This window comes from Cynocephalus volans, chromosome 11 (genome assembly GCF_027409185.1).
Source record: "Cynocephalus volans isolate mCynVol1 chromosome 11, mCynVol1.pri, whole genome shotgun sequence".
Taxonomy (NCBI): Eukaryota; Metazoa; Chordata; class Mammalia; order Dermoptera; family Cynocephalidae; genus Cynocephalus; species Cynocephalus volans.
Window position 1 is genome coordinate 28,598,771 of NC_084470.1, and position 55,886 is coordinate 28,654,656.

The 55,886-nt window shown below is 41.4% G+C and overlaps 2 protein-coding genes across 6 annotated transcripts; one reads left to right on the forward strand and one right to left on the reverse strand.

Annotated features, from left to right (window-relative positions):
* Positions 1-4,624: 4,624 nt before the first annotated feature.
* METTL6 (methyltransferase 6, tRNA N3-cytidine) lies at positions 4,625-35,193 on the reverse strand. 5 transcript variants are annotated; one of them, XR_010024883.1, is made up of 9 exons: positions 35,074-35,193; positions 33,887-34,257; positions 33,025-33,159; positions 27,835-28,005; positions 20,015-20,156; positions 17,909-18,101; positions 17,441-17,462; positions 11,094-11,242; positions 4,625-4,687 (listed from the first exon to the last, which is right to left on the reverse strand). XR_010024883.1 is itself a non-coding variant. In XM_063114406.1 (8 exons), exons 2-6 carry the CDS (start codon positions 34,109-34,111, stop codon positions 17,920-17,922), a joined length of 855 nt encoding a protein of 284 aa, XP_062970476.1. In that variant the 5' UTR covers positions 34,112-34,257; positions 35,074-35,193; the 3' UTR covers positions 10,938-11,242; positions 17,441-17,462; positions 17,909-17,919. The 5 variants fall into 5 exon arrangements, 4 of the variants coding, with proteins under 4 accessions (XP_062970476.1, XP_062970479.1, XP_062970477.1 ...); XM_063114406.1 differs by lacking the exon at positions 4,625-4,687 and having other exon boundaries at positions 10,938-11,242; XM_063114409.1 differs by lacking the exon at positions 4,625-4,687 and having other exon boundaries at positions 10,938-11,242; positions 35,102-35,188.
* A 29-nt stretch (positions 35,194-35,222) lies between these two features.
* Positions 35,223-49,272, forward strand: EAF1 (ELL associated factor 1). The gene is made up of 6 exons (XM_063115005.1): positions 35,223-35,592; positions 37,445-37,539; positions 40,242-40,378; positions 42,046-42,281; positions 44,014-44,247; positions 45,971-49,272. The coding sequence occupies exons 1-6, from the start codon at positions 35,223-35,225 to the stop codon at positions 46,015-46,017; spliced, it is 1,119 nt and encodes a 372-aa protein (XP_062971075.1). The 3' UTR covers positions 46,018-49,272.
* The last annotated feature ends 6,614 nt before the right edge of the window (positions 49,273-55,886 follow it).

A 55,886-nucleotide genomic window follows, 5' to 3' on the forward strand; every position in this document is an offset into this window, starting at 1 on the left:
ACAGTCAGTTCCCAGCAGGAATGCAGCCCAGTTGCAGCCTCAGAGGTAACCTGCCCACTAACTTACCTTTTTTGGTTTTTCTCTCTTCTCTATCTCACTTCCCTCCTTCTTTACTCTGCTTCCTGGGATCACTTCCCAAATATATTTGCCTCAAATCTTTTGCTTCAGGGTCCACTGTGGGGGCACTAACCAGTAAGATATCTACCAAAATTTTAAATAAGAATAAACACTGAAAGGCTCAGATCCCTGTACTGACCAGCCACTAAAAAAAACAAAATAAAACAGAAAAAACAATAGACTGTAGAGGGATTCCATTACTACTTTTTAGCAGAAATTTCTGAGTCTGAGGAAGACCCAGAGAAAAGAAACCACAACAATGAGAGTCGTACAGAAGATTGGCTCTGTTCTCAAGGAGTCACCCCTGACGTTATCGTGCCCCCCTAATTATATAATAAACATGCTGTGGTCCGAAATAATCGGGGCAGGGAGCTGGACACTGTGCTAAAGCTTTACACACATTAACTGATTTAATTCACACAACAATCCCACGAGGAGAGTATTATTATTGTCCTCATTTTACAGAGGAGGAAACTGGAAAGTTAAACTAATTTGACCGAGGCCACACAGCTAGAAAAGGTGGAGCAGGGTTCCAGCCCAGGCAGCCTGGTTCCAGATTCTCCAACATAGCCCTGAGCATAGGAGGGGTGTATGATCAATGCTTGCTTGACTTAGGAATTACTACATGTAGTAAAAGGAAAGAAGAGGGTCTATATAATACCTTCCAATTTTTGAAAGCTTTGAGCCATAAGCCCCTTTGGTGGGCAGGTGAAGACTTCCATAGTATAGGAGTCTTTCCCAGAATAATATTTTTAAGTGCATAAAACACATAGGATTACAAAGGAAATAATCACACTGAAATGCACTTATCAAAATGCCACTCAAATTGTGACATAGCAATATATACATCCACACACATTAGAATGGGCTCTGTGAAAGTGTGCATTCTCTGTCATTAGACAGTGACAGGAATGGGCTGAGCTGCCCAAACAGCTGGATAACTTCAGGATAGTCATCCCTGGCTGGCTCCAGAAACTCGAATGACAAGCCTCCCTTCCACCTTCATTAACTTTCTAAACACAGGTTTAATTGTGTTTCTGACCAGTTCTAAACCTTTCAGAGCCCTCCCGCCATTGTCCCCAATAGGAAGCCTAGGATGCCCAGAATGACATTCAAGGCCCTTGTGACCTGAACCCAATAATTTACCATACTAACCTCTGACCAGTGCCTTCCACGTTCCCTATGCTCCAGCCACAGTAAATTCCCTGCTTGTCTGCATGTGACACACACTTTGGGGCTCGCTGGCTCCTCCGCCTGGAGCAAATGAGCACATCCGTGGCAGAGTTCCTTTTCCTCAGCTGAAACACCTTCATGAAGTCTTCTCCGATAGGCCCTCTCCCAGGTAGAATTAATCACTGTCCTCTGAACACCCATAACTCTTCATATATGCCTCTACTATAGCATAATTAACACATTATATTATAGTTATTACGAACATATATTAGGGCCTACTACATGACAATATCTTATTAATCTTAAACAGGACTGGGAAGCATACCTAGTTCAGGACAAGAATTCAGCAAATGTTTAAAATTGATTTGGGGGTTGGGGTAGGTAATTCATTTGACACAAGTTTGAGATGACCTGCATGGAGCATCTCAGTAGTCCCACTAAGGCCTCAAAGTGTCTGGTAACAAAGCTTCAAGGAACCAACCAAAGTAGAACATCTGTGTTTATCTTAAAATTTCATGTAAAACCTGCTGTCTCTCCAATAATACATGAATGTTATCAAAATGTTACTGGCTTTGCCCAAATTTTTAAGTAAAATGGATATGCCTAAAAAATCTGTCCTCTTTCTTCTCTGACTTTTTATACTCTGGCCTGCCAATAACCCCATGGGTACAGGCACACAGATTGAGATGTGGGACTGGAGGGCTTCTGTTCCTGACTCTGGAGGTGAGGGCAACATTTGGTTGACATCAACTCGAAGTCCCAGGAGAACCCTCCTCCCACCTCCCCCAGACAGCCAATGCTAAATCCACAGCCTCTGGCAAGACTCTGCCTCCCTGGAAACATTCAGAGGAGTAATTATTCCAAAACCTATCCATTTTCTAATCTTTCTCCAAAGTCTTTTGGGGATGACTCATTCTGTGAAATAAAACAGCTTGCTGGGCTTTTCCATAATGTCCCTTTGAGTTTATCATTGTTTTCATGATTCTTTTGTTGTTGTTGAGACCTTATCATCCCTGACATGTGACTTCCTTCTTGTCCTTACAGGGCACACCTTTCTCTTCTTTGACAAGGAGGGCCTGAGTTCTTCCCTTCTGTTTGAGTTTGATCTACCTCTTTAAATTTTAACTGTGGTAGATTGGAAAGAGCATGGGTTTCTGAGTTAAGCAGAGCTAGTTCCAGGCCTACCTCCAGTCCCAGCTCTGCTATTAACTGGCTGCATCATACTCTACAAGCAGTGTGACCTCTCCCAGTCACAACATCCTCATTGATAAAAACGGGACCAATCATATTCACTTTCTAGGATGTCATGAGAACTAAACGAGGTTAGGTACGTAGAATCTGGCAGAGTAAATACTCCATAAATGTGAATTTTTGTTTCCTTCTTTCTACAAGAGAGTATCTAATTTTGTGGTCTACAAACTTGGGTTGGTGCTGGTACCTGATGAAGAGCCAGTCACAATGAAACTTACAGATGGCCATTCCCCTTCAGATGGTAGGGGCTGTGCCTTTTGCTTCAGTATCTCCAGCTTCTACCCATCAGGAAGAACGGATTGTGGTGCACACACATAGTAGGGATTCAATTAATACCTACTGAATGAAAATACATTTTACACACAGTAAATACATTTCTCTAGAATAGTAAAGGATATGAGGTGAATAACTAAGTTATGTCAAAGTAATCAAAAAACTTGTAATATATGAAACTTATCTCCAAAAATCTATCTGATCCCTACTCTTCTGACACTATGTAATAACAGGTGGCACTAAAAGTCCACAATAGTGGGGGAGACATGGCAGAGGCCTTGAGGAATTCAGGCATCCCATAGTGCAGGAGCAGGTGGGCTGAGCACATCACTTGCTTGCAGGACTTCATTATTAGGGCAATCAGGAGCTAGCAGGGAAGGAGTGAAGAGCAGTCGCCCTGTAATTACTATTGTTTCAGCGTAAATATATGTTTTTTTTCTGGCAAATAATTGCTGTCTTTGTTTCTGGATTGCAGCGATAGGTTCTGACTGTGGACACGTCTTTGAGGAATGACTTGGATGATTAAGCAGTCTTGCACCAGCAGATGGTTTGCTATGGCTCACGGTCTCTGGCCTCAGCAGCAGCCAGGCTCCTACTTCCACGGTTGCCCCATCACAATCCATTCTCCCCACCACAGCCATGGCCTTTCCAAACCATGAATCAGATTTTATGAACCTCCCTGACTAAAACTTCCTGTTCCAACGGCCATTAGAATAAAAAGTCAAACTTTCAGTGCCTACCCAGCCCCTGTGTGATCTAGCCCTTCCCTACCTCTGCAACGCCTCTGTTCCCTGTGCTCCAGCCACACTGGCTCTTGCTGGCTCCCCAGTCACATCACGCCCATTCCCACCACATGGCCTTTGCACTTGCCATTCCCTCTGTCTGGAAAGCACCTCCTGCTCTTCTCCACCAGGCTGGCTCTCCCTCCTCACTAGGGGCTCCAGGCATTTCCCTGACTTTCTGAGCTACAGGAGCTCTCTCCCCTCCTCTTCTCTGCACTCCTATTTCCCCACATCACTTACAACTACCTAAAATCAACTTATTCCCTTGTTTGTTTTGGCTGTTTTTGTTTTCCCTTCCTCTGATGAAATATAGGGCTCATGGGATCTACATCTCTCTGGTTCACTACTCTATCCCTAGCACGAAGTGGCCATAATTGGTGCTCAATATCATGTTAAATGAATAAATAAAATCTGTACCACTGAGAATCATCAAGCTCACGTGGCAGTCTCTGCCAACTTCTCACCATTCTTTGCTAGAAAAGGGGTGTGACGTTGTTGTTGCAAGGTGGGGGAGGGGCTCGCAGGCTGCAAGTCACTCTCCCGGGAGCATGACCTCTGACAGACAGTGAGTCCACACGTTTGTTCCCAGAATCTTTAGAGATCCTTGAAACCTCTCAGTTACCCTGAAGAGCTGGCAACCCTAGAAGTGGCTGATGACCTCGTAGTCCCAGAATCCTGTTACAAGGCCCAGAAAATGAGTGTTTGGTAATTGACATGAACATCAATTTGGATTCCTATTCTGCTCAGTCTCTTGGTTAAGAGGAATGGTGGTGTTCAGGAAGATGGTCAGGAATGGTTCAGTAGCAATGAAAATTGACTTGGAATATCTAAACAAAATGGGAATTCACCAGACAGATATCAGGGGCTCCTAGTTCCAGGAGAGGTTGACATGATTAGGCCAAAGAAGTAAGGAAACGCCGAGCAGCGCAAGTGTGCAGGGCAGGAAACCCACCCCTTTGCTTCCCGGGCACGTCCAGCGGCTGTACCTCCTCTCTTCCATTCCTTTCAGGGTTGAGAAAGTGCAAACTTGTCTGAAGCAGGATGTCCACAGATTAAGAAAGAAGCACAGTTTCCCCTGCCAGCTCTGCCTGCTAAAAAATGAGGAGGTGACCATAAGATCATCTGCCCCCAAAGATGTGATCGAGTCTAGACCTTGACAGGACCACTAGGGGAAAAGCAGCCCTGGCAAGGCTGGGTTAGTCTTGACTTGGAAGTGAAGGAGGTGTCACAAATGCACACTTCTCCAGGGACCAGCTGGTCAATGATGATGCCTGTGCCAAAGCGGAGATCATGCCCACCTAAGGCATCCAATCCTGGACACTTTTGCTGTGATAATGTTTTGCTTCTTTAATGTACTGACAGAATGTGTTCACTGGTGGATTTCTTAACTTTGAATCAACCTGTCGTGGCGTGCTGCAGCTGGCTATTACTAGCTTATGAGAGGCAGTTGTCAAATTGTCAGGAATCTTTCAAGATGATTGAGGTCATGTTAGTAGCTTTAAATTGCACATGATGGGAATATTTACACCACAGGAACTGGCAAGTGCTACTATCAAGACCATTTTTTTTTTTTTTTTCTCAGAGAGCTAGTTGTTAAACCAGCACATTACCACCTGTATTCCTGGAATAAACTGTGTTTGGTCTTGTATTATTTTTTATCATTACTGAATTATTATTTTTAATCATAAACAGGATTGGTTTGTAGTTTTTGTTTGTTTGTTTAACTTTGGGGAAACATTCTTTGTCAGCTTTATTTCTTAAAGCTTTCCATATTTTGCTGTGGCCTAGTTTAAATGTCTGGTTCTCAGTCACCTGAGAGTATTCTAAAATGTAAATACCCAGGCCATGGACTTGATTAACAATCAGAATCTCTGGGAGTGGAACCCAAATACCAGTATTTTTTTAAAACTCCACAGACAATTACAATGTACAGCCAAGGCTGAGAACCACTGACCTAGCCCTGTGCTTCTCAAGCATTGTGCACATAAAGCATCATTTATATGTGCACATAAAGCATCTAGGGATCTTGTTAATATGCAGAGTCTAATTTAGTAGCTCTGGGGTGGGGCCCAAGATTCTGCATTTCCAACAAGCTCCCAGTGATGCCAATGCTGCTGGCCCAGGGACTACACTTTGAACAGCAAGGATTTGAATAACACTGTAATTATCTGCACTTCAAAGTTTACATAAAATTCAGCTATGCAGCTATCTCATCCGGATACTTTTTTTTCCAACACCAAATCTCATTACCTTTCAATCTCGTCTATAGAAATGGGTCTATTTAAATTTTCTAATTTTTCCTATGTCAATTTTGATATTTTGCATTTTGCAAGAAATCTGTTTTTTCTAGGTGTTCAAATTTGCTGTCATAGAGTGACATTTAACAATCTCTTATTATTCTTTTAGATTCTCCTGTATCTGTAATTATTAAGAATTCAAAGTTTTAAAAATATTAAGCCAACGATACCAAACATCTGTGTGCTGACTGGTCTTTGGGCTTCCAATCTGAGATACTACCAAAGACCCTTATATTTGTCTACTAAGGATGTAATAACAAAATATCACAGACTAAGTGGCTTAAACAGAAATTTTCTTTTTTCAGGGCTGGCCTGTGGCTCACTTGGGAGAGCATGGTGCTGACAACCAAGTAAAGGGTTAAGATCCCCTTACCAGTCATCTTTTTTTTTTTTTTTAAAGAGCTTTTTTTTCTTTTCTTTTCTTTCTTTCTTTTTTTGGTGTCTGGCCAGTATAGGGATTGAACCCTCAACCTTGCTTGGTGTTATCAGCCCCACAGTCTAACCAACTAAGCTAACCGATATGGTGAGAAGTTTATTTTCTCACAATCATGGAGGTTGGAAAGTTCAAGATTAAGGCTCTGGCAGGGTTCAGTTTCTGGAGAGGGCTTTCCTCCAGGCTTGCAGAGGGCTGTCTTCCTGCTGTGCCCTCACATGGTCTTTCCTCTGAGTGTGCATGTGGGGAGAGTGAGAAAGCTCTGGTGTTTCTTCCTCTTCTTATGAGGACACTAATCCTATCAGACCAGGACCCCACCCTTATGACCTCATTGAACCTTAATTACCTCTTTAAAGGCCTTATTTCCAAATACAGCCATGCTGGGGGTTAGGGGTTCAACATATGAATTTGGGGAGAACACAAAAAGTCCATAACACCTCCCAATTATTCCAATAATTCCTCCTACTTTTGCGTTGTTGCTGACTCTAGAAGATTCAGTTAAAATAATCCCAGAAACAGTTTCAGAGCTGGACTATGCTTAACAACTATGTGATTCAATCCCATTATTTTGCACATGGGAAAACTGAGGCCCAGAGAGGGGCATGACTTACCCAGGTATAGTGGAAAGATTAAGATTAGAATCCAAGATATCCAGGTACCCAATCAGGGGCAGAAGATATGTCACCCTTACATCTTTAGCATAACTCCTACAATTCAACTACTCAAGCACAGCCACTGAATGTGAACAATGTATAAGGCATGATGTTTATCCAGTACTCAAGGTCTTCTAGATTCAGATCACTTTTGTGACGTTCACAGCTTTTCTTTATGACCCCAGGGGAAAAGTGATGTTATTAAGAAATCAATGACTGTAGGAAGCCACTAGAGCCCCACTGGGCTGGAGGAGAAAGAAGGAGAGAATGGTTTTTGCCCAGAGCCCATGAGCATGCACTTATAAAAAATGCATTGTAGTGCTGTTGCTGCCGCCACCACCATTAGAACCACTGCCTCTCCCATTGAGCAGGAAGCCAAGAGCCCACCTGTTCATGCTAAAGAAACTGTCCCCAGAGCTGCTGGAGCCTTCGGCTACCCATGCGCCCCCCCCACCCCCCCGGCTGCCCTGCCCCAGTACCCGACCATTGCAAAGCCCACAATTACCTACCATAGCTGCCGCTAATGTCACAAACAGAAAATAAGTGGCTTCTCCCTTCCTCCTGCCTTCCAACCAGGCTTCCACTAGGAGAACCTAACTGACAAGGAACCCAGTGTCAAGGAAGTTTGGGAAATGCAACTCCCATGTTTCTAGCCCCTAAGATATAGAAGAGAATGAGGAAAGACAGGAATGGGGCTGAGTAGCCATGGACAATATCTGGGTATAGTTACTAGGGGAACTGGAGAGGTGAGAATGTAGTACCTGAAAGTCAGGTTTTGGAATTCAGACATGTCCCATCAAGAATAATCAGCATGGGCTGGCCAGTTAGCTCACTTGGTTAGAGTGTGGTGTTACAACACCAAGATCAAGGGTTTGGTTACCTGTATCGGCCAGCCACCAAAAAAAAGAGAGAGAGAGAAAGAATAATCAGCAGTGCTGGGGTATCACAAATTCCATCTGGAACTGGTCTTCCCAACAAAACTACCTAGCCCAGAGGTGATTCTCCTCTCCTGGCCTGGGAGGAACAGCTGAAAGGAGCTGCACCCCCCACAGGAGCTCTCTAGGTGCTGAAAGTCTTCTGGTAAAGCAGAGCCAGCTTAGAAACCAGAGGCTCCCCTTCCATTCCCAGGTCAGGAGCCACACAAGGATATTTCAAACATTAGTGGAAAAGTAGAATTAAAACAGAATAAGAACCTTTCCATGAACTTTATAAGTACCCTTGTCTTAGCTAGGGCTGCCATAACAAAATACCACAGACTGTGTGGCTTAAACAGAAATTTGTCTTCTCACAGTTCCAGAGGCTGGAAGTTCAAAATCAAGGCAGATTTGGTTTCTCCTGAGCCCTCTCTCCTTGACTTTCACACAGTCACCTTCTGGCTATGTCCTCACACAGCCTTTTCTCTGTGCACATGCATTGCTGGTGTCTCTCCCTCTTTTATAAGAACACCAGCCCTCACAGGATTAGGGCTCCACCCTTATGACCTCATTTAACCTTAATTACCTCTTCAAAGGCCCCATCTCCAGTTACAATCACACGGGGGTTAGGACTTCAACTTATGAATTTTGGGGGATGTCTGAAGGTGGAACAAGGGCAGAGTGTCCACCAAACAGGAAAGGGATCTCAAGATCAAATAACAAAATAGGCCATTCCATGTAGTAAGGCAAAGAATTTTATCACCAGATAATAGGCTGGGCAGACAACAACCTAAAGGCATATCCCAAGCTTCTCTGCACCATCTCCTGGCCAAGCTCAGATTTATATAAGCACTTCATAAATAAGCTTAACATAACTAGCTCCAAATGCAGATGCAGGTGGCCAGGCTGGCTTAATGCCATACTGGTACTTAATCATTCCTCCTTTACAGTCAGCAGGATGTTCCTATCTACCGATCCAACTACCTTACCCCTAGTTACTGTATAACTTTATGGGTAAAACTCTCACAAAAGCATAACAAGTGTAAGGGCTCAAAATGGAATCAGTTATGCTCACAGTCCCACAGGGGGATACAGTTCAGTCCGTAACAAGATATTGCAACTTTGAGAGTAGACAGAGACCTGGCTTTTAAGCCCTGGTCAGGAATACACTGTCACCCTCCATCCTCCTACCCCTAGTTAAAACTTACATTGATTTGTCCTTCCATTTGTTTATACAACAAACACTTATTGAGTTCCAATTATGCCAGGCACTGTGCTAGTCCCAGCAAGGTGGGTGTTGACATTAGGCAGGTGATGACTACGCAGTGTGACAGAGGCATGCTGACAGTGCTTAGGGCACAGAAGAGGGGCTTCCAGCCCAGACTGTTGGTGGAACACACTGTAGGCAAAGATACCAGGAAGGGTTTCTGAGAAGAGGTGACACTGGAACCCAGCCCTGAAATACGAGATGGAATTAACCAGTCAAGGAGAGGATTTGTTTAAACAGCCTCCAAAGATTCCTATTTGTTGAGACTGTACAGGAGGGGAACTAAGAGTTTATGTAAAACTTTTCTAATTTAAGTGTGGGCCACACAGCAGGAGTATTGGAATCACTTGGGAACTTCTTAGATAGAAACTAGAATCAAGATCCTCAAGGTATGTGTAAACAAAACCAGAACTGACTGAGTTCAAATTCATTGTTTTACAGCTAGAGAAACCAAGGCCCAGAGAGAGAAAGTGGTCCTTCCAAGATAACACTGCATTTAGAGCAAAGAAAGTATCAACTCTAAATCCACTGCCTCCCACCCCCTGCAAACAGCGCTTCTTCTGTGGACTGACACATTTGCCAGATCACCTATTACTTTTACATCATATTATGATGCTGATCTTTCTACACAACAAGCATGAAGGCTAGGCCTAGAGGACACGTTAGTAGCTCTCACTCATCGGGTAAGAGCTTGGAGGCCCCAACAATTGACTTCTGTCAACACTGTTCTGCCTCCCATTTGGGACAGTTTTGAATGCTTTGTGGCAGGCTTCCTCCTCGTCTCTGTTTTCCTGGGAGTTCAGTATTCTACCTGCCCTTGTTGACACAGTGGCTGATGCTGCCCAGAAGATGCTGATTTCATCCTAGAGCCTGGAACCCAGTGACAACCAAAGGCTGCACCTGTGCTCCATCTTCCATATTAATTGCGTGTGTGCACTTGTGTGTTTCTTTTATTTTGTTGGTTTATTTCTCTACATGGTAGACACTGCTAATTATCTGCATCAGAGAATATCAAACCTTAAACTTGGTCCAAGGTATTTTGAGATTCTTACACCCCTAGACACCTCACAGAGGCACACATAAAGACTTCCTAAAGGAAGTTTCCTTTAACATAGGCTTCAACTCAATTCCACACATAATTTTTCAGAAACAGTGTCCAGCACACAAAGTTAACTCATAGAGTCCAAGAACAGCAATTAGCAAGAAAAAAACCAAATAATAAAAACAGATCTGCAAAGAATTCAGATATCGGACAAGTAGGCTAAATTTTTTTAAAGGGCAAACTTGATATCTTCAAGGAACAGGGAACTGTAAAAAGCAATGTAATCTGCTTGGAAAAGAATTAAGTAGAACTTCTAGGAAAAAATGCAATAACAAAAATATATACATATATACATATCTACATACAAGGGTACTTCAAAAAGTTCATGGAAAAATAAAACTAAAACGTAATATGAATCTTTCCATGAACTTTTTGAAGTACCTTTGTAAATACATACTAACTTAAATGGATAGGTTAAACAGCAAAAGAAATACAATCAAAGAGAGAAGTAGAGAATTGGAAGATAGGTCTGTAATTCTAAGAGACAAAAAGATAGGAAATACAGATGGTCCCTGACTTACTATGGTTCGACTTAGGATTTTTTGACTTTATGATGGGTTTATCAGGACTCAACCCCATCATAAGTCGAGGCATATCTGTACAGAGGAATAGATAAAAGACATAGAAAACATATTTTTAATAATCTAATGTATATTTTATCAGAGACCCAGAATGCAGATACGTCCTTCTAAGAAAACACAGCAATTCAAGTAAAAAAAATAAGTCACAAGCGATTGGGGTAGGGCGATCCTGAAGATGGAGTGGCTGCGAGGTGACTTTGCAGTGCTGACCATGAGCAAGGGCTGCTGAGAAGAAACAGGGGTGGCCCACCTGCTCGGGCTGCTGGGGGGCCCTTTCTCCTTGGAATCAGAGATTCTGAACCAAAGCATTGAGTTCCACCACCAGTCTCATCCTTGGCTACAGTGTTTCTCCTCCAGATGTCTTTTTATTTCTTTTTCATCTCTTTCCAATAGGTCCTTCTGTGTGAGACAATAAAAAAAATCCAGTGTTTATTTTGGATTTCACACACATGGCAGGCACAGTTTCTAGGCAAAAATATATAATTCAGTGATGAAGAACGAGTTTTGTGTTTTCTGGCACTGCTGATGCTAGGGACATCTGGGACAGGGGACAAATCCCTCTGGAGTATGAGCAGCAGGCCCACTGCCTACGGTTGTGTGGTTTGTGCACTGCACAAAGGTATAGGCTAAGAGGACAGGGGCCTCAAATCCAGCCATGGCTCTGCCTGCCAGGAGGTGTGCCCTGGCTAGGGCCTAACAGAGGGTGCCTTCTACCAAAGGAACTGCACCAAGCTACAGGGCTGCACATGCCCAGCGCAGGCCCTTTCTTTATTTTGAAAAACAAGTATTAATGGTGTTCCACCAAACTGTCCACTGGACAAGAGATGAATCCACTCTCAGGTACTTCACAAAGGAAGGCCAAGGTTATGTAATGGGGTGTGTATTGTTGAGCTCATAGGCTGGACAGCAGCCAGGTTCACCCTGCACTGTGGGTTTCCTGCCATGCGGGACTGCCATGCTAAAGCTGGGACAGTCCCCCTCGACAAACCCAGAGGGTTGGTCACATTAATCTTGGAGCTCCCTCCAGTTGGGCAACATTTGACTGTCACTACATGAAGGACTGAAGTTCCTGGTGTTCCCCTTCCCTTCCTCCGTGGTTCCCTTGTGTCGTGCTGACCCTATGTTGAAAGGGCACAGCCACATCACAGTGGGAGGAAGTCTCCTAGAGCAAAGTGCGTACTGAAATAAACATTATGACCATTTCAGATTGGCTCCTTCTTGTGTGTTGTAAGTTTTTTCCCCATGTATCATCTCTCATTCCCTTCATAATATTTATTATTAAATATAATCAACATTATACTTACATACAGTTTTATATTCCTGCTTATGTATCTATCATGAGCATTTTTTTATTTTTTAATGATTACACAATACTCTTTTGTACTATAATTTATATAACCAATCTCCTGTTTTTAAACATTTGAGCTGTTGCCACCTTTTCCCTGTTCTAAATAACACTGTGATGAAAATCTGTATATAAACACATCTGACTGTTTCCTTAAATGGATTCCAAAACATCCTAGATCAAAGATTAAATTTAGATTTAAGAAGTTTCATACACGATACCTACTTGCGTTCTAGACCTGTGCTGTCCAATATGGTAGCCATTAGCCACATGTGACAAATAAATACAACAGAAAAATTAATTTCTCTATTGCACTAGTCACTAGCCTCGATCCCCTATAGCCGTGTGTGGCTAATGGCTGCCATACTGGACCGTGCAGATACAGACATTTCCATCAGTGCAGGAAGTTCTAGTGGATGGTGCTATTTCAGAAAACCAAACTTTTCAAATCTCCATAAGCAGTCTCTCTTTCACCAGCATTTAGTATTATCATTTTTTAAACTTTCTTAGTTTGACAGGCAAAAAAATGAGTCTCAATTTCATTTATACTTATTTCTAGTTGGAATTGACCATTTTGCTCATTTTGTCAGTAGCTGCATTTCCTTCAGGAATTGTCTCATTGTGCCAGTCTTGGAATTTTTCTTATAGTTCTAGAAGTGCTTGGCAAGATACTCTAAGGAACTCTGTGTCATGTTCTTACTCCCAGCGCCATGCACCAGACCAGAGCATATGATGCCTCTACTGTGCAAATAGGGAAATATTCTTTCCAAATGATGGTGACGGTTGTCACTCTCAAGTTTTCCATGGCTTTTCTTCCTTTTTTCTTCCCTTGGTGGTCTGAGTGTTTGTGTTTGGTTTCCTAGCTGTCTTATTCTGGCTTATTGAAGGTATGGCTGGGGCTGTTTCCCCACCTCCCAGCATGTGCCCATACTGTCCTGTCTCCCAGCCCTGTGCTCCAACCATGGTGACTGACCTCAGAGTGCCCTGTACCCAGCTGGTACCTATTTAACACTATTTAATGAAATGCCACACATTTGAGAAGGGTAGAAAGAAAATTGAAAAAACATCTAATTTTATTTTTAATGGAACATTTGGTTTCAGTAGTAGAACTTATTTAAGGTCATATGAAATATTTGCTCCCCAACAGAAAACATGGTCCTGAAAAACACCGTTAGTTTACTTGGTTTATTTCACAATTTTCCCTCCCTTTGTTGACAATTTTGAATAGGGAATCGAGGTCCATCAAAGTTAACTATGAATAGTGTGCAAGGCAGACAAGCATCCATGCTTTGGCCATAATCCCAAGCAACAGGAAAGACAAATCCACAGAACCATTTAGGAATAAGGGAGGTACAAACGGATATTTTATTTATCCACAGGAAAAAAAATTTTAGAATCCTTGATTGGGTCCAGCATATATTTATGCTCCTTGGTGTGCCTGGGGGCCTTGCAGACATCTTAGGAGCCCATCACAGGCATTGCCTAAAAATGTTGCCCAAATTTAGTTGAAAGCAAATGGCCTTCAGTGGGTAAAGTAGACTGAATGTTGGGTAAAAGCACCCTTGTTTTCTTATCCCCACAGTGAGTCCAAAACAGATCCTATGAGATAAAGTAGACCTAGAAAACACATTCATTGCAAGTGTTTTCCTTCCCCAATATGTACAGTCTACACAACTAATTAAGACCGGAGTTAGACCGCCAATAGGAAGATTTAGCCCCCCGCGCCACCTTGTGGTGGCACATCCAAATCTCAGGCCCGTGCAAGGACTCCAAGACTAAAAATGACTGAGCCTTCTTGAAAAGGAGTTGGCTTGTGAGCTGTTCCACCATTTGGGTGTAATAATCATGGGAGACATTATTTTCTTCGGGAATACAAAATAATAGAACTAACTAGCACTTGACTGGTTCTTTATAGAAAGCAAAGCACTGGCACACGAATTATCTCATTTAATCCTGGCAGCAACCCCATCAGGTACTAGGTCCTAGGATCTCAGTCCTAGACATGTGGACTCTAAGGTTCAGAGAAGTTGGTGACATATTGGGCAAGTCCTGGCCTGAACCCATATGTTCATACTCCAAATCCTACAATATAATTTTATTAGTAACTATTGTATAGAGTGTATATTCATATATATCAAAAACAGTAGTAATATGGTACTGTATAGTATAGTACATAACATACTATAGAGTATTATACATGTAATACTATATACTACTATAGTACTTATACTATTTTCCTATAGTACTGTTAACCAGTACTCACTACTTTTCAGGGAACTGTTTCCTATGTGTGAAGACAAGGCAATATTGGGTGACTCTTTGTAGTCTATGTGAGTCTACAAATGCTGTTATGATCAGAATTTTGCTACGAAACTCTTTTCTGGTCCTTGGCACTCAAACTGTGGGAGAACCTGCTCTTCTGCTGTCTTAACTTGGGGTGCACTATTAGAAGTGTGCCCAGGGAGAACAGACTCAAGGACAACAAGGCAGTGGGACTAAAGTCAAGCTTTTAATATGCTTGGCCTTTTAAAAACAATTCTTTTGAGTTTCTTAAGCCAATCCGCAAGCTGATAGCTAAAACATTGATGGACTAGGACACCTCATCTATTTAACAAGAAGTATATTTTACAATCAGTATATCTTAAAGATATCTGAGAGGTTACTCGCTCAGTGTCAGAAGTAGCCACGTCATTAAGCCAGCTTTAAATATTCCAATGGAAAACTTTTTTTTTTTTGGCCGCTGGCCAGTACAGGAATCCAAACTCTTGACCTTGGAGTTAGCAGCAGCACCGTGGTTCTAACCAACTGAGCCAACCAGCCAGCCCTGCAGTGAAAACTGTTGCAGACTGGCTTTACGGGGTAGGAATTTGGGGCTGTAATTGCTCCTGTGGGTGGAGACAACTCCAAGTTGTGTTTGGAGGAAACCATTGGCCCTGTTCACAGGTGTCCCTTCAGCCAACTACTGGCAAAGGTCATCAGCCTGTCCTGCTTTCTCTGGAGTCATTCTTACATGTCTCTTGGGCAGATGGTCTGCCCTGCATCAGCAACCTTGAATGGCTGCACTTCTCGGGGAGGATAACCTAGACTTCCTGGTTCTTTGGTCCACATTAAACCCTCAACTGAGAACACTATTGATGGAGGATTGCCAGAAGGACCAATAGTCCATCGATCTTCCTGGGGTTCTAAAACTCACCTGTAGTCCCCCACCTTTCAGTCCTCCCCACCTACAGGTAAAGTATTTGACTCGTCCTTTGGGATTCTATCTACATCATGTAGTATCATCAGAAAGGCTTTGACACTTGTATTTATTATTGGTGAAGTCATTAAAAGTGTTGTTTGCTGTATTAGTGTTCTCTTTATGAGAATTGGAAGGAAAGATTCCTCAGAACTCAAAATTAGGGGTAGCTACCTCAGTTTTATCTTATGGAGTCTGGACTTGATCTTGTTTCCCTCTTTATGCTGACAACTAGGAAGCCAAATTTGTAATTTACCTTTAAGTGTATAAGACCTCCTGTAATGCAGTTTATGTGCTAACCTTATTCCTAGCCTCAACTTTTTTTTCCTTTATCCCAATTTTCTTACTTAAAATATTGTAATTTTTATATTTTGTAAGTTATCCTTAAACCCTTTAGGGAAATTTTTAAACAAAATAGAAGAAAAAATCTACTCTACAATGTTTGAAGTCAGAATAGTGGTTACCCTTGGGGCAATAGTGACTGGAAGGGGGAGACATGCAGGGCTTTGGGGTGCTGGTCATACCGTTTCTTTTTGGACACTTATTACACAGGTATGTTCACTTTGTGATGTCAGTGAGCTAAATATGACTTGTGCACCTTTCTGTGTACATTAAACTTCAATAAAATGTTACAAAAAACGAAGACTGAAGGAAACGATCCCTATATGTATTGAGGGTCTATTATGTGCCACGTATCACTTCCTTTCATCCTCAGAATCCTCAGGTCAGTACGGTTATCTCCATTATACAAATGAGGAATCTGAGGTCCAAACAGGTTAAGGGACAAGGCCAGAATTCCAAATAACTTCTGATAACAAAAGCTTATCTTACACCACCACACTGCTCCCCACTTTTCTACTTTAAATACCCTGTCTTTGTCCAGCACAGCCACTAAAGTCCAAGCAACATTGGTAAGACCTAGCAGAGACACAGGTGAAGGGGCTTCTGGGGAGAGGACATTGGGCACTGTCCTGGGGCTGAAGCTGGCTGTGGGATTCATTCGGTAGAGGGGGCTTAGAGGAAAGAGCCCTGGACAGCGAGTGAGGAACCTGGAGCTGCTCCTGGCTCTCCTCTAACAAACTACTCCAGGGCAGGGCTTGACTCTTCTCTGTAAGAAGGCCTGTGAGTTGCCCTACAGGCCTATCTTCTTCACAACTTGATTTCAGAAAAAAACACTGCAAGGAAAAACTCTGTACTAATTATTCTTCATCAGTTTTGCTCTTACCTGGAAGAGCCATCTTCCAGCCTCCAGAGGAAGAGGAGCATATACAAAACAACAGACTAGCAAGAGATAGGGGTTCCTCTTGCTCCTGCCCCCACATCAGCCCCTCCCAAGCTGAGGACAGACAGCAGAGCTAGGATACCCAGCAAGCATGCTGTATGAGCCCCACTGCATGTCCCTCTTCTCTCCAGCAGCCAGGAGGACTTATTCTGGTTGTACAACTGCTATGACTATTATCCAGCCCCTTCCCACTAGGACCCCTCCTCTCCAGAGGTGGTTGGGGTTAAAGAGCTCTAGCTTGCTGCTTGTGTTGTCCAGTCATGTTCTCAAAACAATGTGCTCATCAACAGCTTTCTATAGAAAGGGAAAGGCTTACAGTAGGATCAACTTTTGTGAACAGACCAAAAGAACTCTGATTTTATGTCATAAAGTAAAAGTCATTATATAGCAATGTCTGGGAAACAGGTCAGCAGACCAGTTTAGGGATTTCCCCATATTCCACCACCACACCAGCTATGTGATCTTGGCTTCCTCATTTCCCAACAGGGAGCTGGGACAGTTTATTTTAATGCCCCTCTCAGCTCTGAAATTCTGACTCTAAACTAGACATCAGCTGTATCCCTGGAGAAACTGCATTGGACAGGAGGGGTTGGGGGTGGTGGCCTTCCCCTCCCTCTCCCAGGGCAAACAGTGCAGTTGGGAACTGGTGCAACTGACAGGTTCTTAAGAATCAGGAAGGCAGCCATGGTGGGTTAAGCAGAGACACAGCAAAAGTGGTATGTGCGGAACACTGACCTTGAAGAGGTACACAAATGACCTAAAGGGGAGAAAAATGGGCAAATATGAGATACTGGAAAAGAAGATAACAATCCTTAAGGCTAAAAACACATATGAATGTGTTATTTTAGTCTATTTGGCCTCATTTTTCCATAGGGTTGTCTTGACACACTGCCTGAGGCACACTTACAGAGTCACGTGAGTAATGACAAGGATCTCTTCAAGTGCTACAGGGTCCTTATGCTTCCCTTTGTGGAATTTTACAGTTCAACAACATGGCTAAGTTATGTTATACCATAAAACTTTACTTCTTAGGCCTTGCGGTTTTATTTACGTTCTATGATACACATGCACACACACACACACTTGCTACTTTTTATTACAAAAATTATATATGCTTACTTAAGAAAATTAAGATATAAAAATATACAAAGTAAAAAGAGTGATTTTAAACTCTCCTCTCCAAGGGGAAGCACAAACGCCAACCTCATGAACGGTCATGACTTGGGACCCAGGCCCAGGGCCACAAGAGTGGGGTTCTTTGGAGGCTTCCGGAATTTGCTCTGAAGGAAAACTCTCGGCACACACAGGCCTTCTTTTTTATTCACCGTCTCTCGAAATACATACTCATTCACCACTTCTTCATAACCTGTGTCCAGAAAGAGCTGAGCCAGAAACTCTAGAAAACAAACAGATCAAGAAGGCTCAAAGTCTTGATAACATCACATTTGCTTTGCAGAAGGAGGAGGGGTAGAAGACTAATTTCTTTTTCTTTTTTTTTTTTTTTTTTGGTAATGAAAACCTCAATGCTAAAATTTAAATAACGTTGTGTTTTAGAAACAAAAATACCCCTACTTCTCATCTTACACCCAAACAGAAACTTCCAAGTAAATAATTTAATCAGAAAGAGTTGAAGGACAGCCTGGATTGTGCAGGTCTGCATGTGTTGCTTGTTTACATGAAGCATCTCATTTATCCTAACACAAAGGAGGAAAATATGCGATCAGAGTGGGGGGGGAAACACCTGATGGGGATATACACCCAGGGAAATTTAACCCAAATACATCATTATTAAATAAAACACATAGAACAAATGGCTATGTAGCAAAAATACTAAAAGCATTACTCCAAAAAATGTGCTCTGAAGCACTTTGCAGGTATTATTGCGTCTTCTCAATTATTTCCAATTGGCTTAATCAGATTTTATGCATCAGATATTAAACCATCTCAATTTTCACCTGACAATTTTATGATTTTGCAGTTTTAATGGTTATCACTCATTTTTAGTTTCATTTTAGTAGCTAAAAGAATATTTTATTTCAAGAAACATGAGGTCAAGGGTTCAGATGCCCATACCAGCCAGCCACCGGAAAAAAAAAAAAAAAAAAAAAGAAAGAAAGAAAAATGTTTGTGAAAACAGCTTAAGAAGGTAATTATCTCATGGTCCAGATTACTAGGTAGACTTAAAATTAATGTTTCAGATACCTAAAAGACTGAAATAATGTTTAGCATTTTCTCATCAAAAATAACTTTGTAAATATTCCTTTACAACAAATCTTTGTATTTAAAAACGAATCCAATCAATTCTGAAGAAAAAGATTTCTCGGCTTTGAGCCCTGGGAAAGGAATCTCAAGGCACTATATTCATACTGTTCTATTTGCTTTAACAGAGAGAAGTTTCTGATTTGCCTCCCCCCTTTTTCTAGCACAGATCCTAGAAGGGTGCTATGGATTGAATTACATCCCCCAAATTTCCATGTTATTAGAAGCTTAACCCTCACAATGTCAGTGTTAAGAGGGTGGAAAATCCTATTATGGTAATTGAAAGGTGGGGCTACGAAGAGGTGATCAAATTGTGAGGACCAAGCTCTAGTGAATGGATTAATCCACTGATGGTTTAATGGTGGACATGGGAGTGGTTCTGATGGCTTTAAAAGCACAGTATATGAAGGGCCGGCCCCCATGGTTCACTTGAGAGAGTGTGGTGCTGATAACACCAAAGCCACGGTTTTGGATCCCTATATAGGGAGGGAGAACATGGTGCTGGCAACACCAAGTCAGGGGTTAAGATCCCCTTATCAGTCATCTTTAAAAAAAAAAAAAAAAGCACAGCATTTGAGAGGCTGGCTCTCTTACTCCTACCATATTCGCCATGTGATATCCTGCCTCACTATAAACCCGCCACCACCAGGGCCCTCACCAGATGTGTTTCCTGGACTTTGGACTTCCCAGCCTCTGAAACCATAAGAAATAAATTATATTTCTTTACAAATTACCCAGTTTCAAGTATTTCTGTTACAGGCAACACAGATGGACTAATACAAAAGGCGTCCATGTGGCAGGTCAGAGCCTATCTGTGAACCCCACTGGCCACTGTCACCACAGAAGGCTTGTGAGCTCTACACAGGCCAGGGCCATGTCTGTGTCATCCCAGAAGCTGGATAAGTGGTGTTCATCAAAGAGCTTGTTTGCAGTTTTGTGCATGTGTGCTAAGTACTGCTGCAAGTCCTTCCCCACCAGCAATGAGTAAATGCAATCAAGTAAACGGAAATAAAAGAAAAACACTTTAAGGCTAGATTCCATTCATCTTACCATCAGTAAAAAAATACGATCTGGTTCCATCTTGTCTAACATAAAAGTTTTCTCCAAGTTTGCTGCCGGCTTTAAACCTAAGCATAGCATGATCATACAGCCCATAGTCGCGAAACAAGACATTTTTGCCTGGTTTTAATACCTACAAGACAAAGAGAAGGCTGCATATAACTCTGGGAAACCCAGTCTAATAAAATAAAATCTGATTACGTTAAGCATTAAAATACCTTAGATGTGTGATAGTTATGAAAGAGGCCAGACTGAAATACCCATAATATGAAGGAAAAAGGGCCTGCGAGTCAAAGGGATAATAAGACTTGGCAGAACCCCATAACGTTGCAGACACTTCTTGAGCACCTCCAAGGGTACTCTGGAATGTCCAGTGTCATACAATTAAAAGATTAAAAGACAATAAATGAAAACAGTGTTATCCTCATTAAAGCACATTCTCTGAACATTTTATTAGCCATATCCTAGTACTCAAACTGTACTCAACTTTTTTAAAAAAATAAGTCATTTGGGTTTTTTACTGATTTGGGTTGATTTTCCTTATTCTGAGTCTAAGCTCTGGTTTCACTGCACTACGATAATGTAGAGCTTGCCCACTATGCTAATAACTGATATGTGCTTGGCACCTGACAGCTTACCAGACATTTCTTCATCGGATTTTCATACAATTCTGAGGGAAAGAAAGAGTGTGATTATCATCCTCACGTGAGATGAGGAAACCAACACTAGAAAAGATGAAGTGATCTGCCTCCCATCACACATTAGCTACTAAGTCGGAGAGTCAGAACGCACACTTAGGTCAAAAAGTTTCATACAGTAGAATCAGAGATATTTGTTAGCCCTGGGGGGCAGGGTAGGTAGGTATCACTCCATTCACACTATGGACAGCAAAAGAGAGGCTCTGAAGAAAGGAGTACCTTTTAGTATTCTTCCCATGGTGATATAAGGAGTGGATCATCAGGCCAGAGTCCAACAGTACAGGGAAGGGGTCAGCGTCAGAATCAGTGTTAGAGGGCACTATCAGTAGGGTGTGGGAATACCCTATCTTTACAAAGGAAACAGCCATATGCTTTTTAGAATGAAAAGTGGTACACACTGTGACACCTGCTTTTTATGTCAAAGTTCTTTCAAACTGTGTGACACTACCAAATGAGAGGGAACTTCAAAGGGGGTACTAACTTTATTAAATCTTATCATTCTAACCCATCATACCAACAAGATAATTAAGACAGTTATTTTAAGATGGACATGTGCTACCTATCGTAATAGATTTTTGTCTCCTTTGGAAAAGATTTTTGTCACTTTTTGGAAAAATGTGTGATGTGCTATCAGCTTTTCTAAATGTAGTTTGATGTATTTCCTCTTCCTGAATAGAACAGGAACATTTTTCCACAATGCTTTCTAAGGCACTAGCAGATTTTCTCACTTAATAAATTTTTATCAATACTAGCATCTATTTTAAATGTTGTCAGTAAAGAGCCTCTTAGATAAAAACATTCTTACCTTTGTCAGAAATAGCTAAGTTTTAAAATGTGAAAAATTCTGAAAAATTTAGTTCACATGAGACTTATTCTTCATTTCAGAAGGAAGGAAAGGCTGCATGGGACAATGGAAAAAACACTCACTCAGGAATTTGAAAATCTTGATTCAAATCCTAGTTTTTCCATAAATGAGTTGAATGACCTTGAGCAAGTATATTCACTCATCCCTGTGAATATGCTTTCTCATCTGCAAAATGACAATTCACGACAGTAATGCTTCCTTGATCACAAAACTATATAGTCAAACAGGCTTTTCCCAGTGTCATGCATGGTCTTTCATTCTCTCAACAACTCCAAGAAGCAGGTAGGCAAGGAACTATTATATCCTCTTTACAATAAGTAAGGCTCAGAGTAAAGGTGATTTACTCGCCAAGTCTCAATGCAAGTTGGTGGCATAAGGAAGACCAAAATTCAGGTCTTCCAACAACAAATATGATCTATTTTTACTTCACCACTCTATTTCAAAAATGCAGGAATTCAACTTTAAGGTTGTCCTCCAATTTAAAATTCTGTGTTTTAAAAAACTTCTCTGGTGTTAGTATCCTGGAGTAATTAAATCAATATTACAACAGCTTATTACTGTGGTTGCTCATTCAAGGCTTCAGAGCTGTCCACAGAGTGTCCTATTGTCAGAGGCTGAGAGACTGCTTCTCCCTTCAGTAATTTCCTGATGAAGCACTTGATTTCAAATTAATGAACCAGTCACTATGATGGCAGCAAGAAGGTAATGAGATTGCTACTGCAAACTCATTCCAGATCAGCTGAAAAAAGATTCTATTGGGGATAAAAATAGGAGAAATGCTGAAAGGAAATTTGTCACTAAAGAAAGGTGTGGCCTGAGACAGCTCAATATTTTTTTTATATAACATTTAATACCTACTAAAATAGGGATAACATATTGTATATTTCCATTATATGAAGTTCAGGAATTGGTGAAACTGATCTATGATGACAGAAGTCAGAAGGGTGGTTACCTGGGGTCTCTGGACGAGGGGAGTGAGCACTGGGAATCCTGCAGGTATAACTATACCTAGGCAGTGTTTATATGAGTGTACACATACATAAAAACCCATCTAACTGTAGATTTCGGACTGGGGTGCTTATTACATGCATATTAAACCTCAAGAAAATAAATAAATACAGGTAACATACCTAAGTTGTAAATTATCAATTGACCCCACCATCCAGGTTCAGAACTAGAATATTATCAACACTGTTGCATCTACCTGTATGCTCCTCTTCCGCAACACTCTACACCTTACTTAGAATAGACATTCCTTAACTAGAATCCACAGGGCCAAAGCGTCTGCAGTTAGGGTTCGGAAGTGCTGTGAGTTTAGGAAGAAAACAAAGTTAAACCTTTATTTTCACTGCTTCTAATGGAAACCAGCATCCCTTCAATTATGAATGTAGGCAACCAAAATTTTGACACTAAAGAAGTCACAAATATTCTTACATAACTGTAGAGTTCTTACAGATACCTCAATTTAAATTTAATACTACTTCAAAATTATGGTATTTATTAGACCTGCCACTAGAGATCTTGTTAGTTAATGTGTTAACAAAAAAATCACATTTCACCAGACTACCAAGAAGATTCATGGCACCAAAATGGTAAGAACCCCTGCCCTAGAGCTCTACCAGCCTGGATTTGTGTTATCAATCCACTGCTTTTTGTGAGGGTGGGGAGGGGGTGGAGTAAGATGCTCAAAAATGGATGTCATAAGTAGTCTTCAGCAACTTGCTTTTCAAAAATTAATCCATGTAATTGTGCACAGCTGGGGTCATTCTATTCTCTTAACAGTACTGTACACAATTCCATTGTTTGAACATACCACAATTTATGTTTCGTCTACTAATGGATTTTTGGGTTATTTTCAGCTTTTTGCTGTCATGAATGTTGCTGCCATGAACACTCCCTTATATGTCTCTTGGTGCATGTGGGTAAGAGTTTCTTCAGGGAATATACGTAGGCACAGAACTTCTGTGTCCTATGAATGCAAATGATCAACTCTACAAAATTATGTTAAATTGGTTTCCAAAGTGGTTATACAGATTTACACTCCTACCAGAAATGTGTAAGGGATCCTACTTATCCATATCCTCATCGATACATGGTATACAATGGTCTCTCATTACAGTTTTATTTTACATTTCCTGGGTTGAGGTTATCTTTTCATATGTAACTCACCCTTTGTGTGTTTGCTTCTAAAAAATGACTATTTGTGCCTGCCCATTTTTTTATTAACTTGTTTGTCTTTCTTCCGAAAGGAATTTTTTCTACATTCTGGATACTAATATTTTGTTAGTTATATGAATTGTTAATTACTTTTCCCAACTTATCTTTTTACCTTCTTTATATCACATTGTCTTATGAAGAATAGAAACTTCTAATTTTATTATAATCACCTTTTTGCTTGGAATGCTTTGGGTCTTCTTTCAGAACATTTTCCCCACTCTGAGGTCATATTTTCTTCTGAATGTTCTAAACTTCTGTCTTTGCCATGTAAGTCTTTAATTTACCTGAAAATGATTTGTATGTGGGCTGTAGAGTAGTCATCCAATTTCGTTTCTTCCCATGTGGATACCCAATGGCATCATTTATTGAGCATTCTTTTCTTTCCCAGTGACCTTCAATGCTACCTCTATCATATATCAAATTTCCATATCTGTACAGATGTATTTCTAAGCTCCATCATATTCCACTTGTCAACCTGTCTGTCCCTCTGCCAATACTATTCTGTCTTAATTATTGTAGCTAAAATAAATCTTTATATCTGGTAGGGTATAAATCCCCCCATCTCATTCTTCTTCTTCATGAGTGTTTTGGCTATTCTTGGGCCTTTGTTCTTTCGTGTAAATTTAGAACAGCTCATCAATCTCCTCGAAAGCAAAAAACAAAACAAAACAAAACCAAAAAGCCCCATGAAAACAGTTAAGACAATCAAACAAAAAATAAAATCTATTGGGGTTTTTATTGTAATTGCACAGTTCAACTAGGGAAGAAGTGATAATCTTTACAATACAAAATCTGTCTATGAACATAGTATTTCTCTCCATATAAATTTTCTTTAGTGTACTTCAATAAAGTTACATATAATTACTCTGTCTTACACATCTGTTAGATTTATTCTTGTACCTTTTATTTCATATTCCTTTTTTACATTGCTTTAAAAGTTACAATTTCTTTGGATTATATATTGATTTTATATACCGTAACAAACTTGGCTCATTTGCTGGCCTCTACTGTAATAAAACACAGCAGTTAAAACTAACGTAGTAACATAATAAAATGGATGAATATTAGCAATATAATGTGAAGTGGAAAAGTAAGATTGCACATTGCATACTCTTTTTATTATTGTGGTAAAATATACATAACAAAATTCACCACTATAATCATTTTTAAACGTACAGTTCTGTGGCATCAAGTACATTCATTTTATTCTTATACTTTTGTGATTCTTTTAAAACTTTCTGATAATTACATTGTCTGCAAATGTGAATTGTTTCTCATCCTGAAGTCTTTCTTTCCCCTTGTATTTTTGAGCTGACTAGCACCTCCAGTACAATGCTGAATAGATGTACTGATAGTGGGCACTCTCATCCCTATAAAGTTCCAGATATTCCTTATTCTATCCCTATCTCCCACTCCTCCCTAATTCCTGAAATCCTTCATCAGTGAAATCACTGGTACCCACCACCTCTTCTAAAGGTTCCCTTCACATTCATGTGCTCACAGAAATCTGACTGTCCCCTGAGAAAACTGTGTTCTCCACAATCTCTCGAGTCACGCCTGTGTTTTCTCCCATCGCCCGTGTACCAGTGGGCCTGGTGATGGGGCTGGTGTCCTCCTCTCTTCACTGCTACTTTCTGTGCATTCTCCTTTCTGCTCTTTAAACCCCGTAGCTTTGAATCTCTTGCCCATCAGATTACATCACTCTCTATCTCTTATTTTACTATCCTCTCTCAGTTCCAGGGTCATTTCCCTTTATTTTATGATGAATGTATCTTCTGGCTTACTGTCCCATCCTCCTGAATGCTATTCCATTCTTAATTCTGGTCAATTTCAATATACATGTAGATTATCCTCCCAAATATGCTGGTCTTTATGCTTTGAGCTTCTCTCTTCTAAAGATCTTATCCTCGAGCCTATCTAAACCACTTACTCCCATGGTAATCTCCTAATGCCGTGCCAACACTAAGTATAACCTCTTCATACTCTCAATGCCAGGCAAGTCACTCTGATCACCCCCTCCATCTTTCCGGCTCTCTCTCTCTCTAGTTCTCCACCTTTAATAATCCTTCACCCTCACCTGGATCTCCAAATCAGGCAATTCTACCACCTTTTCCCTGATGCCCCTTCTTCCCTCTTTATTCAGTTTAAGTTCCATGACCAATTATGGGTTATGCTGGGTTCCCACATGCTCAGATACCAGGGGCAGAGAGAGTAGGAGAAAAAACCTTATAAAACTCACAAGCAGAGGGCTAAAAACAGTATGACAAGATCTAAATTTTTTAAAATATTGTTTCAAGTGAGAATAATTCCCTAACAGGTTTCTAGCATCTTGAAATTTCTACCTCAGTACTTATTTTAAAACAATTAAAACTCATGTTAAATTTTAACGTATAGCTCTAAATATACAGAAGCTCTCTTACCCAACACCTACTTTTTTTAACTTGCTAAATGTAAAAGCAGACTGTAAAAGTCTCCCCACCCTCTATAAAAGCAGACTGACTGAAGTTCCCTGAATGGCTGAGGCTGGTAGGCTTTCTAGAGCATGTGCCCTTGCGCTATAGCGTCATAGGTGAGCTGCATGCCTGCAATCATTCACTTGTCTTTGCTCCCAAACTTGCTTATGTCAGTTGTACTCGGAATTACAATTATATACTTTAAGACAGTATATAACAATAAAACATGAATGTGAGTAGGAAACATTTTAATTTTCTATAAAAAGCTAGCTGGACATTTTGGAAAGACTTGATAAAAAAGTGCCAAATAAACTGCTTTTAATTAGGTGTGAGAGAATCAACTGTGAAAGTCTGGGTAAAAATACAAAAGAATCTGCCTTTGGTTTACTTTTCAATTGTTTTTTGCTCCACTTTTAAAGAAACCAAAACTCTATTATGTGTGTGGTTTAGTAAGAAAAATGATCAATAGCCCCATACTCAAAGAAAAGACCTTGACCCTACATCAAAAGAGTGAATAAAAGGGCCAGCCCATGGCTCACTCGGGAGAGTGTGGTGCTGATAACACCAAGGCCGCGGGTTCGGATCCTATATAGGGATGGCCAGTTAGCTCACTGGCTGAGTATGGTGCTGACAACACCAAGTCAAGGGTTAAGATCCTCTTACCGGTCATATTTAAAAAAAAAAAAAAAAAAAAAAAAAAAGAGTGAATAAATATTTATATATTTTAAGTTATAATAAAATGTCTACTGTAAGAATGTACCACTTTTTAAATAATTTCTTGATTTAGTTGATTTTTTAAATTAACCAACACTGTTACCAACTGTTCACACAGATAAAAGAGCTTCCACTGCAGTTTACAGGCACTCATCCATGATGTCCCCCATGTCTCACAACCCTGTGAGTGACACACATCCCCATCTTACAGTCAAGGAGACGGAGCTCGGAGATGGAAGGGTGAGACGGCTTGTCCTGAGTCACATGTTTTATGAGTGAAGCTGTACTTCCTGAGTGCTACAGCAGTTTGGACTCTCCCCATTCTAACCCTAATAATGATGGTAGTAACACCACCAACGATGGCTGTATTTTAAAGAGCACTCACCGTGTTCTAGGCATTGTGCTAAACACTTTATACATATCTCACTTAATCTACCCCAAATCCTGAATCTAGGAACTATTATCTCAACATTTTACAGGCAAAGAAACTGAGGCTCAGACAGGGAAAGAAACTTGTCTGAGTGGTGAAGCCAGGTTTTGAACTTAGCCACTCTGTCTCTAGACTATGTGCTCTTGACCACTGAAGCATACTTCCTCTCACATTACAGCAGGACTCCATGGATCCCAAGTAGCTGCAAAATCATCCTTGCTCCAGGGATGGCCAAGCTCTGAAGAGCAGCCATGGCACTATACAAGTCAGAATTTAGGGTGGATGTTTTACGCCAGAAAACCCCTTTCCGTACACAAACTACCTATTGAGAATGAGGAGATTCTGTGAATCTAGGCGGTACAGGAGCTCTAGAGGGAAGGTAAGGAGGAAGATCAGGATGACCAGCCCTCATGTGTAGGCCCCACATCACTAACCTTGTAAATATTTTGTAAGACAAGGCGCATCTTATCAGGATGAACAGCTGAGAGCACAAATATCAACATGACAACATCCACAGACTCCGGTGGTACATGATCCAGAAGGTTATCTTTAGTCAGATCACACTGGAATACCTTGCATCTTTCTGTGTCATATAAAGGATTTTGCTAGAGAGAAGAAAAAACAAATGAATTTTAACACAACCAACATGCTGATACATATAAGAAAATAGAAATGAAAGATCACTTTGGTACTGGGTAAACCTTAGTAATGAACTATTCCCATATAAAGCATGTAATATTCAATACTGCTACAGGGGCAAGATTTCATTTTAACAAATCATTTTTAACCGAGGAGAGAATACAGTCTATCACATATTCAAAAGTGAGCATTTTAGAAGCATAGATTTCAGAGGGATGATAATCCAAAACTAGTCTCTGCTCCCTTAATCCTCCTTTGGAGAAGTGCTTCCTACTCCCTTTACTGTGATGCTCCCACAGTTCTTCTGAGGTATATTTTCTCTTGATGTAGCAAGGTAAATAAATTTAACTTTTTTTTTTCACTGCCAATTGTGTACCTGGTACATTTTGGTTGGTAGGCTTCAACACATGTGTAAGAGTATTACAAAAAAATATTAAACTTTTCTTTCATGTAAATGAGGGCTTAAATAAATAGATCTACAAAATTATTGGATGGGAAAATTCAGTATTGAAAAGTCAATTGTACCCATAATTCCACCCATAAATCCAATGCAATCTCAAGTGAATCCCAATAGATTTCTCAAAACTTGACAAGGTGAATCTAATTCATCTGGAAGCAAAAAAATCTCTAGCAATATCCAAGCCAACTTTTAAAATGAAGAACAATGAAGGAGGAGGTACACTACTGGACATCAAAACATGTTACAAAAATGTAGTAATAAAACTATGTGGTTGGAGAACTGGGGACAAATAGACCACTGAGACAAAAGAGTCCTAAAACAGATGTGTGTGTGTGTGTGTGTGTGTGTGTGTGTGTGTGTGTGTGTGTGTGTGTGTGTGTGTGTGTGTGTAAATTTAGTGTTTTACATGATAAAAGACAGGTAGACAAAGGTGGCAATTAGATAGTAAGGAAGATAATAAAGGACAATTATCAGTGAGGGAAAATTAATTTCTCATTAAATTTATTGTGTTTGGACAACTGGCTATTCATATGAAGTCAAGGACAACTAGCTATCCAGATGCATTAAAGGACTTCCAGTGTCAGCTCAGAGATGTACAGAAGTGGAAAGACATAGCTGCCATCCTTATAACAAGAAAAAGCTGAAAAGAAAGCAAACTAATGACTTTTTTGTGAACCCATCAAAGAGCAGAGGTCACAGAACAACCTGCCATCCCAAAATCTGGAGAGAGGTGACATCAAGGAGACACAGGACCCAAGCACTTGCTTACCCGAGGCAGATGGTTCCAGAGTAGAAAGATAACACTAGAAACTTGACAAACTGCTAGAGAACAAGGATGGACATTACACTGTGAAGTCATAGGGATGTTCTCACCATCTGCAGGTGTTTCTATCAGGAATGTCACCAAGCTCTCAAAGAGAGGATGGTGCTCTTTCTGGTGCTGGCCTTTCTCAACTCCTTTAATGAAGGAAAGGCTGAATCTGCAGGAAGAATGGCCTCAAGATCATACAGGAGGACCCTGGTGGATACATCCTGCAGCTGGGGAAGGATGGGGGCGGAAAGCTCTATGCTTAAAGAAGCAGAAGCATTTGTGAAGCCATACCCTTCAGACAGAGGCCTACTGTACAGTTCAAAACAGAGAAGCAGAACAGTGGAGAACAATCCCCTCTCCCATACCCCATTGACAAGTCTCCAGTAATAATAACGGTAAATTGCAGATGGGAGACATGAACAAGGCAAACTCTTTTTGGGAACCAGCACAAAGGGAAGACCCAATGCCAAGAGGGGAGACAAAAACAAAGTCACAACAAGAGTCAGAAATCTCTGCCCATAGCAACAACAAACCTCACAGGTAACTATAACAACAACAGACCTCAAACACAGCCCAACTCCTGACTAGATTGTTACAAATCTCCATTACCTCATTATCTACTGCCGTATATAATAAGTCTGGCTTCAGCAAAAAAACATACAAGGCATACCAAAAGGCAAGAAAAAATATAGTCTGAAGAGACAAAGTAATCATCAAAGCCAGACTCAAATGTGACACAGATGTCAAAACTAAAAGTTAGAGTTTTTTTGTTTTTTTTTTAAAGATAACCGGTAAGAGGATCTTAACCTTTGACTTGGTGTTGTCAGCACCATGCTCACACAGTGAGCTAACTGGCCATCCCTATATGGGATCCAAACCTGTGGCCTTGGTGTTATCAGCACCACACTCTCCTGAGTGAGCCACGGGCTGGCCCAACTTAGGGTATTTAATAGTTATGATGTTAAAGACTCTAATGAAAAAAGGAGACAACATATAAGATCAGATAGGTAATTTCAGAATGTAAACTAGAAAAAAGACTCAAATGGAATGCTAAAAATTAAAAATATTGATCTCTGCTGCTGGTAGGATAAAAAGAAAAGTAAAAACAAACAACATAGTAAAAGAAATGAAGAATGCTTTTGACAAGTTCATCAGCAGAAAATACCTACTGCTTGGGAAACAACCAGTGAAACTGATGATAGGACAACAGAAATTATACAAACTAAAAATGCAAAAAGGAAAAAAGTGTGGGGGGAGGGATTCTAAAAGAACAGTATTTAATACTGCCATTTGCAACAACATGGATGGACCTTGAGAGAATTATATTAAGTGAAACAAGTCAGGCACAGAAAGAGAAATACCACGTTCTCACTTATTGGTGGAAGCTAAAAATAAATAAATAAATTCACACACACACACACACACACACACACACACACACACACACACACAAAACGGGGCGGGGGGGAGAAGACATAACAACTACAATTCCTTGAAGTTGAAGTTGATATGACAAGCAAGCAGAAAGGACATTGTTGGGTGGGAGGGGGGAGAGGGAGGGGGGAGGAAGGTTTCGGTAATGGGCCACAATATTCAACCATATTGTATATCGACAAAATAAAATTAAGAAAAAAATAAATAAAAGAACAGTATTTAAGAGCTATAGGGAAATAGCAAATAGTATAACATAAATGTAACTGGAATCCCAGAAGAAGAGAGAACGAGAGCTAAAGAAATTATTTGAAAAAATAATGACCAAAATTTTTCCATATTAACTAAAAAACTTAATAACCAAAATTATAAAAGCAATATATAGGTAACAGTGTCTAAATAATAGGGTAAAGAACTCCTAAACAAGACATACTCACAAAACCTTAAAACCTCAAAAGGAAGAAAAGGATGAAAAAATTTGACACAACAATTTAAATCATGTGTAAAAAAAAAGATACCATAAATCAATGATGAATAAACTGGAAGAAATGTTTGCAACATATATACCAGCATATCTTGAATTTATCCTGAAAATAAGAAAAAAAAAAGACTAAAAATAGAAAAATGGGCAAAGATTATGAATGAACAATTTCTACTATAAGCTCCACATGGGTGGAGATTTTTGTGTTTTGTTCACTGCTTAACCCCAATGCTTAGAACAGTGACTGGCACACATTAAGATCTATTCAATAAATATATATGGATTAAAGTAACTCAGAGCAGGAGAAAAACTAATGCTATTTACATATTACAAGGTCTGCAACCTCTCTGGTAATAAAGAGAAAACAAATTAAAATATACAGACATATTTGCCCATAAGATTCGTAAATATAAAAATGACTGATACCAAATATTAAGAGAATAGAGAAAAAGGTACCTTTATATTATTGGTGAAATTATAAACTGATGTAATCTTTTTGGAAGGAAGCTTGGCATTATCTACTAAAATTTAAGTGTGCATGCTCTTCTTCCAAGGAATGCTACTTCTTCCATTATTCACCATAGAGAAAACATGTTTTGAGAAGCATGTGTATATATGATGCTGGTCACATTAACCCTATTTGTAAGAGCAAGAAATAAGAAACAATTTAAATGAATATCAACAGGGTAGTTAAATAAAGTATGGTATATCCATTTTATGGAACACTATAAGAGGTAAATAAAATGTGGTAATCTACATGTACTAACATGAAAAACTCTGCAAGATATAATAATGTAGAATGAAGAAAGCAAATCATAGTAAATGTAATAGTACCATTATTAAAAAGAAATCTAATGGACGCTGAAACTGTCAAAGGTTGATGGGGAACTAGATATATGCATGTTGCCAAAGTGTTACCCATATACTTGTTAATGGCAAAAGGGAAATATTTTAATAGGGGAATTTGGCAGTTATTACCTTAACCCGGTGATCAAAACTAATATCACTATGAGATCACCAGACATTATTGCCTCCTAACAGAATGCAACATGCAAGACATACCATCACCTATTAAAGTATTTTTGCCAAAAATATTTTACCTGATTTAAATGTAATTTCTAGTTTACAGGAAACACAGAGGACAGAGCAACAAATTAAACAATAACACAAAGAAACAATCAGACCGATTTGAAATGTGGGACTTTATAACAGAAAATTAGCTGATATCTCCAAAAATTCAATGTCAGGGGGAAAAAGGTAAGGGGTTAGGGTGGGAGTATTTTAGGCTGAGGAGATTTAAAGGACATTGTGGAAGTATAAGAGGTAGTCCTTGACTAGATAAAAACAGTTATAAAAGACCCCTGGAACTACTTGGTGATATCTGAATCTCGAATGGGTATTAATGATATTAGGGGACTACAGTTACTTTTGTTACATATGAAAATTTATTGTGGTTGTGTACAAAAAGGCCTTATTTGCGGGGGGGAACATGTATGCAAATATATTTAGGAGTGTAATGTTTGACACTTATAATTTACTTTAAAATAGTTCAGCAGAGCAAAAAGTTTAAAAGCAAAAAGTGGTAAGTATCTGGGTGGCGTTACAGTATTTTTTTCCTACTTTTCTTGAATAAAGCTGCGTTTCTATATGTACTGTTTATGTTCGTAAACAGGAAAACTACATTCATGGAGATCATAGCTGGTTAACTTCAGGGAGAGGATTGGAATTGGGCAAATGTGGGTAGAAGGCAGGTCAAAAAAAACTAATAGAAACATAGCAGAATACATGGATGGAGCACCAACCTTAACATATTCAACTGCTCTTGGAGAAAAATCACAAGCATAGGCAAAGATATTCAGATCTTCTTCTAAAAGCGGGAATAAACAGTTCCCAACCCCACAGCCAGCTTCAAGTATAGTCAATTTTTGACCTTCAAACTGGGGAAAGAGGACACAAATTTACAATGTTACATTTGCATAATGAAGAAACAAACCAAACTAAAAGGTCCAGAACTGAGACAAGGTCTGTGATCCCATAGAGCAGACAATAAATAAGTGAACTAATAAGCGAAAGCTAATACTACTACCTCATTTTTCATCCAACATTGCGCACTTAAGTGTGGAGGAAAAAAAACATCATCATGGCTAACTGAACAGGATCTGGAGCTAAACTGTCTGTACTCAAATCCCAACTTTTCCCCTGCCCCTGTATTCTATCCTTGGGAAAATCACTTAAACAACTCTGTGCCTCAATTTCACTGCAAAAGGGGATAATATTAATACTTACACTTCACAGAGTTATTATAAGGCTTAAATGAGAGAAAACGTGTAAAGTTCTTAGAAAGAACCATGGTAAATAGTTCTTTAACATTAACTATTATTATTATTATGAATCTGTCACTGAAGTCGTTCAGTATGAATTTAACATTTAATGTTCACAACTTTCATATTAGCTTTAAAGAAATAGAAAATGATCACTAAAGTTCTCTCTCCTGTGTATTAAACAACCCAGAAACTGTTAAAACTACTTGAGACCAGTGTATTTCTCATTTTGATAGGCTTCATAAATTCTCCACTTCACACTCCCATAGAAATACAATAAAGCGCCCCTCTTCTATACATTTTAAAGGAAGAACAACTCAGATAAGGTGTAATATTAGCTTACCTCCCTATATGATCTTAGCTCTTCAAACTCTCTGACGGTCCAGTGTCTATCTTTGAAGAAGTTAGTACTATTTCTTTTGTAGAAAAGGTCCCAATTCTTCTGAGCTTCTTTTTCCAGTTTTTGCTGTTTAAAATCAGACACCAAAGCTTGGTCTCTTTTCAGTTTCTCCTCTTCTTCAGAGCTGAGAATCCTTGCCTGTGGCTCTTTCCTTTGCAAAGAGGCCATCTCATAAGTTGACGGTATTACATTTAACACTGTCGAAAATTCTTCATCCCTAAATAATCTGAGGCATCCATGCTGATACTGTAGTTACAGGGTTTTCTCAGTTGCATTTCCACAGGTGGGTTTCACACCTCAGGCAGCATAGGGTGCTTCGCAGGAAAAAGAAAGATTCTGGTTAGTAGTTCTAAGACGCTGGGCTAGTGGTTCTAGAACATTTCTTTAAGACACTGGCTTAGTGGTTCTAGAACAGTTCTTTAAGGCGCTGAGTTAGTGGTTCTAGAACAGTTCTTGAAGAAGCCCAGTTCAATTCACCAAATATCTGTGAGATGCTGACTCTACACCAACCCTGTCCTCTATTCGAGGAGAGATCACAAAGAAGACCACGACACCGTCCCTACTTTCAGAGAGCTTACATTCAGTGGGCAGTACTGTCTCATGCACCGAACTCTAATTCAAACCACGAGTCAGCTATTCCAATGAATCGGCTTAGTTTAGAAAAAGGACCCTCCTCCGAACTGAGAAACCTTGGGAAGAAAATACTCATCAATTTTCGGTGCTCGTGAAAGGGATGACTTAAAAATAACCACAACAGCTGCCCGAACTGGAAGCAGGAAGTCAACAGCAAGAGAGAAATGGAATCAGCGTTTCTCTAGGGTCGAAGCCCCGTTTTTCGGGGGGAGATGGAGCTAAGCCTGGGTGGCCCGAGTCGCACTCACAAGAGATTCTCACACGAACCAGAGGGGGCGTCGCTCTCCAGGGACTGAGGCCCTCGCACCACCACCACCGCGCGAAATAGGGAAGAGACCCGGTGACGCGTGGCTAAGGTCGCCAGGGTCCTTTCTCTCGGGACACTCGTAATAAACTAGGCCTCACGGGCCTCTAGGGCCGCCCACACTGGCTACGAGACCCGCTGTTAATCTAGTCTGCCACGGTCTGGGCTCACTGTCATCAGCTACTAGGCTCACCTGTAGGGTTGGGGCCGGGCGCACTCACCCCTCGGCCACGCCTACGCCTCGGAGGCAGAATTTGGGAGCTGCCGCGAAAAACACGTGAGCCTGGACAAGCCAGCCTCGGGGATCTCCAATTCGGATTCTCCGGCAGGAACTTTTTCGCCATGGTACCGCCCCCTCTACTTCCGCTAGGAATCCGGAAGTCCCTCCCCAACACCGGAAGTCCCGCGGCCTTGCTTCCTCAGAGTCTTCCCCGACCCGGACGCGGAGGAGAGGTCTTATTTCCGGCCCCAGGTGGGCGCCGGCTCGGTTCTAGGTGCGCTCCGGAGCGGTGTCCCGGGAGCACCGTCCTCCCGGACGCTGGCGCCGGACCCTCGGAGCGCGGCCGTCCCGGGAGAGCGCCTGTCCGGGCGCGAGGCCCGTGCGGGGCCATGAACGGGACCGCGAACCCGCTGCTGGACCGCGAGGAACACTGCCTGCGGCTCGGGGAGAGCTTCGAGAAGCGGCCGCGGGCCTCTTTCCACACCATTCGCTGTAAGTTAGCGTTCCCCACGGTTCCATTCGGCCCCTTCGGCCGCCACTTGCCAGCCTCGACTCCCTCCTGTCTCCCTTGGCCCTCCAAAGTCCAGGGAATCCTCTGCCAACGTCAGTTCCCTTCTTTCTTACCCCGAATCCTCCGGGACCTCAATTTGTTCCTTTCGTTTTGTTTTCTTTGTTACATCACTCCTCTCAAACCAAGCCATTCGTCACTCCCTGCTATTCTTTTACCTCATAGTCCCAAGCACTAATTCCGAAGATCACTGCGTCCTTGCTCTTTTCACCCCCACCCCAGCCCTTAAGCCAAACTTGCCCCGTCTTTATCGTGGTCCAGTTCTTCTCCCTCAAATCCACCCGCCTTTTTTCTCATTACCCCATCAGGATTCCCGCGTTTAAAAGACTTTTCCCATTTGCTGTGAGCCTCATCCACTGCCTCCTACTCTATTCTCTTCTCTGCTTTTCTCAGCTTTCCGCCTCCAGCTTGGTTCTGGCCATCATGACGCTGCGCTCCATCCCCTACGGCCAAAGAATCTGCATCCCCTCTGCGCCCCATCAGAGTCTTCCTCCTCCCTCTTTCCGTGCCTCGTTTTAGGTCACGTATACCACCACCCTGACTTTTCCTCTGGACCAAGTCTCTCGTGGGTGAAAGATAAAATTAGAATTGTGAGCCTGGAATGGGCTAAAACTTGATCTGTGTTTGGAAACAGAAAAGGGAGAGCAGGCGCAGGAATGTCGAAATAGTCATTATGCTGGATCTTTTTCCGCATGATTACAGACTCTGTTGAGAGAGGGCACTTCCACTCATGTCCTGGATAAAGATTTGGCTGTTAGGAATTGGCTGATGGAGCATCCCTCCATGATTCACAAGCTTCTGGTCTCCCATAGTGCTAACACTGATTAAGACTTGTTTTTGTCAGAGGAGCTAATAGATGTGACTCAACACATAGAAAGAGGGTGTGTTAGGTTATGAAGTTCCATCTTCGTGGTCACTTGCCATGCCTTAAATGTGCTTCCTACTGACAGATCCAGCTCTCTCAGAGAGAGGATATTGGAATGTGATAAGAACATCCTTTCTTGAGCAGTTTACTAAGTTGGTGTTTTCCTCCAGTGAAGGGCAATGTGGAATTTAAATGAGAGAGTTCACGTATGTACCTGACCTGCAATGCGCAGGCAGGTGTGTTAATGTGAAGTAAGATGACTATTTATGTTGTACTTTAAGTGCAATTCAGAAACACGAACAGAATATCCCCTTTGGAGATACGGTTCAACTGTCTGCTCCAAACATCCACAGAAGTGTCTTTGTCAAAGCTATGGAACTTGAGTGTGGCAAATCCTAATTTTGATCGTTTCTGTGCCAAATGAAATTAGCTTTTATGTCCTTTCATATTTCACATGGGGTTTTACAATCACAGACTCTTTTTCATGTGCTTTGTTGCTTTTGATCCTCATAATCCTAATAAAAACATCTTATTATGGATAATGAGGCATTAATTTTCATCTGTCCCTTGACAGAAGGGAATAATCTTTACTCAATAAAACGGTGTGGAAATTATAGCTCCCCCGCTCTCCTCCCCAATAATCTAGTGCGGGTCAGAGAAGTATCTAGAGGTGTAAATAGAACAAGATTGTCCCTAAGTTGGTAATTATTGAAGCTGGATGGTAGTATATGTGGGAGTGGTTCATTATATACTATTCTCTCTAGTGAAGCTTTCTATAATTAAATAGTTTTTTAAGAATTCTAAATCATTTTTATTTTCCATTTACCCGAATCATGCAAATTTTAATTCTGAATTAAAATGCCCAGGAAGCTCTTATTGTGTGTAAAATGCTTTTTTTCCTTTTCCTTTAGATGATTTTAAGCCAGCATCTATAGACACTTCCTGTGAAGGAGAGCTTCAGGTTGGCAAAGGAGATGAAGTCACAATTACGCTGCCACATATCCCTGTAAGTGTATTCCATTGTTGATATATTTAATGTAGAATCAAAGTGAATCCTCATGTTTTATGTTATTGCAATTTGAATTTCCTACTGCTTAAAAATTTCTCGATTTCTAAAGTGCCAACATAAGGGAAAAAAAGGAATTTTGAGGGGTAGGGAGGGGGGTGGAACTCATGTTATCTAGGTACTTGATTAAAAATGATTCTTTGTCATTTTCCCCAGGTTCCCCCTCCCCCCATTTGCTGCAGAGTAAACAAGGTTCTTGTCTAAATACCTAGCCCCTCTTTTAGACATGGATAGCTTTTCTCCCAAGCAACTCCAAAGAAAAAAGCCCTAGATGCCCTGCTGATGTATAGCCCTAACAGTTCAGGAGTGTGGGGCAGCCACACTAGGAGTTCGGGCAGGCAAGAGCAGGACTGACATCTTTATATCTGGTGCAGGCTGATAGTCTCAGGCAGAAACCACAGGTTAAGAACATTCAGCTAATTTAGGGATGAAGAACTCCATTAAAAGCTGGATTGAGAACCTTCGCAGAGAAAGACTTTTGTGAAGACACACCCAAGGCAGCAAGTTGATCACAAAGCCCAAAGGGTCACACAGGATGCTCCTAATAAACATGTGTCATTTCATGTCCCAACCCCATCCCGGAACATAGTATGTACTTGGTAGCTGGTGATAGAAAAAAAGGCTCTGGACAGGGAGACCTGCGAAGCTTTGTGCTGAGGAAAAATAATTTTCTGCTTGTTCAAACTGCTGTTTATTACTTGTTACCTTTGGCAAGTTACATCATCTCCCTTTGGACCTTAGTTTCCCAAATGTAAAATGAACAGGATAGGTAGATGGTCCCTAAGGTCCTTTCCAACTCTAAATTTTTACTGTCTGAATAAGCATTCTAAGAACCAAGCAGTTTTTTATTCTAAGCAAAGCTTTAAATCCTAGTATTAATTGAACACCTGTTGTGTGCTTATCCATTACTAGGCACTAAGAATACAACCTTGAACAAAGCAAGCACATTTCTTGACCTTATGGAACTTATAATCTGGAGTTTAAATAAAAATAAGAAAATATAGCATTTATCCTAGAAAATCAGAGAAGGCTTCCTTAAGGAAATAACCTTTCAGGAGATCTGAAGGTTGTGTGATTTAAAGAGGGAGGAGCAGGATGGAGCAGGCTGAAACCTTGTTGAAACTCTGAGGCAGGAAAGAGCTTGAGTATCTGAGAGAAGCCAGTTGACTTCTGCTCTGGAGCACACAGCCTAGGGGTGGGTGGTGCAGCTTGAGGCTGGAGTGACAAGGAAGGGCCAGGTAGTGCCAGGCCGGATGGCTGGTATAAAAATTTCATCCTTTGGCCTGAGAGCAACAAGGGAGCAATTGAAGGGTTTAAGCAGATGAGTGGCATGATGAACTAACTCTGAGCAAACCAGGATAATGACCTGCCCTTGGACAATGCTCTGTTGGTTACTTGGCATGAGGGGGAAACCCTGGACTCAGCAATTACAAAGAAATATAGGTATCACTCCCTAGTTCATAGTGATAGCTCTACTTAGTGCAATACAAGTAATGATTAGTTTGTTTTTCTGTTTGTACTTTACCAGTATTTGTTTTTTTGTTTTTATTTTATTTTATTTTATTTTTATTTTTTATTTTTTATTTTTTTAAATTTTCTTTCGATATACATTGTGGCTGATCATTGTTGCCTATCACCAAAACCTCCCTCCCTCCTCCCTCCCCCCTCCCTCCCCCTCCCCCCTCCCCCCCACCAATGTCCCCTCTGTTTGCTTGTCGTATCAACTTCAAGTAATTGTGGTTGTTATATCTTCTCCCCCCCCCCCCCCGGTGTGTGTGTGTGTGTGTGTGTGTGAATTTATATATTAATTTTTAACTCCCACCAATAAGTGAGAACATGTGGTATTTTTCTTTCTGTGCCTGACTTGTTTCACTTAATATAATTCTCTCAAGGTCCATTCATGTTGTTGCCAATAGCAGTATTTCATTCGTTTTACTTTACCAGTATTTATAACATTTTCCAGTCCCTTAGAAACACATACAGTAGTTTTAAGTGTTTATACTACCCTTCTTGGTTACTTAGAACCAGTTGCATAGTCACAGAGTCTTGCTTTATTATTTCTTCATAATTTTTGTGTGGGAAACCAGGAGTTAAAATAGAAATCAGTTCATTCTGTTCTTTTTGAGTAGCTTTGATAAAAGATTTGTTGAGGTAGAGTTGATGGAGTTTGGATGTGTTGTCCCCTGCAAAACTCATGTGGAAATTTGATCCCCAATGTGGCAGTGTTGGAAACTGATTGAGTCATGGGGGTGGATCCCTTATGAATGGATTAATGCTCTCCCTGGGGGAGGGAGGAGTAATGAGTGAGTTCTCGCTCTATTAGTTCCCGCGAGAGCTTATTGTTTATAGGACCCTGGCACCTCTTGCTTCTCTCTCTTGCTTCCTCTTGCCATGTGATCTGCTTGTACCCGCCAGCTGCCTGCCACTTTCTACCATGAGTAGAAGCAGCCTGAGGCTCACGCCAGATGCAACTGTCCCAGAATCGTAAGCCAAATAAACCTCTTTCCTTTATAAATTACCCAGTCTCAGGTATTTCTGTTATAGCAACACAAAATAGACTAAAACGAGTCACCTGTAAATTCAGGTTTGATACACATGACTGGCGTATTTGATTGATCATCTTATCCTTTTGTGGCAAATAGGGATCCACACCACCGATGACTGTGTTCAAGGGGAACAAACGGCCTTATCAGAAAGACTGTGTACTTATTATCAATCATGACACTGGTGAATATGTGCTGGAAAAACTCAGTAGCAGCATTCAGGTCAAGAAAACAAGGTATGTGAAAAGCCAGATATAGATTTATATGATGTTTCTAAACCTTTGTGTTATTATCTGTTCAATTTTCACGAGAATGTATCTGCTTGCTCATAGTGTTGTATTGACAACCTTAACAACTCCACTTATGTCTTCTCAGACTAATCAATAAAATATATCTTTTCCTCAAATGCAATAAAAAGAAATTATGTTTTTAAGACCTAAAACATGGAAGCCATTTGGGAAAGGGATATACTTTATAATTAAGCAAATTTTACCCATCTCATGATTATTAATATAGTACCATGTAAGGGATTAGATTTAAATTTATAGACTTATAATTATGAAAGAATAATTGAATAATATATATTCCTTATAAGGGTGAAAACATTAATTCTTTTACAAGATACATTTGAGGTCACTATAATACCAAAATAAAACTGCCGGTTTTTTTCAATAGTGAACTCTAATATTTTATTCAGCAGGTATTACATATCTAATGTGAAGCCAGTTAGAGTTTATTTGAAAGTCAGAATTCATTCTGTTAGTAGAAGTAATCAAGTAGTTCTATTTGTTACATTGCAATACAGTAATTATAATATAGTGATTAAATTTTAAAGAACTTTACAACCTGATGTTTTTCTGTCTAGGCTTTCTCAAGCCATTTTTTTCATTTACTCATTCCACAAAAAATACCATTTATTGAGAGGGGATCATGTGCCACGCACTATGCCAGATGCTTTACATGCATTATCTAATCTTTGCGAGTAATTTTTAGAAAGGTACTATTATTGTCCTTAGGGGGAAAAAAAAAAGAAGATGAAGAGACTGAGGATTAGAGAGATTGTGACTTGCCTAAATTTGAGTTTTAGAGCCAAGACCTACCTCAGTCAGTGTGCAACAGAGCCCTTGCTCCTATCCTGCTGCTCTGTTTATTTGTATTTATTATGTATAGTGAACCAGGTGCTACTGTTACTCCTCCAATATCTGATGATTGCGGTCTATTCCCTTACTACGCAGTATGATCTGGGGACTAGCAGCATCGTACTACCTGGATACTTGTTAGACATGCAGAATCTCCAGACGTACTAGGTCAGAATCTGCAGAGATCTCCAGGTGATTTGTGCATATGCTAAAGTTTGAGAAGCACTGGGCTAGTCCATTTACAAAAGAAATTGTTAAAGGATAGAATTTTCTCAGTTTGGGGTGGAACTCTGCTTGTCTGCCAGCCAGAGCTGGCATGTGATGAAATGAACAAGGAGCAAATAGTTGATGTAGAAATTTGCAAGCTGCCCAGTATTTCAAGAGCTAGTTTATTTAGGAACTCACAGATTTGATTGTAACTTCATATTGCACACAGTCGAATAGTCATATTTTCTACCGGTAAATGGATTTTCCTAATTACATCGTATCCTATATCTGTTTTATCTCCTTGCTATAGAATGTGAGCTCCTTGAGGGCAGAGAGTATATTTTATTCATCTTTGCATCCCCGGTGCAGTACTGGAATGCAGTAGACACTTGGGTGTTGAATGAGTAATTCGGATGATAAAGTTACAAATACCAATATTTTGTAGTGCTCTGGGAAGAGCATGGATTTCTGCAGAGACTTCTCGGTGCTCAGTCACCTGGACAAATTTGAGATCCACTATTTAATCCCTCCTATTTAATGTCCGTACCTTATTTCAGAGCTGAGGGGAGCAGTAAAATCCAGGCCCGAATGGAACAACAGCCCTCTCGTCCCCCACAGCCATCACAGCCGCCACCACCGCCGCCGCCACCACCACCACCGCCACCACCACCTCCTCCTCCTCCTCCACCGCCTATGCCATTCAGAGCTCCAGTGAAGCCCCCTGTTGGACTCAAAACTTCTCCTTTGAAAGATAACCCCTCACCTGAACCTCAGCTGGATGATATCAAAAGAGGTAGAGAACATTTTCTGGAGCCATGATAGCAACTTGGAGTAGGGTATTGATGTTCTTGTGGAGGTCACAAGGCTCCTGTATTGACATGGCAGCATGGGCATTCACTGCCATTGAAAAACCTGCAAAAACTCACTGTTACAGAAGTGGTGAGGGTGGGGGCTCCTACCACTTACCTCATTTGACAAGTGTGAGTCCAGAAATAGTTTCTTGAGTTGTGGCTATCCTGGCAGCATTCTTCATAGGGGCCCAGGATTTAAATAAGCATGACTGCCATCTAAAGCTCCATATGACACACCTTTAAGGCTTTGGAGAAAGAAAAGATTCTAGGTGTTGGGGGGTGAAAACCAAGTGTAGCAATATTTCTAACTCTAGTATAGTGTCTAGGTTAGAGGAATACTTAAAATATCATAACCAAATGCTTTGTGCTGACACAAAGTGCATAAATATGAAAGAGGCCATGAGGACCAGTGGAAATGGATACTGGCCTAGAAAGACTGGGAGGTCTGGTTTGGCTCTCGCTATTGCATACCCAGGACAAAGAAGCTTACCTTGGCTGTCTCCCCCATACAGTGGATGGTTTTAGTCCTCCAGACTCTTGGAAGTTATGAAACAAAGTATTATATTTCATATTTATAAGTTTTATGAAACAAAATTAAATCCATGATAATAGTAGACAGGGAAAAATAAAGTTGTTTTGGGAGCAAAAAAGCAAAAAAAATAGAGTTGCCTTGGGAAGTTTGCCTTTTCCACTCTATATAAATGTTGCCTTTTAGCAAATGGAACCACTCTCTGTGCTGTACACACTTGTTAAGCCTCTTGATTTCTTTTTTCTTCATATATATTGGAATGCTATTATGGAAGTTCCCACTTTAGTTGAATAGGAATTAGACCGTCAGTAGTTAGTTGTTGCCAGTTATGCTTAAAGGAGTCATAGCCATTTAAAGCCACATGGTATGTTTGGACTGGAAAATCTGGTATCTTTCCTGATGTATACTATGATATATCCTTAATATATTCAACGACATTGGATTTGTTAGATAAAACATGGTTTTCCTTCCCTGCTTTACATCTGCAGTAAATGCAGTAAGTACCTGAGAGGCATGGCTGTCAGTCAAATATATAAAGAGTGGAATGTTGTTCCATAATTTTTCTTCAATTGCTATGGTTCTTCCTGCAAGCCTCTGTTTATTTGTGGGACATGAGAGTTGGAAAGGACCTCAGAGGCTGTCTGGCCTTCGCTTTCCCAGAGTGGCTTGGAAAATTCATTGACTTCCACCTGGGTCTCACTGCTAGTTAGAGGTAGATCCAAAACAAGCACTCTGACCTTCCAACTCCTAGTCAAATGTTTTTCAGCCCGTTAGCATAATATATCTTATTTAAGGTTTTATTCCATAATTCACAATCTTTTTTTTTTTTTCTTTTTAGTAGATTAAGGCAAAGTAGACTTAATTCATTTCTTGCACAGAATAGTTGTCCTGAAAGTCTTTTCTTTTTTTTCTTTCTTATTTTGGGTGAATTTAATGTTTCCATTATCTCTCTGGAAACAGGTTGGGTTTTTTGCTTGTTGGTTTTGGTAATTTCGTTTGTACATTTTTTAAGGAATTGAGAAGCAGGAGTTTGCTTTAAATTTTTCCTTATTGTAGTTGGTTTTGCCGATTTGCTATTTGCAGATGTTTCAATGCACTGCCTTGGGAATTGTTGCTGTGCTGACCATGTCATCATTTTATTCCAGAGCTGAGGGCCGAAGTTGACATCATTGAACAGATGAGCAGCAGCAGTGGGAGCAGCTCCTCAGACTCGGAGAGCTCCTCGGGAAGTGACGACGACAGCTCCAGCAGTGGAGGCGAGGACAACGGCCCTTCCTCTCCTCCACAGCCTTCCCACCAGCAGCCCTACAACAGCAGGCCTGCCATCCCCAATGGAACCAGCCGGCCACAAGGAAGCAACCAGCTCATCAACACCCTCAGTAAGTGTGCTGTGCCTTATGGCTGACAGAGGGCTGTAGATGTAGCTTCTACTTATCGTATACCAGACTCTATAAACCTGAAGACATAAGGCATAGGAAAAGATCGTGCAAAGGTATTTTGGAGCAGAAAGGAGTGAGTTACCAAACAGTAAAAAAGAGAAGCACAAGACCAAAAATCTGTTTTTTCTCTTTCCTGTTCCCCATTGGCACAAATTGGGTTTTGTGAATTCTAGAAAATGCTGAACAGGTAGGCTCTTTGTTTTTGCATATACCTTGCTGCGTTCTGCCTGCAGGTCTTTTATAAAAAAGAATCCACTCTTTCCAGAGAACATGATGTCCCACAGCCCACAGGCTTGGGAACCTATGCCATTGGGATATATTCGGAGACCTTCTAGCCTCTGGCAAGAGGGAAAGGAAGGGATATTGTAAATGTCTGGGTAGCTTTTAATGCAGTTGATACCAAAGTAAAATGGGAAAACAAAAACAAAAATTTTTATATTTTGGAGGTAGGGAGAGGGCTGATTCTCTATGATTTTCTCTTTCTGGAACCTTGATAAATGTTCTGCCCTGGTGCTCCTTCCTTTGAGGAAGTCAGAAGGTCTGGTGGCAACAGTGAGGAAGCTAACCTAGTTAACTCAACTACTGTGGACCAGGCCAAGATAATCTCTACCTTGGCACTATGGACATTTTGAGCTGCGTAAATCTTTGTCGTGGGAGGCTGCCCCATGTATTGTAGAATGTTTAAGAGCATCCCTGACCTCTGCCCACTAGATGCTAGTATCAATCCTCCTTCCACTGTGAAAACCAAAAACATCTGAAATGCTGCCAGAATGTGCCCTGTCTTCAATATAGGATGAAGTATGTGAAGAAAATCTGGCATGACACAGGTAGGTAGGTAGAAAAAGAAGGACCTCAGGGTTGGACCCCCTTGAAAGGGTCTCAGGGGCCCCAGAGTTCTCAGAACAGAGTTTGAGAAGAACTGGCCTAGGGGTTAGCAATCAGAAATACAGAAGTTTACTTTTGTTTTTTAATCTAAGTGGTATCATCTGGGGTTCAGTTATATCTATACCTTTTATATTAGATTGAAATGTTGAATACTTCATTTCTAAATTCTGTGCACTAAGCAAGAATGAGGCTTTATAAAACTCTTTAGTTCAGACTTGAGGTTTAAAATATTGTGAATATCCAAGAGAGGTATACCACAGGGGATATTGGATTAGCACATTACTCATGTAAACAGTATTCAGCTTTCTTTATGGGAGGCCTACCTTGGTGTTTTCATAGCTTTTATTTTATTTTATTTTATTATTTTATTTTATTTTTGGCGGGTGGCCAATATGGGAGGATCCAAACCCTTGCCCTTGGTGTTACAGGGCCCTCTCAGCTTTTATAAAGTAACTTAATGCGAACAAGTCTTCCAAATGGTGAATATTTTGTTATTTGTGAATATTTTGTTGCTGTTAACCCATTTAAAAGCTTTCTAGCCTATTCCTCATTTTTCCTACTCTAATAAGCAATATTACTGTGCTTTGCAGATACCAGAAATAGCATTTCTTTAAAAAAATGTTGACTGCACCAGTTTTTTTCCTTCACTGAGCCAAATTGAGTTCTCTCCCTAATTAAGTTGAATTAACAAGGTTTTACTGTAGTGTAAGAGCCAAGGCAGTCAAAGAATTGTGAGAAATTCTATACTTTTGGTTTGATTCTGTTTTTTTTTTTGTAGGAAATGACTTGCAGTTGAGTGAGTCTGGCAGTGACAGTGATGACTAGTGCTGGATCTTTCGAAATCTACTTTTTGGTGCACAAACATGCTGCAAGACCAGACTACTTTAACATTGAGTCCCTTGCCAAGAGGAGACTGTTGCGGATCAATGACTGTAGTGGGAGTTTGAGGCGCTGGAACACTCAGATATTCAAGTCTTTAACTTAGTGGTGATGGGTGATTTTCTCATGTAACTTTTGCACAATCTCATGTTTCAGAGTTTAAGTAGAGCTATAGAAAAACTAACAAAATTACATTTCTATTTGGTTAACATTGTTAATGAAAAATGTGCCCTGGTCTAGGTTACTCAAAGGCCATGTCTTCACCAGACCAGTGACTAGATTCTTAAACCTCAGCAGCCATCAGTTTGGCCAAGCAGTCTGCACCAGTGAAATGAAAGTCTTTCAGGGGTAGGAGAGAGAGGGAAACCTCAAACTGCATCATAGAAATATGTTAAAACCACTTTAAATTGTTGACACAAAGTGGTGAGGAAGTTTGGTCTGACCCAGTCTGACAAGCCTGTGTAGAAATGGACTTCAAGATGGAGTCCATGAGTGTCAGCTGGGTGGGACACTAGATTTCTGCTAGCCCAACCCCCTCATTTACAAACTAGGAAAGGGAAGCACACAGCTGGTTTGTGGCCAGTCTCCTGCCTCCAGTCTAAGTTTTTTCCCCCTGCTTCCTCCCTTGCATCTCATTTATTAGAATCAGAGATTCTATACGTGGGGCTTTTAGACGTACATTGGAACTTTTATTGGATTCCAAAAGACATGCTGGGTACTTCTAGCTTCAGTTCAGACCCAGACAGTCCCTAAATATATGAGGCTAAGTGAGATGATTAAGCCAGCAGCCACTGTGCTGTTACATGTGACTCAATTAAATTGGGGCTTTTAGTTCCATGTGGATCCATACTAAGTATTCCTCATTCAGTGGATTTTAGCAGGGAAGGTAGGAATGGAAGAGAGGTGTAGTGAAGAAACCTCTCAGAGCAAATGAACCAGCAGTAAGTTTCCAAAAACCAGAATCTAGATAGGAGTTCTACAATATGAAATGAGCACATTCTTTGATAAGGTATCTCTGTTTATGCTTTTGTACCACTGTTTGTGCCTGACTCCCAGACTGATATGTATTTTTATATACAACTAGAAGAAAGTCACAAGATTGCCTTCTACAGTGTACAGTTTCCAAATGAATTTGTTGTTGCAGGAAACGGTCACTAGTAAATGTTCCATATTGAGTGAATGTGTGATAAATTGTCCCATAATTAGCGTGGAGTAGCCCATTTCTGTGGTTTGAATGAATATGTCCTGAGAAATTTTTATCTACTTTGGTTCAGTGGGCATCAAGACATTAATAATGATTTTCCTTCTTTGGGTCCCTCCACTCATATGGCCTCTCCCTCCCCAGCTAGTGGAGGCAAGCAGTCTGGACCTAGAAAGAAAGTAGATGATTCATATTGAGGGCTTTGGTTAGAGTTGCACCTTATAGAGTTGACTGTTTCATCCACATAGTGACCCCAGTGAGCTGGAGATGTGGGCAAGGAGCCATTGCCCAGCAGTATGCTCACACCACTCTAAGTGTGGGCAGTAGGTGTACGTTAGTGCCCTGTGGTGGGTTCTCCACCCATCATGAGGTTTCAGTGGATTTAGTGGCAGGTAGGAACTTATTTATAGTGAATTGATAATTGCTTTATAATTCCTTGGTAATGACAGCTCAGGGAAGGTGAAGGTCATGATTGGGACACTTGAATTGTTACTGGATTTGGGAATTGTTTCACTGCTCTTAACTTGCTCGAAATGGGGCAGGTTCCAGGAACTTGAACTAAAAATATCTATTTAAGCCTCTCTTTCTCTTTTTTTCTCCAAAAGCCTTGATTTATATAGACGGAACTGTGGTTTTTGGCATGTTGGGTCAAGATGTTTGTTTCTATAGGAAATACTTGCACGTGTCACTGGGCTTGGTGAGTGAAGTTTTCTGAGCCTCAGACCCTCTCCCCTGTCATTTGTCCTACCTGATGCTGCACAGTTATTCTCTAGCACAGCTCCAATTTTATTCTCTGCACAAAGCCTTTGGTGGTTCTGTCCCTCTGCCCCCCAGCTTTACCCACCAAAGTAAGGAATCTTTTCTTTTTGGAAGTCAAGAATTCGGCCTCACAGACAACTTTTTACAAGTACCTTTGTGCCAGCCAAACTAAATTGGACGTGTCCTTTCTGCCCCTGTGCCTTCTCTCAGTCTCTCCTCCTCTCCCCCTTCAAACCTCACTCCAAAGGCTCCGTAGGTGTCAGCTTCACAGACTCTTCCTCTGTTCATTTCAACCCACATGGAGTGCCCTGTGTGTACATTCCGACCTTTCTCTTGCTTGAACTCTGGTTGGTATGTGCTCCTTCAAAGCAGGGATTGCCATTCTCATCTCTATTCCCTGGGGCGTTCGCAGGAATGGACACTCACATGCTTACAGCCTGGTGGGCGAGGAGGCGGAGAAAACCAACCAGTGAAGTACACAGGGTGGACATAGGGAAAACATTCCAGGCATTTGGAGAAAGCAGAAAATGCCCATGCTAATTTTCATGATTTTGAAGTCTTTACCTGAATTGTTAAAATGGCCTTTTCTTTCCTCTATCCAATGTCTACTGTGGGTCATTTAGGTGAGGTGAAAAAACAGGTCTGAAGTGTCTGAAGAGCCATCATGGCAAGCCTTAGTAAAGATGTGATTTAGGAAAACAATATAAATAAACTAGAGATCTGTAATGTTGCCACTCATTAACTATTTTATTTCTGTAGCAGAATCATTTTTCCTATGTGTGGTGTTAGTATGTGTGTGCTTCAGTGGTGGGAAAACTTGAAAATTCTAAAATCCTTACTTCCCTATTTGAGGCTGGTTCAGCAGGTGTGTGTGGGTGTGTGTGGGTGTGGGGGGGGGTGTGTGTGTGTATGAATGATGTATTTATTACATTATTTTGAAAGAGAATTAGTCTGTTATGTGGATATATATTAGGTACAGCTAAATTGGATATTTCCATTTGGCAAGGAAGATAGGATTTCTGAAACTCAGGCCTTAACCAGTAGGTTGGAAGACAAGACCAATTGAAGCGTTATGAAGTGTGTGTTTTTGTTGTTTCTGTTGTCTTGTGTATTGTCTTATTCTTTAATGATTTTTTAAATCTTGTGCCTAAAAGTTTATTTGCTTAATTATAAAGTAGACATGCATGTTTACATTTATGTAAGATATTTGCTGTGTAAAGTGTTTTTTGGTTTATTATCGTAAAAGATCATTATATTTAAATAAAAAATGAAGGTCAGCAATCCATTTAATGTCTTGGTTTTTATTTTCTTAGTAGAAATCAGCAAGCAATGTAGGGTTTTTTTGTTTGTTTGTTTGTTTTGTTTTGTTTTTTTTGGTGGCTGGCCGGTACAGGAATTGAACGTTGAACCCTGGACCTTGGTGTTGTCAGCACCACACTAACCAACTGAGCTAACCAGTCAGCTAATGTAGAGTTCTTTTAAGAACACTTTGTGCCCAAGCCTAATTAGCTAACTAAGTTGGTTCCTTTTTACCTTGGTGTTTTTGATCATTACAAAGTACATCTCGGTTTTAAAAAGGTGTGATGTTCAAAACTGAAGAATGAACTTAAGTTTTAAAAAGGCATGAAGTTCAAAACTGAAGGATGGCTTTAGCAAGCCACATGGCATTTGAGGCCACTTTACATGGCCTGGAAAGGCAGACTTAGGTCTGGGAACCATGCAAGGGTTAAACTGAATCCCTAGACATATCCTGCATCCTGTAGTCATTTTAGTTCACCACATCCCTTCCACCCAGAATGCCATGCCACACACACACACACACACACACACACACACACACTCAGCTGGAAGTGATCCTGCCCTCCTGTTTCCATTGCACACTCTGCTTCAGCAATGCCTACATCTGCCTGTGGTCTTGGCTGCCTTGCTAGACTGTCAACTCCCTGGTGAGCAGTGAACATATTCCTTTTTAATTTCTCTGTGGTGTCTCAATAAATTTGGATCGAGTAATATTACATGTTAAGAGAACTAGTCTAGGAATCCTCTACTTCTTATTCTGCACCTGGTGCCTATTCTCTCAGATGGAACTAGAAGTTAGACTTGAGCCTTCTCAGTGGGGAAGTGGTGGTGTGCATTCGTCACCTAAGGGAGTTTTACCTTCAGTTAACTGTTGCCACTATAGTGGTATGTAACAAACCATCCCCAAACTCAAGGGCTCAAAACTGTAAGCACTTACTTTGCCTACAAGTCTGTAGATTGGCAATTTAGACTGGCCTTGGCCAGACAGTTCTGGTCTTGACTGGCTCCTTCATATGCCCAGCAGTTGACAGAGGTTCAGCAGATCTAGCATGGCCTTGGCCAGCACAACTGGTGCAACTTGGCTCTGCTCCCTGTGTCTTGTCCTCCAGCAACCTAGCACAGGCATGCTGTCATGGCAAAGGCAGAGGTGCAAGAGTGAGAGGAAACATGAAATGCTGTCACAATTGCAAATGTGTCATTGGGCAAAGCAAGTCACAGGGCCAAGTTCAGAATCAAAGGGTGGGGAAATACACCCCACCAGCGATGGGAGGAGTTGCCAAAAACATTAGAAATGGTGCGGATACAGGGAGGTGGGAAGAATTGGGGCTACTAATGCAAACAGTGTACTACATCTACGTACCCCATGTCTCTACCATGACTGAGAACACTGGGCCATATGATTTCCAAGGCCCCTCCCAGTTCTGGCATTTTTCCTGGCCAGATAAAAGTCCCAAGAGGAGTTAAGAAAGATTTCTATTCATGGTTCCTGCAGAGGGCACCAAATGCAACCCAGTGGCTCCTCTTGGCTTGGTGCTTCCTCCTTTACTCACTGCATGTAGTTTGCTTCCTTCCTACCCTATCTTACCAAAAGCATTGTTCTGGTTATCTATTGCTAAATAACAAACTACTCCCAAATTTAGCAGCTTGAAACAACCATTTCATCTCATGGAATCTGTTGGTTAGGAATTGGGACAGGGCTTGGCTGAGCAAGACTGCTCCTTGTGGCTTCAACTGAAGTCAGTGGTACCTAGTGGCAGATGTGAAAGGAAAAAACCCCGGCCCGAGTGCAAAAGAAACACACCACCAGGAGACAGGGACTCAACCAAAGTGTATTAGGCAGGCAAAATGAACAAGCGGGCTGCCCTCTCGGAAGTGGAAGCAGCAGCAGCAAGAGTTGGGGTGGGCCTTTTATATCTGGTTAGGCTGAGCTGAACTGTTCCTATTGGCTAAGAAGGAAGGGGAGAGGGCAGAGCCCGTGGCGCACTCGGGAGAGTGCAGTGCTGGTGCTCCCACCGCGGGTTCGGATCCTATATAGGAATGGCCGGTGCACTCACTGGCTGAGTGCTGGTCACGAAAAAGACAAAAAAAAAAAAAAAAAAAAAAAAAGGAAGGGGAGAGAAGCGAGCAGGGTTTAAGCTGAGTTGGGGTTTTTCTATAGGTGGGGAAATTCACACACGCGGGAAGGGGATGTGGTGGTGAGGATGAAGGGGGAGGGTTTTTTTTGTGATTCTCGGAAAAGGTGCTGTTCTAGGGACCTGAAACTCTCCGCAGCCATTTTGGGTGTTCCTCCCGTCCACCCGCTGCCATCTTAGACATCGGCTAAAACACAATTGCCTAACAAGATGGGCTGGACTGAAGGGTCTGGGCTGGCTTCATTCATGTGTCTGGCACCTAAGTGGGGATGGCTGGAAGCAGGCTCATCTGGGACCCTCAACCAGATGGCCTTCACCACCTCTCCAGCATGGCCACCTCAGGTAGGTGGCCTTCTTCCCATGGTGGCTGGCTTCCTCTAGAACAAGTGTTTCAAGAAGCTGCATGGCCTGTTATGACCTAGCCATGGAAGTCACATAGCATCACATCTACTTCATTCTATTGGCCAAAGCAGTCAAAAGCCCACCTAGATTCAAGAGGAGGGGGCATAAACTTCATTGCTTTAAAGGATCTCTAAAAGCCACCACTCAAAATCCTCACCTTTTCTCTGTGTGTTCTTTTAGTCTAGTCTTCTATTGTTCTAAGATGAGCCATCACCCCAGAGCAGTGGCTCTTATAATGTAATCTTGGGTCCAGGAACATCAGCATTTTCTGGGACCTTGTTAGAAAGGCCGAATCCCAGGCCCCACCCCAAACCTATTGAATCCGAAACTCTGGTATGATCTAGTGTGAGAAGCCCAGGTAATTCTGATGAACCCGAAAGCTTGAGAACCATTGGCCCAGGACAAAACAGTCTCCCTTGATGAGCCTCAAGTGATGGCCCATGACCATGATGGCTGCCTTCAACTTCCCATCCTTGATGATGAAGGGTTGAGGGTTACCTGGGGCAGGGCGTGCAGCAGAGTGTAGTACTGTTTATGGTTGGAATGTCAGACCAAAATCTAGGAGAGCTGGGGGGAGAGAGGGAGAGGAGTAAGGCAAGATACTTCCTCATTGTCCTTGAAGAAATTACAGGGCCAAAATAACCCCAACTGAACTTCTCTTGAGATACTAGTGTCTTCGCAGCAGAAGTTCAGTGTTACCTGTGGCCTCTTGTCATATCTACAAAGGGAGTAGGTGTGGGGTGAGGGGAAACAGAGAGCAAAAGAAATAGCTAATTTCTTCCTTTAGCAAGGCTGTGTTTCTTGTAGATTTGTCAGATTCTAAAAGTCAACTGTCTGGACTGAAAAGAACTCAGGGCAATTCCGCAGAGAGAAAGCCCCTCAGACAAAGGTGTTGTGAGTTCTCTTGCTCTGTTTCTCAGGTGGGGTTAAGAGGTGGGGGTGGGGAGTCCTTGGTCCTTCACTCTTGTGCATTTGCACCTCTTAGAGTGGTTACAAGTGAAAATGCAGGAGAATAAACCACGCTCCTGGAGCCTCTGGGCCCACGTGTGGTAGCAGTGGGGTGCTCACGTGTAACAGTCTTCTAGGTCCTTGACTTGAGAGCTGCTTGTTACCACGCAAGTGGAAGAACTGAGTTTCATTAAAAATTTAAATTGGCTCACTCTGCTATTGGGGAGGGATGGGGCCAGCCAATTCCAGTAAAGCAGTCATTAGGGCATAGGTTGGCCCATTAATTACAATGAGCTTTGGAGATTCTTTAGCAAGTTGACCCATATGTGCCCTCTGTGCCCATTAGAATGATGGTCGATGGCCTGTGCGTCTGTCCCTAGAGACACTTGGAAACTTTGTCCTACCACCTTCCCAGACACTGGTTTGTAAGTACTAGTTACCAAGCTTCCTTCAAAGGCCTTACTTTGCTTACAAATTTGTCACTCAAACAGCTTTGCAGTTGGATAGAGAAGATTCCTAGGGCCAAATTCCATCCCCACACTTCCCTGGTTATGGTAAGAGCTTCTGGTCTGACCTAGAGAATCTCAGCAACAGGCTGGATCCGTGGGCATCAGCTGAGCAGAGATTGGGCCTCTGTTAACTGGTGAAAGCATTGCAACCAGTCTGGAAAAGTGAAACAACCAGTCTAGACTAAGAGAGTAAAAGCCAGCCTGTGCCCCTGCCATTCTTCAGACTGCCATAGCTGACACTGAAAAACCCAGCTGCAAGGTTAACCCAAGGTCATTGCTGCTATTGCAAAGTGCCCTAATCACTCCTTTCTTGGAGTGACTACTGCTTTCTTTCCAATGACATTCCCGGCCTCACTTTATTACTCCCCCCACCAGGAAAAAAAAAAAAAAATCACTGTGAAACTTTGTGACTAAAATCACAGGCTGTCAAAACTTCAGAGTTTGAAATCCCATCAATAAGAATGCGAACATTCCACTCTTGCCTGGAAGGTATGAGCCTAGTGACTCACTTTGACACAAAGAAGCAGTTTCAATTTCCAACCTAGATGCAGAACTTCTGATAGGGGTTTTCAGGCACAACACTCCATATTTATCTAACTCCATGTCTCCAAAGAAAGAGGACCTGGGTCCATTTTGCAGCCCAGGCCTGATGCCTGCTTTGCTTTGAGCCTGTCCCATCACTGCTCCATTCCATTCACTTAAACTCCATCCCTTCCCAATTCCTATCACAATCTTGCCTTTCTTGGTTTGATGAGATGCCCATTGTTCCTCCGGCATGAGGTCTCCCTGCCACAAGTCAGTAAGACCTAACTTTGTAAGCCTCTTTATCGCCACTGGCGTGTGTCAGATAGGCTGAGGCACAGCAGAGGGTGGGAACCACTGCTCTTTTTACTGCTTTGCAATAAAGGCAGTGGTCCAAACTGCTGTCAAGGGTGAACTCATGTAACCAGCCTCAAAGGGGGAAGAAAAACACTCCTGGGTCCTCAAAGAGCCACTAAGTAACAATAACGACACAGATAAAATTCAACACTTCCTAAACAGTTTTAGGTGTCAGAAATTTTAACCATATTATCACAAAAATTCATCACAACCTTGAAATAAGGTACTATTATTCCCAGATTACAGATGAGAAAACTGAAACTTAGAGAAATTAAGTAAATTATGCAGGATAATTAAATAGCGAGTTAGTGACAGAGCCATGCTTCAAATCCAGATTTGTGAATCCAATCTTCTGCTTTTTTCCACAAACTACACCACATCTTTCCTGGCTTATGGCACCCTATGAGAGTCAGCCTCTCTGAGCGGAGCAAACAGAATTAGCCAAGAGCCTTCTGGGTGTGGACATTCTTCCCAAATGCTTGTCCCAAATGGCTCAGCACCTATTCCTGCCAAAAGGAGACGCAAAACCAGAGAGACGACCACTGTAATGAACATTGTGTGAACCCAGCACCCATTCCCCCTATTTTAGCTCCCCAATATTCAGTCCAGTAGCCACACCTTCCCCTTGCAGTCTATGTGCTTCTGGAGAATCCCCAGGGGACAGGCTAAGAGTAATTTTATAACCTTTGCCACCAGGAGTTCTGTAACCCAGCTATGATTCAATAAACAGGTGCCATTCTCCTGACAAATATTCATTATCCTGAACAAATATTGGTTCAGGAATAGGCATGTGACCCAAAATCTTGACCCAAGGCAAGATTTGCTGGAGGCTTCTGGAAGAGGATTTCTTGAGAGCCACTGGAATAGATGTTTTCTCTTCCTCTAGATATTGCATAGTGCAAATGTAAGCATGAAACTACAATAGTTAACTCACAACCACCATAGGGATCAAATTAATGGAGAGATGCAAATAGCTAAGAGGACAGCAGAGAGATGGAGTGAGGGCCTTGATTGAACCATGCCTGATCTCCGCCCCACCCCTGGATTTTTCAAGTTGTATGAGCCAATAAATACCACCCTGTGGTATTCAGTTTGGATTTTCTCTTTCTTGCCAGCAAAAGCATCTGGACTAGTATAGCCTCCTTTGGTGACCAACTGCATCTCTGAAGACCCTGTCATATTCTCAGCCACGCCATTAGACAGCCTCAGGTGCAGTTGAGATAATCCATCACCACTCCTAGTGCATGCCTTGTCAGAGCTGGAGGACAGAGTCCACACTTACAAGCTGTTAGAGTTTGAAGAAAATTCATCCCTTGTCTAAAGTCTCTTTCAGCTGAAGAAATTGAGACTGCGAGAAGTGGTGAACCAAGTATACACCCAGGGACTCCTGGTTCAGTGCTATTCCCGCCACGCTGTAGCACCACGACTTCCTCCTGGACCAGCAAATTATCTCAGGAAACATTTATCTGGCACAGGGGAGCTCTTGGATATCTATTCTGTGGCTGCCTGACCTACTTACAGGGGTCCCTGGGCAAGGCACCCACTTCTGTTCATGGAAACCTGTTCCCCACATCACAGAGTTAGCATTACAACCCTTACAACAGCTTTTCCCCGACCACTGCTCAGGCGTAGAGGTGTGCACAGGTCATGCTCAGGGGAACAGACTTGGGGAAGAGGCCTGTTCAG

Bases quoted from the DNA above. Each gene is read 5' to 3' on its own strand.
- EAF1 (XM_063115005.1), top strand. From the start codon at position 35,223: ATGGTACCGCCCCCTCTACTTCCGCTAGGAATCCGGAAGTCCCTCCCC. The intron at 37,540-40,241 runs GTAAGTGTATTC...TGTGGCAAATAG, and splicing joins TTACGCTGCCACATATCCCT to GGATCCACACCACCGATGAC. The intron at 40,379-42,045 runs GTATGTGAAAAG...ACCTTATTTCAG, and splicing joins ATTCAGGTCAAGAAAACAAG to AGCTGAGGGGAGCAGTAAAA.
- METTL6 (XM_063114407.1), bottom strand. From the start codon at position 34,111: ATGGCCTCTTTGCAAAGGAAAGAGCCACAGGCAAGGATTCTCAGCTCT. The intron at 33,160-33,886 runs GTAAGCTAATAT...CTCTTTCCCCAG, and splicing joins AGCTAAGATCATATAGGGAG to TTTGAAGGTCAAAAATTGAC. The intron at 18,102-20,014 runs GTAAGATGAATG...TTTGTTTTCTAG, and splicing joins ATCGTATTTTTTTACTGATG to AGTTTCTGGCTCAGCTCTTT.